General features: G+C 41.5%; 5 protein-coding genes across 5 annotated transcripts; all 5 read left to right on the forward strand.

The window, feature by feature from the left end:
- The first annotated feature begins 20,661 nt into the window (after window positions 1–20,661).
- On the forward strand, window positions 20,662–39,798 carry LOC121572489 (centromere-associated protein E-like). The gene is made up of 5 exons (XM_041884557.2): window positions 20,662–20,794; window positions 21,434–21,508; window positions 22,211–22,459; window positions 26,663–30,891; window positions 32,452–39,798. Exons 2-5 carry the CDS (start codon window positions 21,487–21,489, stop codon window positions 39,706–39,708), a joined length of 11,757 nt encoding a protein of 3,918 aa, XP_041740491.2. The 5' UTR covers window positions 20,662–20,794; window positions 21,434–21,486; the 3' UTR covers window positions 39,709–39,798.
- Window positions 39,799–41,364: 1,566 nt separating this feature from the next.
- Window positions 41,365–41,968, forward strand: LOC123491427 (filament-like plant protein). The gene has a single exon (XM_045222202.1). It carries the CDS (start codon window positions 41,393–41,395, stop codon window positions 41,966–41,968), a length of 576 nt encoding a protein of 191 aa, XP_045078137.1. The 5' UTR covers window positions 41,365–41,392.
- Window positions 41,969–42,193: 225 nt separating this feature from the next.
- LOC121572487 (centromere-associated protein E-like) lies at window positions 42,194–46,186 on the forward strand. The gene is given in 3 exon segments (XM_045221771.1): window positions 42,194–42,495; window positions 42,498–43,193; window positions 43,195–46,186. Coding segments are annotated over 3 exon segments (3,390 nt in total). The 5' UTR covers window positions 42,194–42,330; the 3' UTR covers window positions 45,724–46,186.
- A 2,565-nt stretch (window positions 46,187–48,751) lies between these two features.
- Window positions 48,752–56,850, forward strand: LOC123491428 (trichohyalin-like). Its single transcript, XM_045222203.1, has 2 exons — window positions 48,752–54,154; window positions 54,198–56,850. The coding sequence occupies exons 1-2, from the start codon at window positions 48,773–48,775 to the stop codon at window positions 55,665–55,667; spliced, it is 6,852 nt and encodes a 2,283-aa protein (XP_045078138.1). The 5' UTR covers window positions 48,752–48,772; the 3' UTR covers window positions 55,668–56,850.
- A 2,604-nt stretch (window positions 56,851–59,454) lies between these two features.
- On the forward strand, window positions 59,455–59,962 carry LOC123491429 (myosin-6-like). Its single transcript, XM_045222204.1, has one exon. The coding sequence runs from the start codon at window positions 59,525–59,527 to the stop codon at window positions 59,960–59,962; it is 438 nt and encodes a 145-aa protein (XP_045078139.1). The 5' UTR covers window positions 59,455–59,524.
- The last annotated feature ends 715 nt before the right edge of the window (window positions 59,963–60,677 follow it).

A 60,677-nucleotide genomic window follows, 5' to 3' on the forward strand; every position in this document is an offset into this window, starting at 1 on the left:
AGTGAGTAGAGACAGATAGGGTTAAATTGTGAAATAGGTTAGTGGGTTTAATGAGTGTAGGGTTAGATGGTAGGATAATTTAGTGAATCAAAGTATAATGGATTTATACCCCAGTCTAGTTGGTGGTGGTAATGCAACATATATTGGATGCCAACTGCCATTAAACCTCACAGAAGAAGAAAAATAAGTTGCGCACGACAAACAACTCTCACAAACAACCAGTATGCATAATTGAAATGTGAGTACAAGCCTTTTATCTTATCAAAGAGGATAAGAAGAGGACTCACTCACCATAGTTTGTTTTGTATAGTAGATATCGGCCGCTAATGGCTGTGAAATGCTAACAGCTCAGTCAAACAGCCATTTTGAGTCTATTGATCTGTTCTCTTTGGTTGTTGTATTGTTAATGGACACAATAATAATTGTTGCACTTTTTGTGCCTTTGTTATGCTAACTGGGCCTGCTTTATGGCTATGCTTGCTAATTTTGTTAGCTTTATATTGATTGTTTACTTGCCATGCTATGCTATGTAGCCATTGATAAATCAGCCTGCTATAGCTTCGGACTTCCAACGCTGCATGCTGTTGAACCCCTTTTCTGGCCATAGCTTTACCCATTTACAGTGGGGGGAAAAGTATTTAGTCAGCCACCAATTGTGCAAGTTCTCCCACTTAAAAAGATGAGAGAGGCCTGTAATTTTCATCATAGGTACACGTCAACTATGACAGACAAATTGAGAAAAAAAATCCAGAAAATCACATTGTAGGATTTTTAATGAATTTATTTGCAAATTCTGGTGGAAAATAAATATTTGGTCACCTACAAACAAGCAAGATTTCTGGCTCTCACAGACCTGTAACTTCTTCTTTAAGAGGCTCCTCTGTCCTCCACTCGTTACCTGTATTAATGGCACCTGTTTGAACTTGTTATCAGTATAAAAGACACCTGTCCACAACCTCAAACAGTTACACTCCAAACTCCACTATGGCCAAGACCAAAGAGCTGTCAAAGGACACCAGAAACAAAATTGTAGACCTGCACCAGGCTGGGAAGACTGAATCTGCAATAGGTAAGCAGCTTGGTTTGAAGAAATCAACTGTGGGAGCAATTATTAGGAAATGGAAGACATACAAGATCACTGATAATCTCCCTCGATCTGGGGCTCCACGCAAGATCTCACCCCGTGGGGTCAAAATGATCACAAGAACGGTGAGCAAAAATCCCAGAACCACACGGGGTGACCTACTGAATGACCTGCAGAGAGCTGGGACAAAAGTAACAAAGCCTACCATCAGTAAAACACTACGCCGCCAGGGACTCAAATCCTGCAGTGCCAGACGTGTCCCCCTGCTTAAGCCAGTACATGTCCAGGCCCGTCTGAAGTTTGCTAGAGTGCATTTGGATGATCCAGAAGAGGATTGGGAGAATTTCATATGGTCAGATGAAACCAAAATATAACTTTTTGGTAAAAACTCAACTCGTCGTGTTTGGAGGACAAAGAATGCTGAGTTGCATCCAAAGAACACCGTACCTACTGTGAAGCATGGGGGTGGAAACATCATGCTTTGGGGCTGTTTTTCTGCAAAGGGACCAGGACGACTGATCCGTGTAAAGGAAAGAATGAATGGGGCCATGTATCGTGAGATTTTGAGTGAAAACCTCCTTCCATCAGCAAGGGCATTGAAGATGAAACGTGGCTGCGTCTTTCATCATGACAATGATCCCAAACACACTGCCCGGGCAACGAAGGAGTGGCTTCGTAAGAAGCATTTCAAGGTCCTGGAGTGGCCTAGCCAGTCTCCAGATCTCAACCCCATAGAAAATCTTTGGAGGGAGTTGAAAGTCCGTGTTGCCCAGCGACAGCCCCAAAACATCACCGCTCTAGAGGAGATCTGCATGGAGGAATGGGCCAAAATACCAGCAACAGTGTGTGAAAACCTTGTGAAGACTTACAGAAAACATTTGACCTGTGTCATTGCCAACAAAGGGTATATAACAAAGTATTGAGAAACTTTTGTTATTGACCAAATACTTATTTTCCACCATAATTTGCAAATAAATTCATTAGAAATCCTATAATGTGATTTTCTGGAGAAAAACATTCTCATTTTGTCTGTCATAGTAGACGTGTACCTATGATGAAAATTACAGGCCTCTCTCATCTTTTTAAGTGGGAGAACTTGCACAATTGGTGGCTGACTGAATACTTTTTTCCCCCACTGTATATGCTTATTGGATTGATATGGTCATTGATTATTTCCACTAACTGTCTATTAACTATGTATGTTCATTGCTGTTATTGTGTCTCCTTTTAGCTAAACCATACTCTATACAAAGCCAACCAAGTTGTCAACAACTGTCAATCATTCCCTGCCATGTATCATCTCCATTACCTGAATCTATAAAGACTCTTAAACTGAACTGCATCTCTGCCTCCGCCTGCTCTTTAACTGGAGTCCTACAGTAGGTGGCCATCACCATAACCCTCACCTAATGCACATGTGGGTACACAAACCCGCAAGCAACTGCGGCCCCTCATGATGAGTTCAGATTTTTTGTTGCATTGCTCAGAATTGTTGACCCAACTCAATAGGTGGCCTGTCATGAAGCTGTGTGTCTTATGTTCTGGTTGAGATGTTCCCCTCATTAAACAGTAACTGGCGTAACTGTGCATATTGCTAGAACTTGTTTCTTGAATTCTAAACATCAGACCTTTGTAATCTCTGTTTCTGACCATATTATACATTGCCAAAAGTATGTGGACAACTGCTTGACGAACATCTCATTCCAAAATCATCCACCAAACCCAGATTAATCCGTTGGACTGCCAGATGGTAAAGTGTGATTCATCACTACAGAGAACACATTTCCACTGCTCCAGAGTCCAATGGCGGTGAGATTTACACCACTACAGCCGGCGCTTGGCATTGCACATGGTGATCTTAGGCTTGTGTGCTGCTGCTCGGCCATGGAAACCCATCTCATGAAGCTCCCGACGAACAGTTATTCTGCTGACGTTGCTTCCAGAGGCATTTTGGAACTCTCACTGTAGTGAGTGTTGCAACGTAGCAGAGACTATTTGTACGCGCTGCGCGCTTCAGCACTCTGCAGTCCCGTTCTGTGAGCTTGTGTGGCCTACCACTTTGCGGCTGAGCCACTTCACAATAACAGCACTTACAGTTGATCGGTGCAGCTCTAGCAGGGCAGAAATTTAACAAACTGACTTGTTGGAAAGGTTGCGTCCTTTGACGGTTCCACTTTGAAAGTCACTGAGCTCTTCAGTAAGGCCACTCTACTGCCAGTGTTTGTCTATGAAGATTGCATGGTGTAGTGTCTAAACAGTTTATGACTTTGCTGATGTTTGCAAATGGTGTGTTAGAGGAAGTCTGTTATGTGGAGTCCTGGGATTGGTTTATGGGAAAACCACCAATATCATGTTACAGATTATAAATACCCTGGTTGGGACAAAGGACGGGGAGAAACAACATATTAGAGATTGGGTCAGTTGTTCTCCAGATGTCTGCAGGAGTCTGTAAATTGACACTGAAATCTTTGGTTTAATAAACTATAATAATCAAGGACAGTGTCAGCGGATTTCTTGTCATCACAGCATAATTAGCATCGTTATTTAGATACCACAATGGCAACGGGTGTGGCTGAAATAGCCGAATCCACTAATTTGAAGAGGTGTTCACATACGTTTGTATATACAGTGCATTCTGAAAGTATTCAGACCCCTTCACTTTTTTACAGCCTTATTCTAAAATGGATAAAATAAAAAATGTCTTCATCAATCTACACACAATACTCCATAATGACCATGCAAAATCAGGTTTTTAGAAATTTTGCAAATTTATTAAAAATTAAAAACAGATAAGTATTCAGACCCTTTGCTATGAGACTCAAAATTGAGCTCAGGTGCATCCTGTTTCCATTGATCATCCTTGAGTTGTTTCTACAACTTGATTGGAGTCCACCTTTGGTAAATTCAATTGATTGGACATGATTTGGAAAGGCACAAACCTGTCTATATAAGGTTGATAGTGTATGTCAGAGCAAAAACCAAGCCATGAAGTCAAAGGAATTATCCATACAGCTCCGAGACAGGATTGTGTCGAGGCACAGATCTGGGGAAGGGTACCAAAAAATGTCTGCAGCATTGATGGTCCCCAAGAAAACAGTGTCCTCCATCTTTCTTAAATGGAAGAAGTTTTGAACCACCAAGACTCTTCCTAGAGCTGGCCACCCGGCCAAACTGATCAATCGGGGGAGAAGGGTTTTGGTCAGGGAGGTGACCAAGAACCCGATGGTCACTCTGACAGAGCTCTAGAGTTCCTCTGTGGAGATGGGAGAACCTTCCAGAAGGACAACCATCTCTGCAGCACTCCACCAATCAGGCCTTTATGGTAGAGTGACCAGACGGAAGCCACTCCTCAGTAAAAGGCACATGACAGCATGCTTGGAGTTTGTCAAAAGGCACCTAAAGGACTCTCAGACCATGAGAAACAAGATTCTCTGATCTGATGAAACCAAAATTGAACTCTTTGGCTTGAATGCCAAGTGTCACGTCTGAACCAAACCTAGCACCATCCCTACGGTGAAGCATGGTGGTGGCAGGATCATGCTGTGGGGATGTTTTTCAGCGGCAATTTTGTGAAGCTTGCATTGAATTGCCACTTCCTGTTGCACACAAGCTTCCATTCACCCTGTCACAAAGGGATTTATGGCTGATTTAAGATTAAATCGTCAACCCTGTTACCTTATATGGCACTTAATAGGCACTTACTATAGTGATTTTCTTGAAATGGGAAAACATGTTTTTTTATGAAGTTGAACCTGTGCTATGACAGAATATTAAAATTAGGTGAAATCCACCCCTCACTGGAAGCATTTTCAGGTGTCCTCTATTAATTGATAATAAGTGCTGTCTTTCTGCTGAATACCCTTGAGAATAAATGGGATGACCTAAGATTACGGTTATCCTACCAACGGGACATTAAAAACTGTAATATCTTATGTTTCACCGAGTCGTGGCTGAACGACGACATGGACAACATACAGCTAGCGGGCTATACGCTACATCGGCAGGATAGAACGGCTGACTCCGGTAAGACAAGGGGTGGCGGTCTGTGTATATTTGTAAACAACAGCTGGTGCACAAATCAAATACTAAGGAAGTCTCGAGGTTTTGCTCGCATGAGGTAGAGTATCTTATGATAAGCTGTAGACCAAGAGAGTTTTCATCGATATTTTTCATAGCTGTCTATTTACCACCACAAACCAATGCTGGCATTAAGATTGCACTGAATGAGCTGTATAAGGCCATAAGTCAACAGGAAAACGCTCATCCAGAGGCAGCGCTCCTAGTGGCCGGGGACTTTAATGCAGGGAAACTTAAATCCTTTTTACCTAATTTCTACCAGCATGTTAAATGTGCAACCAGAGGAAAAAAAACTCTAGACCACCTTTACTCCACACACAGAGACGCATACAAAGCTCTCCCTCGCCCTCCATTTGGCAAATCTGACCATAACTCTATCCTCCTGATTCCTGCTTATAAGCAAAAACTAAAGCAGGAAGCACCAGTGACTCGGTTAATAAAAAAGTGGTCAGATGACGCAGATGCTAAGCTAAAGGACTGTTTTGCTAGCACAGACTGGAACATGTTCCGGGATTCTTCAGATAGCATTGAGGAGTACACCACATCAGTCACTGGCTTCATCAATATGTGCATCGATGATGTCGTCCCCACAGTGACCGTACGTACATACCCCAACCAGAAGCCATGGATTACAGGAAACATCCGCACTGAGCTAAAGGGTAGAGCTGCCGCTTTCAAGGAGCGGGACTCTAACCCGGACGCTTATAAGAAATCCCGCTATGCCCTCCGACGAACCATCAAACAGGCAAAGAGTCAATACAGGACTAAGATTGAATCGTACTACATCAGCTCTGACGCTCGTCGGATGTGGCAGGGCTTGAAAACTATTACAGACTACAAAGGGAAGCACAGCCGCGAGCTGCCCAGTGACACAAGACTTCCAGACGAGCTAAACCACTTCTATGCTCGCTTCGAGGCAAGCAACACTGAAGCATGCATGAGAGCACCAGCTGTTCCGGATGACTATGTGATCACGCTCTCCGTAGCCGATGTGAGTCAGACTTTTAAGCAGGTCAACATTCACAAGGCCGGACAGACGGATTACCAGGACGTGTACTCCGAGCATGTGCTGACCAACTGGCAAGTGTCTTCACTGACATTTTCAACATGACCCTGACTGAGTCTGTAATACCAACATGTTTCAAGCAGACCACCATAGTCCCCGTGCCCAAGGACACTAAAATAACCTGCCTAAATGACTACCGACCCGTAGCACTGACGTCCGTAGCCATGAAGTGCTTTGAAAGGCTGGTCATGGCTCACATCAACACCATTATCCCAGAAACCCTAGACCCACTCCAATTTGCATACCGCCCCAACAGATCCACAGATGATGCAATCTCTATTGCACTCCACACTGCCCTTTCCCACCTGGACAAGAGGAACACCTACGTGAGAATGCTATTCATTGACTACAGCTCAGCATTCAACACCATAGTGCCCTCAAAGCTCATCACTAAGCTAAGGATCCTGGGACTAAACACCTCCCTCTGCAACTGGATCCTGGACTTCCTGACGGGCCGCCCCCAGGTGGTAAGGGTAGGTAACAACACATCTGCCACACTGATCCTCAACAGAGGGGCCCCTCAGGGGTGCGTGCTCAGTCCCCTCCTGTACTCCCTGTTCACCCATGACTGCATGGCCAGGCACGATTCCAACACCATCATTAAGTTTGCCGACGACACAACAGTGGTAGGCCTGATCACCGACAACGATGAGACAGCCTATAGGGAGGAGGTCAGAGACCTGGCCGTGTGGTGCCAGGATAACAACCTCTCCCTCAACGTGACCAAGACAAAGATGATTGTGGACTACAGGGGAAAAAAAGAGGACTGAGCATGCCCCCATTCTCATCGACGGGGCTGTAGTGGAACAGGTTGAGAGCTTCAAGTTCCTTGGTGTCCACATCACCAACGAACTATCATGGTCCAAACACACCAAGACAGTTGTGAAGAGGGCACGACAAAGCCTATTCCCCCTCAGGAGACTGAAAAGATTTGGCATGGGTCCTCAGATCCTCAAAATATTATACAGCTGCACCTTTGAGAGCATCCTGACTGGTTGCATCACCGCCTGGTATGGCAACTGCTTGACCTCCGACCGCAAGGCACTACAGAGGGTAGTGCGTACGGCCCAGTACATCACTGGGGCCAAGCTTCCTGCCATCCAGGACCTCTATACCAGGCGGTGTCAGAGGAAGGCCCTCAAAATTGTCAAAGACTCCAGCCACCCTAGTCATAGACTGTTTTCTCTGCTACCGCACGGCAAGCGGTACCGGAGTGCCAAGTCTAGGTCCAAAAGACTTCTCAACAGCTTCTACCCCCAAGCCATAAGACTCCTGAACAGCTAATCATGGCTACCCAGACTATTTGCACTGCCCCCCACCCCAACCCCCCACCCCATCTTTTTAAGCTGCTGCTACTCTGTTAATTATTTATGCATAGTCACTTTAACTCTACCCACATGTACATATTACTTCAACTACCTCAACTAGCCGGTGCCTACTGTTATTTTATTTTACTTCTGCTCTTTTTTTTCTCAACACTTTTTTGTTGTTGTTTTATTTAACTTTTTTTTATTAAAAATAAATGCACTGTTGGTTAAGGGCTGTAAGTAAGCATTTCACTGTAATTTCTGCACCTGTTGTATTCGGCGCATGTGGCCAATACAATTTGATATGATTTGATAGCATGGCTCAGCTAGAGCTCCTCTACACATCTGATATTTCAACAGTGCCTTACTCAAGAAAGCAAAAAAGAGACCATGTTTGTATGCGGCTTTATTAACTCAATTATTATTATTTTTTATATTGTTTGCAAACTGATATGTGACGCGTATTAATGCCAAAATAACGATTAGTTACCGGAGTGTAACTCCAGTTCTATGAGTGGAGCGGAGCCCCATAGGGGAGCTCTGCTCCTAGTGGTTTACCCTCTGCCCTAAGGCAGAACAGCCTGAAGCAAATTTATGCACACACCTGCAGCCAATGGGAGCACAGGTGTCCCTATAAGAGGGGACACATCCCCTCAATCAGCCTCCCGAGACATTATCTTCAGCGAGACTATAGAGGGTCAGCAGGGCCTTAAGTCCTATGGGGCTCCGCTCCACTCATAGAACTGGAGTTACACTCCGGTAACTAATCGTTCTATATCGTGGAGCTCCGCCCCATAGGGGAGCTCTGCTCCTAGTGGTTTAAGGCGGAGCGTAGCGCTCCAAAATGTACTCCCTGCCGAGCCTAACACTTCCCATTAAAAAATGAAAAGGTCAAGCCTAGCAATGGCCGCAACCAATTCCTGCAGTACTGCAACTAAAAACCCCTCCGGGCGTCACAATATACCGCGTCATCGGTTAAAGACCCGCCCCACCTAGTTCAATGGCAATGCCAATGACTAGTGGGCAGATCACCAGAATAGAAGCTACACTAATCTGTACTAGCAGATAGCTGTGCCTCAATATCCTGTGAAAACACTACCGCCCACTAATGGAATGACACCAAGTGTCACTCTACATTATGTGCACAGTAGACCACCTCACTCACTCAATGGAATCCCAGAGATTAGTAGGCAGGAACAAAATATAAGTCATACTAAACTGAATAATCAGATAGATGACCTCACATTCTGTCAATTCAATACATGTCTCTACTATACTGACCCTGTCAGTCAAGAGACATGCCACCAGATATGCTTTCCATCCAAAGCGGACCTGATAGAGACCTGTGTCCATCGTCCTGCTTTTCTCTCCTCTAGCTCAAGATTCCCCTTCAGCTATGCCGAGTACAATCGAGCCAGAGAGATAGAAAGCCTGTCTATCAAAAAACATGTTTTCTTAACCAAAGAGGACCTGATGGGAACCTGCCCATTGTCCTGCTTTATCCTCTCTTCCTGGCTCAAAATCTCCTTTCAGCTTTGCTGAGTACAGACCGAGCCAAAGAGTTAGAAAACATATCTGTCCAGAATATGTCTTCCTAACCAAAGCGGACCTGATGAACACCCATGTCCATAGTCCTGCTTTTTCTCCTCTCTTTCTTGCTCAAAATCCTCTTTCAGCCACGCTGAGTACAGATCGAGCCAAAGAGTTAGAAGTCATATCTAATGGATAGAAACAGAATATGTCTTCCTAACCAAAGCGGACCTGATAGACACCCATGTCCACAGTCCTGCTTTTTCCCTCTCCTTCTTGCTCAAGATCTTCCTTCAGCCACGCTGAGTACAGATCGAGCCAAAGAGTTAGAAGACATATCTAATAGATAGAAACTGATAAATGGAGACGGTGTCGACCATGACGCTGCTCTACAAATATCCTCTACCCCTGTTCCTCTGAAGAGGGCAGTAGAAGCTGCTACTCCACGAGTGGAGTGAGCTCTGATACCCTGAGGCAGTTGTCGCCCCGCTGCCTCGTAAGCTGTCTCAATACCTTCACAAAGCCAATGAGACAATCGCTGTTTTGAAAGTGGTCTACCTAATGCAGCCGCACCGTGACACACAAACAGCTGAGGCGATGACCTAATCGCTGCTGTGCGCTCAACGTAACACGCCAAAGCGCGCACTGGGCACAGACAATGAAGCTTTTCCTCACTCCTCTCCCCATGAGGAGGGGGAGAAAAAGCCCACAACTCCACGGTCTGTGATATATACGCACTGCTAATAACCTTCGGCACAAACGCCGGGTTAGGACGTAACACCGCTCTGCTCAGATCGCCATTAATGGCAAGGCAGTCGGGTCTCGTCGACAGGGCACACAAATCACTGACATGCTTAGCGGTAGTCAAGGCGAGCAACAGTGCCGTCTTGATAGACAGCATCTTGAGGGGTATTTGATTCAATGGCTCGAACGGCGACTTACATAGCGCTTCGAGAACCAAGGCCAAATCCCATTGGGGCAGCGTGGCTCTAGGCATTGGCCTAAGCCGCCGCGTTCCCAATAAGAAACGTTTCACTAAAGGGTGGCTGAACACGTTCGTTCCGCCAAACCCCTGATGACCAGCTGAAATTGCCGCTGCAAACACCCTGATGGTGGAGGGCGATTTCTGCTTATCAAACATAAACTGCAGAAAAGAGAGCACACTCTCAACCTGACAGTTCATGGGGTCCACACCCTGTGTGTCACACCATCGTGAAAAAACGTTCCATCTGCTGGTATACATCCTAGAAGTGGAACCGGCTCGTGCACCTTGTATAGTTCTGATCACTGCATCAGATAACCCACGGCGCCTCAACCTGTCCCATTCAGGAACCAAGCCTTCAGTGGTTGGCCGATTATGGGCCACTGCCCTATCGAGCCTCCCGCCTGGGTCAACGCGTCCCGTCGATGTGGAATTGGCCAAGGTGGCGCAATCAAAATCTGACTCATCTCCGCAAACCACGGAGCCCCCGGGCGATCGGGCGCTATCAGTATCACTGACAGCCCCTCTGACCTCACCCTGGCTAGCAGTGGGAGAATGCAAGACAGCGGAGGGAATGCATACAGGAGAACTTTCGGCCATGGGTAGTGCGCGAATGCGTCTCTTCCCAGTGGTGGCTCGTCCTGTTCCCTCAGAGAAAACCATAGGGGACATTGCGCGTTCACGCGTGACGCGAACAGATCCACCTCAGCTCTCCCGAACTGTTCCCAAATTTGGAGAACAATGTCTGGATGCAGACACCACCCGTCGTCTCGAGGACCCCCTCTTGACATGAGGTCTGCTCCTACGTTCAAGTAGCCCGGAATGTGTGCTGCTCTCAACGAGCGAAGGTGCTTGTGAGCCCACAGCCACAATTCCTCTGCCGCCCTGTGGAGGGCAGGTGACCTGACCCCCCCCCTGGCGATTTATGTGAGCTACTGTGGTCCGGTTGTCTGACCAGACCAGCACGTCGCGACCCCGAAGGGTAGGCGCGAAGTGGGTCAGAACCAGTCGAACCGTTTCCAACTCCAAGAGGTTTATGTGACGACCTGATTGAGGCCATGCACCTCCTATCGCTTGAGTCTGACATGTCCCTCCCCATCCAGTCAGAGAAGCATCTGTAAATACTGGAATGTAGGATGACACCTTGCCCATCGGGACTCCGTGCGTGAGAACGCTCGGATTCCTCCAATAGTCCAGGTCTGCTCTTAGCAAGAGAGGAACCACCACCAACCGATGACGTTGACGCCTGGGTCTAGTCTTAGTTGGGCGAACCATCGCTGTATTCTGCGCATGTGCAGAAGTCCCATCGGGACCACAGAGTGGGCTGACGACATGAGACCCAAAAGTGACATGATCGACAGCGCCGTCACTGTGTGATTCGGACGACACTTCCTCAGGGCTAGCAACAATGCTACCCTTCGAGGGTCCGAAATTCGAGCCCTCATCATTACAGTGTCTAGCTGTAGCCCCCGGTAGACAATCTGATGACTGGGCCAGGGTGCGCTCTTTTTCCAATTCACAGCGAACCCCAGACGCGTGAGATGAATCACTGTCTGTGTTGTGTGAGTGAACGCCAGCTCTGCTGACGGGCGAGAACCAGCAGGTCGTCTAGGTAGGCTAATAGCCTTATCCCTTGACGACGCAGCGGCTCCAATGCCGCCTCCACGCATTTGGAAAACGTTCGAGGTGCCAGGGCGTACCCGAATGGCATCCTCGTGAACTCGTACGCCACCCCTTGAAAGGCGAACCGCAGAAACTTCCTGTGACGCGATTGTATCGGCACATGGAAGTACGCGTCCCTTTAGGTCTATGCTTGTACAAAAGTCTCCTTTCTGGACACATTCCAGTAGACGTTTTGTCGTCAGCATTCGGAAGGGTCGTTTGGTTATGCTCTCGTTGAGAGTGCGTAAATCCAAATCGGCCTCACTCCCCCGCTTTTTTGGGCACTAGGAAATAAGGTGAATATAGCCCTTTGTTCCTTTGCTCCCGGGGAACTACTGTGACCGCCTCCTTCGCCAAAAGTTCCGTAATCTCTGACATCAGAGCGGCCACTTTGTCCGGCGTTTTCATCACCGTCTCCACCACTCCCCTGAACGGGGGTGGGGTTCGATGGAATTGGAGGGCATAACCCTTCTGCAACGTCTGTTCTAGCCAGCGTGAGAGGGTACAGCTTCGTTGCCACTGCCAGCAATGCAGAGAAAGCGGGCGCGCACGAAGCTGTGGTGCATCCAGTAGGAAGGACCTGTATTCCTCTATGGCCCTCGCCGCCGCTATTCCCCAGCACTGGGTTGGTGGAATAGCCCAAGGCGGGCCCCCCTCGAAAGGGAGAGGAAACATCAGCTCGTTCTGAGAGAATCGGAGGCCTTGATACGTCAGTTACGTCTGTAGCTCTAGTATTCCGGCCCTCCGTGAACGCAGCACGATTTTGAGCTGCACTGACTGAGGTATTAACCTGAGACAGAGCGCTCTCCCCGGATAGCAATTGTGTCATCATGTCATTGTCTGACTGAGACTGCTGCTTGTCATGAGATCCGTCCACTGCAGTACTCAACAGAGTCTGGAAAGTGTGGTCTCTAACTGGTACCACAAGGTGGCGCCACAATACCTCTTTTTCACTGGTCTCATGAGGCTGCTCAACAGCACACTCTGGGTGTGGTGAGCTGCACTCAGAGTAATGGGCATTGTTACGTTCTGAATTAACCGGGGGCGTCCATACATTGGTTACACCTGTAACTCTAGTATTCCCGCCCTCCGTGAACGTCGCACGGGTCTGAACTGCGCTGGCTGAGGCGTTAGCCTGAAGCAAGGCGTCATTCCCAGCTAGCGGCTGCGTCTTCATGTCATATTTAGACTGAGACGGCTGCCTGCTATGTGAGACCTTTACTACAGAGCTCCTAGGAGTCTGTAGTAAAATATATTTATTAGGTGAGCTAAGGCTACGCCTTGCTACCTTTTTCTCTTTCCTCTCCTGAGTGTGTTCAACTACGCACCCTTGGTGGGTTGAGCTACACTCAGGATGGTGAGAGAAATTCATAGGACGTGAAGTACTCTGCAATGTGTCATGGAAGACAGGCCCTTTTGTGACAATGTCAGAGAGAGCCAGCTCTTTATTCACACAACAACAATAAACATTTCCCTCCATGCCCTGAACAGTAGGGTGGGGGGGAACAGTGGGCTCTGTCGCGTCTTGCGCAGAGCCGTCATCCGTCCTCTCCCCCTCGTCCCGTCATTGACGCCGTCTTTTCTGGCTGACCTTCTGGTGTTGCCAGGACGGTTTCGTGACGACCTCTCTCGCCGGCGGAATCGTCGCCACCACCGTCGTCGCTGGAGGGGCCGGGCCCGCTCGATGGCTGTCGGTGGTAGGCGCCTGTCGCCTGGCCCGTCGCCTCCCTGTAGTTCTACTGGGGGCGTTGGAGGTTGACGGGTTGGTTGAGGCCCTACTAAACTTGCCTGCCAATGGCAGGTGTTTAGCCAGGTGCTTTTTCTCCTCGTCCAGCTTACCAAAGCGTTCCGTCGCCTCTTTAACAGCGACCCCAAAGAGGCCCTCGCTAGAGACGGGAGCGTTTAGTAGCGAGGCTCTGTCCGTCTCCTTCATGGCTGTCATTGACAGCCAGAGGTGACGTTCCATGACCACCGAGGTGGCCATGGACCGGCCTGCGCATATCGCTGACGCCTGTGTCAAATGAAGAATAGCGCCAGAAATCCTGGACGCCTCTTCAATCTCTTCGCTGGTCAACTCCGACCTACCCGTTGTTAGACGGGATAGGGAGGCCGCGAGGAGGGCGATGTTGTTAGCCGCTGACACAGCCTGGGCTCCCAGCGTGAAAGACTTCTCAGCCAGCTGTGCTGTGAGTCTGTCCTTTTGTGCTGATAAAATGGCTTTCTTGGAGGCCGCCCAGGGACTCGAACCCGGCACTAGATACGCCGCCATGGCGCTCTCGAGCTTAGGGATTCCCTTAGCCGCCCACTCACGTCCAGCCACTCTCGTGAATGGGATGTACACCTTGGCCGGCGAACGCGCCGCCAGGGGTGTGTCCCACGAGCCCTCGACATATTTCCAGAGGGAAGGCATAGCAGGAGCCATCGGCTCAGCTGCCTTCCTTGGTTTAGAGTAGGGGCCGCCCTCCATCATGTCAACCTCCACAGGGGGGGGGAGCAGGGGGCAGCGCTATCTCGAGTCGATTGGCGGCTCTCTCAATGAGTTCGGGAAAGTCCGAACGCAGAGAGGCCGCTGCGAAGGACAGGGCTGCTGACGTAACAGAGCCCGTGTCGTCATCGCATAAGGAGCCTTCAAGGGGGTCTTGAAGGTTGGCGCTAGAGGGTCGGATTGTTCCATTGGAACATCCATCTCTGCGTCTCCCTCCTTATCGTCCCCTGAGCCAGCACTGTCCGACGACGCCTCTGAAGCAGAGGCGAGAAGAGACAATACATCCTCTAGGGGGATATCCTCCCTAAAAAACGCCCAACGCTGCTTCCTCTCCTTCATAGGAAGGAGGGCGCAGGAGGCGCAATTAGGGGGATTGCCGGTTCCTTCCTTGGCATGCTGCGGCCCCAAGCACACGAAACAAAGGTCGTGGGGGTCCGCAGATGTCATGGCGGTACATCGGCACTGAGCCCTGAAAAGGGCTTTTGGGGGTGGAAAATCTCCTGGTGTGCTCATTTAGAAGACGTCGATGGCTGGCTCAGGTGTAGCGGCGGTAAGGATTCACTCCATTGTGCTGAAAAGATAGGAAGTTTGTATGAAGGTCTGGTTATTAAATGGGTAAATAGTTTAATGCATTCTCCATTTCATGAATTTATTCACAGGTAAATAGTAATATGCTCTAAACCGCTCTGGTGACACACTTTGCTGCCCTGTTTCCAATCGTCCACATGGCTGGGAGAACGTATTCAAGTAAGTAAATACATTTCGAAAATGTAAAAAAAACAATGTATTATTAGCTAACTAGCTACAGTGCAGGCTAATTCAAATGAGCTGCTAACGTAGCTAGCTATCTAGCCAACTTTACATACTGTATAGATAGCTAGCTACGTGAATTACATTTGACCAGCTACCAAACTTCATATTAGGTAGCTATCTTGATGTATTATCACTGTAAATACTGTAATACTTATGGCTAACAGCCATGGAGGAGGGTGAAAGGATAGGAGACCCATCTGTCAAAGTGAGCGAGTAGGCTATTCTGGATAGGGCAGGTACTTTTGTGTAGTGTGAGGACAGAGATAATAGTAACATAATATTCAGTGCGGTCTAATTTGAGTATAATGAAGTCTGTTTCTTGTGAGGTTTTCTTTCCTCAGATACAGAGCTGTGAAAGCCTGTCTGCAGATGAAGAGGTCCCAATGAAGAGCAGTGGTTCTCAGTCCTGGTCCTGGGGACTCTAAGGGGTGCACCTTTTTGTTTTTGCCTTAGCACTACACAGCTGATTCAAATAATCAAGTCATCATCAAGCTTCAAGTGGTATTTATGTATTAATTTGTGATGCTATCCTTGATATGATCCTGCAATTGTCACATGCTACACATGCACGTGTGTGCACATGCATCTATCTATCCAATGTTATCATGATTTGTTATAAGGGATATTATACTTTAGTAATCCACAATGACCTGGTGATGTAAAAGTCTAATAATTACATTATCTTCCATATTCCTACAAATACCTTGTAACTGGAGATTCCTTCAAAACGATTGCCTACAGTTACCGTGTAAGGCACTGCAAGGTTGGGTGACCAGGGCCATTCAGGCGTGTGAAGGCTACCTGTGTCCTGCATAACTTCATGAGGATGGACACGAGGACCAGGAGGGGATCTGCAGCTCGCCGCCGTGTGCCAGAGGAGAGGTCTGCTGCTCTGCAGGATGTTTCAAGGATGGGGGCCAACAACGCAGCACGGGAGACAATCCATGTGTGGGAGATCTTCACCTCCTACTTCTTCGAAGAGGGTGCTGTTCCCTGGCAACACCATAGACTACACTATGCACAACCAAATGCTATTTTAAGAGACATCCACATTGCAATAAGAGTATTCTTCCATTTACTTAGCTATGTCAACTGCAGTTATTCAATTCCCAGTTTCTCCTTTTGATTTCAACTTCTCAGGTGAGTGTGCTGTTCAGGTAAGGGTGATGTCTGTGCAAAAACAAAACAGGCTCTTTTAAGAGTCACCCATATTGAAAATTGTTAGAACAATTAGACACCCTATAACCCACACCTACACACTCGTGTATCAATCTGATTGATGGATTGTGCTGTGCAGTAAGCAGGCTCAGGTGTATAACTGGTTCCTTCAACTTTCAAAGAATAGGCAAGAGGACCAACCGTGGAGAATAGTAAGACACTTCATTATTTATATTGATATAACTACGCTATAACAATAGTTTCTCCTCATGTGTTTGCATGTTTTTCAGTATAAAATACTCTGCAGCCACTTAGTGTGGACACCAGGTGAGACCACACACACAGATTCCTGTTGAACGTTGTCTCTTTAACTACCTTATTTTCTCAATAACAGTCTCTCTCCTTCACTTCATCCCTCTCCCCCCTTCTCCCTAAATCCTCTAGGTTATATCAGCTGTGTCGGTGAACCCCTCCTGCATCTGAACTGGCTGAGACATAGAAGGCACAGCATGATCAGAGGTGAGAGGTCACTTGGTCGGGTCAACAGGAATTATTATTGAATAGATGCTTTACATTGAAATACAGATAGAGATGTAGTAGTCCCAGAGTTAATGATCCAAGGTCAGTTTTGCATTTCACCTCCTGATGATTATGATAACTAGCATGACTAGTTAGCATGATTAAGCCTTGTGTTTTTTAAAATTATATCTCTCTCCATCTGTCTCTCGTCTGCAGGTATGTTTTGATGTGAGAGAGGATGCCAACCCCCAGTCCCGTCATCAACATCTCACCCGCTCTTAAGATAAACTTGGGGACAACTGGGAGCCCAAGGCTGGTTAGGAGACACCGCTAGAAACACTCATGTAATTGTGATGAACTGAGAGAATATTAGGGTAGCATTGTAATTCATTAATCATATGCTGCCTTCCCTGCTCCTCTGTTCTTCCCTCTTTCCCTTTCTGTCTTTTACACCTCTGTTCCCACCTTCTCTTTCTTCCGCTGTTTTTATAATGGACACCAGATGTGCATTGAAGTACAGATTGAACTTGTATTTAGAATATAATATTACAATTATAATATTTATTATGAATTTATTATGTATTTATAACACTTGGATAATGAACTTCTAATAAAGCGTTTCACATTCTCTACTGGTTGAAATTAAGTCTCTCATTTGATGAAATACTACACCTATCCTGTGTCCTCAGATCAATGCAGATGAAGGGAGTAAGATATTGAGATGAACCGGTTTAGAGTGTTTACATGATGCATAGGAAGTGTAGTGTACTGTTTTTTTAACATTCTGTTTATGTATATATGAATTACAAATCAGCCTTTAACTGCTTAAATCATGTTTCTAGTCTATTGCATAGTTACAATGTGTAACCATTGATGTCCCAGGACCAGGATTGGTAAACACTGTTGAAGTGTATAATTGTAATACATACATGCAGACACAGCATCATTCAAAGAATGGAGTTTGATACTCCTGGTATTGGACATGACTGAAAAATAATGTCTCACAGACATTCATTTATTGAGAACAAGTTCTCATTTACAATTGCGACCTGGCCAAGATAAAGCAAAGCAGTGCGATAAAAACAACAACAACACAGAGTTACATATGGAATAAACAAAACGTACAGTCAATAACACAATAGAAAATCTATATACAGTGTGTGCAAATGTAGTAAGTTATGGAGGTACGGCAATAAATAGGCCATAGTGCAAAATAACTACAATTTAGTATTCACACTGGAGTGATAGATGTGCAGAAGATGATGCGCAAATAGAGATACTGGGGTGCAAATTAGCAAAATAAATAACAATGTAAATAACAATATGGGGATGAGGTAGTTGGGTGGGCTAATTACAGATGGGCTGTGTACAGGTGCAGTGATCGGCAATTTATTTATTTATTTTTTATTTCACCTTTATTTAACCAGGTAAGCCAGTTGAGAACAAGTTCTCATTTACAACTGCGACCTGGCCAAGATAAAGCAAAGCAGTGCGATAAAAACAACAACACAGAGTTACATATGGGGTAAAACAAAACATAACGTCAAAAATACAACAGAAAATATATATACAGTGTGTGCAAATGTAGCAAGTTATGGAGGTAAGGCTATAAATAGGCTATAGTGCAAAATAATTACAATTAGTATTAACACTGGAATGATAGATGTGCAAGAGATGATGTGCAAATAGAGATACTGGGGTACAAATGAGCAAAATAAATAACAATATAGGGATGAGGTAGTTGGGCGGGCTAATTTCAGATGGGCTGTGTACAGGTGCAGTGATTGGTAAGGTGCTCTGACAACTGATGCTTAAAGTTAGTGAGGGAGATAAGTGTCTCCAGCTTCAGAGAATTTTGCAATTTGTTCCAGTCATTGGCAGCAGAGAACTGGAAGGAATGGCGGCCAAAGGAGGTGTTGGCTTTGGGGATGACCAGTGAGATATACCTGCTGGAGCGCATACTCCGGGTGGGTGTTGCTATGGTGACCAATGAGCTAAGATAAGGCGGGGATTTGCCTAGCAGTGATTTATAGATGGCCTGGAGCCAGTGGGTTTGGCGACGAATATGTAGTGAGGACCAGCCAACAAGAGCGTACAGGTCACAGTGGTGGGTAGTATATGGGGCTTTGGAGACAAAACGGATGGCACTGTGATAGACTACATCCAATTTGCTGAGTAGAGTGTTGGAGGCTATTTTGTAAATGACATCGCCGAAGTCAAGGATCGGTAGGATAGTCAGTTTTACGAGGGCATGTTTGGCAGCATGAGTGAAGGAGGCTTTGTTGCGAAATAGGAAACCGATTCTAGATTTAACTTTGGATTGGAGATTCTTAATGTGAGTCTGGAAGGAGAGTTTACAGTCTAATCAGACACCTAGGTATTTGTAGTTGTCCACATACTCTAGGTCAGACCCGTCGAGAGTAGTGATTCTAGTCGGGTGGGCGGGTGCAAGCAGCGTTCGGTTGAAGAGCATGCATTTAGTTTTACTAGTGTTTAAGAGCAGTTGGAGGCTACTGAAGGAGTGTGGTATGGCATTGAAGCTCGTTTGGAGGTTTGTTAACACAGTGTCCAATGAAGGGCCTCCGATTTGACATACCTGAACCGCACCTTTATTTGCCAAAGTAGAGTACATGATCAGTGAATATATTCAATGTACAGGCTACAATGTGGAAATCTCATGCTTGGTAATAACTACATGTATATAGGACTTGCATCCTTGGCACAAAGTTATATATTCTACTCAATCCATAGGCTTCATTAATGCCATTCAGACTGTTTTGAAGTCGATACAACAGGCTATGATAGCTGAGGTTCATAGCTAGGTTCTGAACTAATATTTATACCAAACGTTTTAGGGTCCATACACAGATAATCTACATAGCTAGCTACACATTCATAGGCATACTGGTCGTTTTATACTCCACTACACAATAGCAAGAAAATTGTTAGCTAGCTACGTTACTTCAGCTGCATTGCATGGGAAATATCAAGGCAAGCTTACAAAATTGTACATTCAATTTGCAGTAAATGCTTTATCTTGCAAGATTCTTTACATTCACTGTTTCACAAGAGGACAGCCTGGTTTGCTGGTTTTCTCAGTAGTCCCTAAAACATTAAACAACACGAATTACAATTTCATACTCATGTCACAACACCCATAAAGATTAGCTAGCTGGCTAATGTTATCTAGTCAGCTAGCTTGCTAAATAGCGAGTTTCGTAAATTAACTTTATGACAAAAAACATGCAGAATCGTTTGTCTCTAATGAACTAACATATTCCTCTCAACTGTAATGTTTTTGCATGACTCGTTATAACGTTATAATTACTAACATTTGCTTCCATCTTAGTATTTTTGTCAGCCATATCTTTGCTGAAGAAAGTCACCAGTCGCCGCTGGTGATTTGCATAAAGTTGGGAAATGTTGAACTTTTTCACCGCCTACCACGCCACGTTCGCAACACCCAATGGTCCCCCACCCACCGCCGTCCTTCCATTGACGCGCGGCGCCGCGTGCTAGTGTACACGGGGCATAACAGTTTGTGGGCACCGTTTGTCACCGTTATAGTGCAATTAATGTATTGTTCATTATAGTGCAATTAATGTATTGTTCATTATAGTGCAATTAATGTATTGTTTAGTGTTGTGTCGTGTAGTGTAGTGGCTTTGCTGGCATGCATCTAAAAAACAAATATTGAGTTTGTCCCACCAAGATTTACATGGTAAAATCGCCACTGGTGTGTTCACATAATTATTTTGTGAGTTCGGGGTTGGAGACTTCGGGTTGTCTGGCACCATGCCAATCAAAGGGCAGAGATGGACCCCACCCTTATCAGAGAGGGCCAGACTAAGGGCAAGATGCGTATTAAGATATTTTACCACCATGGTGTGGCCTTTCAACCAATCAAATGGACGCTCACTTTCTGTTACATTTATCCACCTCCAAATTAAGTAGACACTAATGGTGTGGAAAGAGAATATATCAAATGTTTATGAAACCTCTCTGCCTATTTGCTTTCTCTACTGATCTGGTATGACTGCAAAACCTACACCAACACCACATCGGACAAGCAAACGGAATAAATTATACTCACAGATCGGTGTCTACGAAGGTGAGGTGTTGTTTTAATAAATGTCTCACATAAGATACTGTATACTTTATTAGTCTACACTAGATGGAAATTTGTCTTCTGCTTTTTTCCCCCAACCCATCTGATACTGACATACTGTAGATTATCTACCAATACACCAATATAATATATATTATTTTCTATAAAAAATGTTTTCTACAAAAAAAAAGAAACATTTACATTACATTTACGTAATTTAGCAGACGCTCTTATCCAGAGCGACTTACAAATTGGTGCATTCACCTTATAGCCAGTGGGATAACCACTTTACAATATGTTTTTTACCAAAACCTTATAGAGAAGATTCAGGGACATAGAGTAGGGAAGACTGAAGTGAGAAAGCTGTTATTTGAAAGAAACAATGCAAGAAACAGTAGAAAACGCAAGGTCTCTAAAGGTGTTAATTGTTTGCATATCAATATTTTTTGTAAATGTGAAATTTGAAACATATTTCTCATCTTGTCATCTGATATTTTTTTGTGACTCATACTTGTTATGTCTATGAGTATAAATGTTTGGTGTGTATGCGCGCGCGCACGTACGCGTGTGCCTGCCTGCATGCATGCGTGCTTGTTTACACTGAGTTTGATAACGTAAAGCCACCTTATCAATTTCAACCAGGCCAGTGATCTCTTGGACAGCAGCCCCCTAAGGAACATTGGAAGAGGGCAAACATGGCAGAATCAAGAAACCACGGTACATCTTGCATTCTGCAACACAGTATATAGCCTTTTGCTCTTCAGAATTTAGTTCTTTATTTGTAAAACATTTTTGTATCTTACATAAAACAATTCAGACATAATTTTCTAGTGAGTGCTTATATAGTATTATATCATTTTCAATTATTAAAAATGAAAGACAGAGACTATAATTCTATTTTGTGACATCTTTCGATATGTGTTTGGGATTGACAGTTCACTCTTGGTATGTGTGTGCATTGAATCATAAAATAATGACATCTAGAGCAAGTAAAAATTACATATTTGAATTGGAATACACTTTATTCAGTTTGTACTTATCCCATGTGCACTTATCAGGAGTCGCCTGTAACTATATAAAATGGTAAAGAATCTTACAAAAATCTTAGTCAGTTATACATTTACGTCATTTAGCAGATGCTCTTATCCAGAGCGACATACAGTTAGTTAGTGCATACATTATTTTTTTTTTGTTCATACTGGCCCCCGTGGGAATCGAAACCACAACCCTGGCGTTGCAAACGCCATGCTCTACTAACTGAGCTACATCCCTGCCGGCCATTCCCTCACCTACCCTGGACGACGCTGGGCCAATTGTGCGCCGCCCCATGGGTCTATACTATACTTCAAATAAAGCTACATGATAATGAATTAATTAATGCATTCAGCAACTCATTGAAATGAATTCATTCATTCCTAGTTGGGGACTTCTTGGAGGAGTTCAGAGAGCAGATCATAGCGCAGGTGAGATTATCCGGGCCCATAGCAGACGCTGTGATCTCACAACATCTTATCCCAGAAGAGCTGGCACACAGCGTCCGTGCAGCCCAGACCACACAAGACCAGATGAGGGCTCTATTTGAAGCCCTAGAGAGAGAGACACCACAAACCAAACTTGCATTTCATCTGATATTGCGACTGAAAGAGCCTGAACTCATGGACAAACTAGGTAAGATTAATTCATATTTCTAATCTTTGGTTAATCTTATTATAAAATTGTTGGAACATTCTAAGCATGCTCTTCACCATAAATGTATCCGCCATAAAGTTGTTATACACTGCTCAAAAAAATAAAGGGAACACTAAAATAACACATCCTAGATCTGAATGAATGAAATAATCTTATTAAATACTTTTTTCTTTACATAGTTGAATGTGCTGACAACAAAATCACACACAAATTGTCAATGGAAATCAAATGTATCAACCCATGGAGGTCTGGATTTGTAGTCACCCTCAAAATTAAAGTGGAAAACCACACTACAGGCTGATCCAACTTTGATGTAATGTCCTTAAAACAAGTCAAAATGAGGCTCAGTAGTGTGTGTGGCCTCCACGTACCTGTATGACCTCCCTACAACGCCTGGGCATGCTCCTGATGAGGTGGCGGATGGTCTCCTGAGGGATCTCCTCCCAGACCTGGACTAAAGCATCCGCCAACTCCTGGACAGTCTGTGGTGCAACGTGGCGTTGGTGGATGGAGCGAGACATGATGTCCCAGATGTGCTCAATTGGATTCAGGTCTGGGGAACGGGCGGGCCAGTCCATAGCATCAATGCCTTCCTCTTGCAGGAACTGCTGACACACTCCAGCCACATGAGGTCTAGCATTGTCTTGCATTAGGAGGAACCCAGGGGCAACCGCACCAGCATATGGTCTCACAAGGGGTCTGAGGATCTCATCTCGGTACCTAATGGCAGTCAGGGCTGTGCGGCCCCCCAAAGAAATGCCACCCCACACCATGACTGACCCACCGCCAAACCGGTCATGCTGGAGGATGTTGCAGGCAGCAGAACGTTCTCCACGGCGTCTCCAGACTCTGTCACGTCTGTCACATGTGCTCAGTGTGAACCTGCTTTCATCTGTGAAGAGCACAGGGCGCCAGTGGCGAATTTGCCAATCTTGGTGTTCTCTGGCAAATGCCAAACGTCCTGCACGGTGTTGGGCTGTAAGCACAACCCCCACCTGTGGATGTCGGACCCTCATACCACCCTCATGGAGTCTGTTTCTGACCGTTTGAGCAGACACATGCACATTTGTGGCCTGCTGGAGGTCATTTTGCAGGGCTCTGGCAGTGCTCCTCCTGCTCCTCCTTGCACAATGGCGGAGGTAGCGGTCCTGCTCCTGGGTTGTTTCCCTCCTACGGCCTCCTCCACGTCTCCTGATGTACTGGCCTGTCTCCTGGTAGCGCCTCCATGCTCTGGACACTACGCTGACAGACACAGCAAACCTTCTTGCCACAGCTCGCATTGATGTGCCATCATGGATGAGCTGCACTACCTGAGCCACTTGTGCGGGTTGTAGACTCCGTCTCATGCTACCACTAGAGTGAAAGCACCGCCAGCATTCAAAAGTGACCAAAACATCAGCCAGGAAGCATAGGAACTGAGAAGTGGTCTGTGGTCACCACCTGCAAAACCAGTCCTTTATTGGGGGTGTCTTGCTAATTGCCTATAATTTCCACCTGTTGTCTATTCCATTTGCACAACAGCATGTGACATTTATTGTCAATCAGTGTTGCTTCCTAAGTGGACAGTTTGATTTCACAGAAGTGTGATTGACTTGGAGTTACATTGTGTTGTTTAAGTGTTCCCTTTATTTTTTTTAGCAGTGTATTAAACGAACAACACAGTTTTTTTGTGTATAAAGATGAGCAAAAGATTTGGCTGACGGCGGAGATAGTTTTTTTTTGTTTTAAAGTTTTATCATGAGGCATAAAGAGAATATTGGTGTTTTAAAGAACGTTTTCTGAAATTCTACACATTTTGCCATGGGGCGGAGAGACATTTCTGAAACTTTATAACAAATGTCATGCAATTCTACTAATTGTGATAATTTTTTTTGCTGTTTTACAGCTAATCTCCTGCAATTCTACCCATTATCCATAGGGTGTAGAGAAATCTTTGTAGTTTTAAACAGAACCTAAAACCGGAAAATAACAAACATTTTCGAGGAACGGAAACAGAACCGGGCACGAAAGTGATCTCTAGTGTTCAGGAACAGAAACATTATTTTAAAAGCATAGGAACTGGTTAATAACGTTCCGAGCATTATTTTTTCAGTCCCACAAAAAACGCAATCAAAGCGCCTATGCAAAGCACTCATTCTGTCACTCAGAAACGTCTCCTTCCAGTGTCTCCCTGCTAGTTTTCTAGGCTAGTAAATGATACTATAGTAATCACATTTCACATTTGATTTATTAACTACAAAAAGGTAAGACGTGTTTTGAATTCTATTGCCACTGCGCACACAAACTTGTTAGCTATCTCTGGTCCAGGGCGTTGATCTAGCCTTAACGTTGAGCAAACTCTCTGACATTCAAAGTTCCTCCATATTAGCTGCTCCTCCTTTGGGATCTAGCTAGTATATAATTATGTAATTCAGTGAAGTAATGATAGGCTTACTAATATCCTAAACACATTATAATGAACGTGAAATCACGATGCCCAGCGCTTCAAGCTAAGCCTCAACCATGTCCACCCCTCTCGCTCTCTCCCCACCCTGCAAAATTTCAATCACATCTCGCGCCCTACAATTGTCTGTCCATCAAGCATGTAAAGAACTAGCTTGCCTGTCCATAGAAAGCTGCTCTATCTGCACTGATTGGTGTAATAATATAATGAGCTAAATGTCAAAACAATGTAGATTTCACAAGTTAAAAATAACTTTATTATCCTGGTCGGAACAATGGAACGGAACAAAACAAAAATAGTGGTTCTGTTCAGAACGAAACTATAGGAAAATTATTTTGGTTCCAACCCCTGGATAATTTCCTGCAATTCTACACATTTTGTCATGATTTATGCCATGTTAATATTATATCTGTGTGAGAGTGACTAACAAAAGCAATGGGGGGGGCTGGAGATCAGGGCCCTTGGTCACCTGCCCTGTGTGCCTGGTTAGTATTTGGCCATGATTACTAGATAGCTGGCTAGACTAACTTAGAAAAAAAAAAAAAAATTAGCTGACATGGCTAATTGAGTGACTGTCAGGTGACTGATATAACAAGAGAAAAACTGCTGATGCACAACCAAATTTCGAAATGTTACCTTGTATTCTACTATGCTAACTCTAAACAGTAAGTTGAGACCTCAGTAAGTACAAAAAAAAAAAAAAGTTAAATTGTTGCATGTCCACTTTGGGTGGAGACCCATACTTTAAAGGAGCTATATGTAGAATTTTTGCATTGTAATTGCAGAAAATGTCCATAATATATCTGCAGTAATAGTGGAAAAATATTTCATTTATTTGGGGGGGGTAAAATGAAGTAAATGTAAAATGCAGACTTTCTATTTGACAAGATGGGAAAACTACACCCTTCCTCTCTTCCATTGGCATCACTAAGAGGCATGGTGGTCATCTCCTCCTCGAGCACAACGAACAATGGCAGCCTGGGGAAAGCGGCCAATGTAGAAATAGTTTCCTCGTTGCAAAAATGTCCTGCTTGCAAAAATTCTACACTCACTTAATATCAGTTTATGCGAGAAACCAATCACGTGGTCCTCTGTAGCTCAGCTGGTAGAGCACAGCGCTTGTAACGCCAAGGTAGTGGGTTCGATCCCCGGGACCACCCATACACAAAAAAATATAAATAATGAATGCACGCATGACTGTAAGTCACTTTGGATAAAAGCGTCTGCTTAATGGCATATTATATTTATTATTATACTGAATAGTGGGGGGAATCATTGTACCATCTAAATTGCTGTGAAATATCGTTTTTATGGCTGTTTGAAGTTGGTGGACAAAACCGAAAGTAAAATAGTCTCCACCATGGCTCATGCAATCAGGGATCCTTGGGATGTTCCAACTCTGATGTTACCCCATTAAAGTTTACATTTAAAATAGTTAAAGTAAGGTTAGGTGTAGGTAAGGGTATGGTTAGGGTAATGATAGGGAGGTCCCAAGGATCCCGAATAGCACTAACCTCTCTACCATGGGGGGATGTTTGAAATGCAGCCTAGTTGTTGTTGCAATTCACCTAGCTTCCACATGGGTGAGACATTTTATATGTAGCACCTTTAAGAAAGGCTGCTTTAAAGTATGGCCAAGTGTTCTTTATCTGAAAAAGTGCTCACCTTTTTATAAATTCAATGCTCACTGGTTTGCTTTGAGAAAACTCTGATGTATTGCTCTTCCTCACCCACAACAGAGCAGAGACAACGAAACAGTAAGATGACACAGACAGGATTGGATCAAAGGTATGGAGATACCACAAAATTAGAGTATAAGACAACACCAAAACTTGGCATACAGACAAAAAAGGACTCTCTTAAGAGACGAAGACAAGAAACAATGCAAGCAATTGAGGAGATTGAAAAACTTTGGGAGGGGTCAAGAAGGGAGAGAAATGAAACTAACCACATGAAAGCAAAGATCAATCAACAACAAAATGAAATAGAAAGGCTAATGACTGAGAAACAAGAGCAAAACACAAAGATGGAGCTGATGAGAATGGAGATAGAGAATGTGAATGAAAAACTGAAACAGAACAAGGAGGAAATAAATATAGAGAAAGACAGAATTCGACAAATGTGGGCTGATGTCCAAGCAGAGAAAGACATTCTGGAGAGAAGACGCAATGAGACCATTAACGAGAGACAGAGTTTGGAATTGATCAAGTATGAGACAATGAGAGCAAAAGAGGAGATGGAGCACTGCAAGGAAACAACAAAACAAGAGCAGGAGAAAATGGAATGGATGAAGGCTGACATCCAGGGACAGATAGAGGACATAGAAATAAGAATTGCAGAAACCAATCAAGCGAAAGAAAAAATGGAAGAGATGAGGGCCGATGTACACAGGGAGCGAGGTCAGCTGGAGACAAAAAGAGATGACATTAAAAGACAAAAAGAACAATTTGAGCAGATTAAATGTGAGATAAACAAAGTAAAAGAAGAGATGGAGCGAAGGTGGTATGAAACTGAGAAAGAAGAGCTTGAGCAGAGAGCTAGGCTCCAGCAAGAGAAAGAGGAACTGGCAAATGTAAAAGCTGAGCTGCAAAGAGCTAAAGAGGAGATTGATCAAAGCAGGGAGAACACAAAGCAAGAGAAGGACCTGGTAAACAAAATGAAAGCAGAGATTCTTCTAGAGAAGGATTCACTTGAGAAGGACAAACAAGAAACATTAAGAACACAAAAGGAGTTGGAGCAGATCAAGTATGCGATTCAAATGGACAAAGAGGAGATTGAGCAAAACAGAGAGGAAGCAAACCGAGAGAACGATAAGATGGAACAGAGGAAAGCTGAACTGCGGAGACAAATGGAAAAGATTGAGAGAAGAATTGAGGAGACAAGGCAAGAAAATGACAGAATGGAACACGTAAAAGCAGAGATACAGAGAACGAAAGAGGCACTGGAGAAACAAAAAGATGACACCAGGAGAGTGAAGGAAGAAATGGAAAAAAGAAGGTATGAGACTGTCAAGGAGGAGCTGGAGCAGAGAGCTGAAATACAGAGAGAGAGGGAAGAAGTGGAAATGCTAAAGTTTGAAATACAGAAAGCCAAGGATGTTGAAAAAATAAGACAAGACAGAGAGAGAGAGGAAGCCAAAAAGTGGAGTGAAGAAGTAAAGCGACAGAGAGACGTGATCAAACAATTGAGAGCCGAAATTCAGAATGAAAAAGACAACCTGGAGAGGAAAAAGCAAGAGACAATGAGGGAGAGACAAGAATTGGAGAAGATTCATTTTGAAACACTGAGAATGAAAGAGGAGATTGAGCAAAGCAGGGAGATCACAAAAAGAGAAAAGGAGCAAATGGCACAGATGAAAGCTAATATACAGAGACAGATAGAATATATAGAAGATAAAGTTACAGAGACAAAACAAGCAAAAGACAAAATGGAAGAAATTAAAGCAGAGATACAGAGAGAACGTGAAGATTTAGAGAGTAGAAGTAAAAAGATCAAGAAAGAGAGAGAGCATTATGAAGAGATTAAGTATGAGATAATTCAATTGAAAGAGGAAATGGAAAGAAAATGGTGTGAAACAGAGAAAGAAGAGGTGGAACAGAGAGCAAGAGCACAGCGAGAGAAGGAAACGCTTGAAAGGTTGAAAGAGGAAATACAGGAAGTGCGAGATGAAATAGAAAGGAACAAGGTGGAAACTCAGCGAGAAAAAGAAAACCTAGAAAAAATGAAAGCCAGTGTAAAAGACGAGAAAAACATTGCAGAGAAAATATCAGAAGAGGTCAAAATAAAAAATGAGGACTTAATGGAAATGGAGCTTAAACTTCAGGAAGAAAGGGAAGAGATCCAGAGGAGCAAGCAAGTCACAAAGCAAGAGAAGGAAGCGATCATAGAGATGCAGGCTGAACTCCAAAGACAGATGAAAGAAATAGAGAACCGTGTGAAGGAGACAAACAAAGAAAAATATGAGGTGGATCAGGCAAAGATGGTCGTACAAAAAGTGGAGTCCCAGCTGAAAAAGCAAAGGGATGAGGCTGGAAGAGTAAAAGATGAAATTGAGAAACAGAGATATGAAGCAGCGAAAGAAGAGCTTGAACAACGAGCTGAAATCCAAAGAGAAAGAGAAATGTTGGAGAAAATAAGAGATGAGATACAGAGAGCTAAAGAGGATTCCAAAGAAATACAGCTTCAGAACAAAAAAGGGGACTTACAAAATAAGCTGGATGAAGCAAAGCAAGAGAGAGAGATGCTTGAGCAAATTAAAACTGAGGTTTTGTCAGAAAGGGCCATATTGAAAAGACAAATCCATGAAACCGCAAGAGAAAGAGAGGACTTGGAATTGCTTCGGTGTGAGACCCTGAAGAAAAAGCAGGAGTTTGAGAAAAAGAGGGATGAAGCTGTCAAGGAAGAGCTTGAACAGAGAGCTGAAATGCAGAGAGATAGAGAGGAGATCGAGCGAACTAAGAATCAAATAGAGAGGGAGTTAAAACAAGGCAGGGATGCCACAAGTCTAGAGAGAGACAAAGTTGAACTGATGAAGGTTGAAATACAGAACCAGCACGATGAAATGACAAGATCCATTGAGAGGACAAAGCAAGCAAGAGATGTGATGGAACAGATGAAATATGAAATTCAGAGAGAAAAAGAACTTTTGGAGAGAATAAAGGAAGAAACAATAAGAGAGAAAGAACCCTATGAAAAGGTCAAGTATGAGCTAAACAGAGTAAAAGAAGAGATGGAAAAACTCTGGGACGAGGTAGAGAGGGAGGAACAGGAAGAGAGAGCCAAACTGCAGAGAGAAAAGGTGGAGTTGAATAAGAGAATGGAGGAAATTAAGAAAGAGATGAACCAGATAGAAATAATTAAATTTGACCTACAGAGACAGAGAGATGACATTGAAGCAAGGATGGAGAAGACAAAGAGAGAGATGGACAAGCTGGAACAGATGAAGGCTGAAATACAAAGACAGAAAGATGACATTGAAAACAAGATGGCAAAAACAAAGAGTGAGAAAGATGAGATAGAAAGGATCAAATCTGAGATACAGAAGCAGAAAGAGGAAATTGAAAACAAAATGCAACAAGCAAAGACAGAAATGAATGAGATGAAAAGTGTGAGGGAAGATATTCAGAGACAGAGACAAGAGATCGAGAACAAGATGCAAAAGACCAAGAGAGAGATTGGAGAGATGGAACTAGTGAAGACTGAGATGCAAAGGAAGAAAAAGGACCTTGAACAGAGGATGAGAAAGACTATGAGAAAAAAGGAAGAAATGGAAAAGATGAAGGATGAAATAGAGAGAGCTAAAGAAGAGATGGAACAAAGAAGGGAAGAGACCAAAAGGGAGAGCGATGCAATTGAACAGGCGAAGGCTGAAATAGAAAGAGCAAAAGAAGAACTGGAGATTCGTATGGAAGAGAGCTTTGGAGATATTGATGAGAAGGAACAGATGAACGCTGAGATACAGAGATTAATCCAAGCGCTAGAGAGAACTCGAGAAATGGTACGACAAACGAAAGTGGCAATGGAAAACAGGATGGAAGAAAGCAATATGGAGATGGGTGACAAAGACAGAATGAATGCTGAAATCCAGAGATTGATTCTAGAGGTGGAACAAACCAGAGAGGTGTTAAGAAGGGTGAAAGAAGAAATGGAACAGAGCAAGGAGGAGTTAAAAGGGGAAAAGGACAAAATCAGACTGATGAAGACAGAGACACAAAAAAGAAAAAAAGAGCTGGAGCAAAGGATGGAGAAGGCCACGCGAGAGAGGGATGAGTTAGAACTGGTGAAGTCAAAGATACAGAGACAAAAGGAAGAGCTGAAACAGAAGATGGAAGATGTAAAGACTGAGAGTGAAAAGATGGAACAGATGAAAGATGAAATACAGAGAGCGGTTGCAGAGATAGACCTGGCAAGGGAGGAGATACAAAGAGCAAAAAGGAAGATTAAAGAGGACAATGCAAAGAAAGAGAAGGTATGTACTGAATTATTGTGTTACACATTTTTTATACGACTTTTAGGGCCAACATCCCCAAGATTGGTTGTCAAATTTGTTGTGGAAAAATCTCTGATTCACACGCAAAAATCTCTGATTCATTCACAAAGAAATACAGGCCTGCTAATTACACAAGTCCAAACTCAAAATAAATCAGCACAGAAATTGAAGTAATATAGCCAGAAGACAGTAAACTACTAAACAGAAGCTTGCACATTTTTTATAATGCCATCAATAAAATATACTGAAAAAATATATAAACGCAACATGTAAAGTGTTGGTCCAATGTTTCATGAGATGAAATGAAAGATCACAGAAATGTTCCATATGCACAAAAAGCTTATTTCTCTCAAATGTTGTGCACAAATATGTTTACATCCCTGTTGGTGAGCATTTTTCCTTTGCCAAGATAATCCATCCACCTGACAGAGCTGTTGCCAGATAATTGCCCAAATTGTCAGAAACTGCCTCAGGGAAGCTCATCTGTGTGCTCGTCATCCTCACCAGGGTCTTGACCTGACTGCAGTTTGGCATCGTAACCAACTTCAGTTGGTAAATGCTCACCGTTGATGGCCACTGGCACGCTGGAGAAGTGTGCTCTTCATGGATTAATATCGGTTTCAACTGTTCCGGGCAGATGGCAGACAGCGTGTATGGCATTGTGTGGGCTAGCAGTTTGCTGATGTCAACGTTGTGAACAGAGTGTTCCATGGTGGCGATGGGGTTATGGTATGGGAAGGCATAAGCTATGGACAACAAATACAATTGCATTTTATCGATGACAATTTGAATGCACAGAGATACCGTGACGAAATCCTGAGGCCCATTGTCGTGCCATTCATCCGCCGCCATCACCTCATGTTTCAGCATGATAATGCACGGGCCCATGTCGCAAGGATCTGTAAAAAATTCCTGGAAGTTGAAAATGTCCCAGTTCTTCCATGGCCTGCATACTCACAAGACACGTCGCCCATTGAGCATGTTTGGGATGCTCTGGATCGACGTGTACGACAGCGTTTTCCAGTTCCCGCCAAAATCCAGAAACAGCCATCGAAGAGGATTGGGACAACATTCCACAGGCCACAATCAACAGCCTGATCAAGTCTATGCAAAGGAGATGTGTCGCAAATGGTGGTCACACCAGATACTGACTGGTTTTCTGATCCACGCCCCTACCTTTTTTTAAAAGGTATCTGAGACCAACAGATGCATATCTGTATTCCCAGTCATGTGAAATCCATAGATTAGGGCCTAATGAATTTATTTAAATAGACTGATTTCCTTATATGAACTGTAACTCAGTTGAATCTTTGAAATTGTTGCATGTTGCATGTTGCATTTATATATTTTTTCAGAGTATATTTCAAAATGAATCAGAGAAGTAACTTTAAGTAACTATGCATATGGAGCTCTCCATCCTCATTACCATTATCCACGGGGTGAATGTCAAACTGTGAAATTGATTCATTAAGACATAATGTTGCTATGTAAAGTGCCCAGAAGGTAAGTTTCTAAGCTCAAATGTTCTGCTTTGGAAAGGATATGATGGAGTTTGACAGACAGAAAGAGGAAGAAACCAGAATGAAAAAAGACATGGAAATGATGAAGACCATGGTCCAGAGACCACAGGATGAAACAGAAAAAACATATTTTGGAGATATGACAAATGAGACACCATTTGAGTCACAAGAGCTAAGAACCACCATTGAAAAAGAAAGAAGAGACTTGGAACGCAGAGAGGAAATGATTATGAGAGAGAAGTATGACCTGGAAAAGACAAAAGCCGAGTTTGAGAAGGAAAAGGCTGAGATGGAGAACATGATAACAAAACAACGAGAGGAGGACAAACAAATGATTGAGAACATAGAAAAGAAAAAAGAAAATCTCAAGCAAATGGATGCAGAGATACAAAGAAAAAGACTGGTAATCGTAAGGGAAATGCAATATAAAAAACAAAAGATGGAGGACTTGAAAATAGCCCAAAAGAAGTTCAAACAAACGCAAGTTAAATTTAGGAAAGAGAAAATTGAAATGGGAAAAATCAAAAGTGTTACCGTGGCAGAAAGAAGTAAATTAGCAATAGAGCAAGCTTACATAGAAAAACGTAAGGAAGAGATGCATGCCATCCTTGAAATGACAAAGAAGGAGAATGAAGATCTGCTGAACTTAAAAGCTAAAACAGAGGGACGGAAAGAAGACAAAGATGACTGGGGTGAATGTCTGAATAGGGAAAGAAAGGAACTTGAATATCTGATGCAAAAAGAAAAAGAGGACATGATAAGAAACAGGAACATTTCTGAAAAAGAGAAAAGGGACTTGGAGCTGATGAGATCTGAGACGCAGAAAGAAAAGGGGACAGTGGAACAAGAGAAGCTTAAGGTACAAGTTGAAAGAGAAAAGCTGGAACAAATGAAATTGGAGTTACAGAGAAAGTCCAATTACCTAGATATGGTCATAGAAGACACAAAGAGGGAGAAAGAAAGTACATCACACATTTCTGTCCAAATACAACAACAAAAGGACGAAATTGATTGTTTGGTGGAGGCGACAAAGAGGAGTAAAATAGAACAAGAATTGATGAGCGCTGAAATGAAAAGAAAGAAAGAGGAGATAGACAGCAAACAAGACATTCTATCAAAGGAGAGAGAAGATCTGAATAAACTCAGAACAGAGGTAAACAATCAGAGAGAAGAGATTGAAAATATCATGCAAGAGCAAATTAAAGAAACATTTGTAATGAATCAGATAAAGACTGAGATGGAACAAGAGAGATGTGAGTTAGACAGAAAAAAGAAAATGATAGAGCAGAATATGGATGAGCTAGAGCAGAGAAAGTGTGAGATGAGTAAAGTAGAAAACATGATTGTTGAGCTTAGAAAAGAAGAAGAGAGTATAAAGGATGAGATTAACAGGACGAGACAGAACACAGAGCAGAAAAATGTTGAAATAGAGAGACTAAAATATGAAATGAATAGCCAGATGGAAGAGTTAAATATCAGAAAGTGTGACTTGGAATACAAACAAGCGGAACTGGACAGACAGAGAGATGAAATTAAAGCAATGAAAAAATATACGTTCATGGAAAAGGATCAACCACTGACAAGGCCCAGTGAATATCAAAGAGATGAGGGAGAGGTGGATGCCGCCCTTGTACATATGAAGACAGGGGAAGATAATTTGGTGGAAATTACAGCTGATCTGTCTCAACAGAGCGAACAGATGGAAAATGAATGGAAAGTGAAGTTTGAGACTGAAAGACAAGAGCTTGAAGAGCTAAAGAAAGAGATACAAAAAGGTAAAGAGGATATTGAGATAGGCCAGGACTTGACAAAGAAAGACAGAGATTACTTGGAGCGTATGAAGTTTGAAATCCAGAAGCAAATGGAGGAAATACAACAAAACAAAACATATGTACAGGAAGAAAAGGAAAAGTTGGAGCAAATCAAAGCTGAGTTAGCAAGACAGTCAGGGGACAACGATCAGGTCATGGAGGATACAAAGGGTCGGAAGGAGAAGGTTGAGGAACTTGTTGTGAAAACTCAGATCCAAAGGGAAGAAGGTGAAAGTGTTATTGAGGAGACAAAAACAAAACAAAAGGAACTGGAAAACACGAAGGAAGAGATTCAAAGAAGGGAACAGGACATAGAAGTAAGTCAGGATGTGCTACAAAAAGAGAAAGATGAGCTCAAACGAATGAAGAATGAGTTAAAGCAGCAGGGAGAAGAGATGGAATCGATAATGAAAGACCAAAAGAAAGAAAAAGAATGTTTGGAACAAATGAGGACTGATTTGGAAAGAGAGAGACAAGACATTAATAGAAACAAGGACATTATAGAAAAGGCAGAGGCTGAAATAGTGACTGAAAGAGAGAACATGGAAAACCAGATTGCTAGACTCAAAGAGGAAGAGGACAGAATGAGGGAGGACATAGGAAGGAAGATGGCCAGCTTAGAGCATAGAAATGAAGAAATCAAAAGACTTAGAGATGAAATTGAAATCCATAAGGAAGACCTCAATGTTCAAAAGGTGGAGTTGGAACACAAACGTGAAGAAGTAGGAAAACAGGCAGAGGAAATGACAGACTGGAGAAAGGACCAATTGAGAGAGCAGGATAAGTTGGAAAAATGGCAAAGTGAAATAAATAGAAAAAAAGAAGAAGTGGATACTGATCTTGATCTGGTAAAGAGAGAGAAGGAATCTCTTGTCAAGTTAAAGGCCGAAATAGAGGGGCAGAGAGAACAAATGGAAAATGAACTGAAGGAAAGTCTAAGGAGAGAAAGGGAGGAACTAGAAAATATTAAGCTTGACATAGAGAAGGCAAAAGATATCGAAAAAAGCAACGTTTTAACGAAAGAAGAGAGAGATGAGTTTGAACGAATTAAGTTAGAAATAAAAAGACAAAAGGAGGAAGTTGAGCAAAGCAAACAAATTGTACAAGCAGAGAAAGATGACCTACAGACAAGGTCTGGGGATTCAGAAAATGTGGAAGAAATAGCTGCTCAAATTCAAAAGCAAAAGCAAGAAATGGAAAGGATCACAGAGGAAGCAATCACAAATAAGGAAAAACTGGACATTATCAATGAAGAGATAAAAAGAGAAAAAGAAGAAATAGAAAAGAACAGGGAAATGATGGCTAGAGAAAAAGATGAACTTGAGCTACGGAAGGCTGAGTTAAAAATGGAGAGAGAACAGTTGAGTAAGTTGATGCAAGAACAAAATATAGAGAAAGAATGTCTTGAACGAATAATGACTGAAATTGAAATAGAGAAAGAAGAATTTCATAAAAACAAGGGATTGATTGAAAGGGATATGGATGAGATGAAGCTCAGAGAGGCTGAAATAGTGCGAGAAAGGTATCAAATGGGAAAACTTGTCGCTGAACTGACTGAGAAACAAAGAAGAGAAGTTGATTCCATACTCAAACTGACAATCCAGGAGAGAGAAGAGCTGTTGAAGATTAAGGCTGAAATGAAAGGAAAGGAAACACAAACGGATGATGGTGATTTGAGACTGGAAAGGGAAAAAGAAGAACTGGGATTGCTGAAACATGATACAGCTAGAGCAACAGGTACTGAACGAAGCATGACAGAAACTGAGGAAAGCATTGAATTAGAACAAATAAAGTCTCAAATTACTAGAGAAAAAAAGCAAGTAATGCGAGAACAACAAGATATAAAAAGAGAAAAGGATAAGCTTGTACAGAGTGAAGTTGAATTACAAAGACGTTCTGAGGACTTGGAGGGCATTATGGACAAGACAAAAATAAAAATTCAAAACGCTGAAGAAATGGCTGGACAGATTCAAAAGCAAAAATATGAAATTAAAAGACAAATGGAAAACTTAAATGCTAAACATGTTGAATTAGAACAAGAACAAAAGGAAATTGATAGGCAGAAAAAAGAATTGGATGAAACAAAAACTATAACATTTAAGGAAAAAGCTTTATTAGAAAATAAGAAACATGATATACAAAAACAGAAGCAAGAGGCAGAAGTCATTTTTGAACTAACAAAGCGGCAAACAGAGGAGCTGAAGAAAACAAAAACTGAAGTAGAGGGTAAGAAAGGACAAAGAGATGTCGACTGGAGGGAACAGCTGAAGACCAAAGCAGAGGTCCAGGAATTTTCTAAACACGATTTAGGCAAAATAGCAGATATTGAGAGAAGTGGTATAATGGGAAAAGAAGAGAAAAATGAGTTGGAAGGAATGAGATTAGAAATACAGAGAAAAGAGGAAGAGATGGAACAAGAAAAACAAAACATGAAATCAGAAATTGATAAATTGGAACAGATGAAAGCTGAGTTACAGAAACGATCTGAGGATTTAGACAGCATAATGGATAAGACAAATAAGGAAATAGAAAATGTTGAAGAAATGGCAGCAAAAATTAAAAAGGAAAGGGAGGACATTGAGAAGGCCACTGACGAGACCAACATGAAAAAGGCAAATTTAGAAGTGCTAAATGCTGATATTAAAAGAGAAAAAGGAGAGATGGAGAATGACAAAGAGAAGATAGCTAAGGAGAAAAATTACCTTGAACAAATTAAGGCTGAGATTCAAAGTAAGAGAAAGGTGGTAGAAAACCTTATGAAAGACCAAATGAAAGAAAAAGAATGCATTGAAGAAATGAGGGCTGAGGTGGAAAGAGAGAAACAAGAAATGAATAATATTCAGGAAAATATCAAAGTTGGTATGAGTGAGTATGAAAAGGAAAGGGATTGTAAAAAGACAGAAAAAGATGAATTGGAAAACAAAGTTGTTGAACTAAAAAAGGAAGAACAAACTTTGAAAGAGGCATTAAGGGAGAGGAAATATCATCTCCAACAAATTAAGATTGAGATGGAAAGAGAGAGAGAAGAAATGGATAACACCAAGACCAAGATAGCAGTTGATATGAATGAGATGGAACAGAGAAAGGTTGAGATAGAGAATGGAAAATATGAAGCAGAAAAGTTGATGGCTGAACTGAAAGAGGAAGAGCAAAGAATGAAGGAGGAAATCTGTAAGATGAAAGAGAGCCTGGAACAGATCAACACAGAAATACAACTACAGCGAGAAGACATTGAAAGCAAGATGGAGGAGCTGACTGTTAAAAAGGCTGAGTTTGAAAATGTTACGAAAGATATCAACAGACAAAAAGAGGATATGCAAAACCAGCGGGAGGAGATCGATCAAGAGAAACAAAATATTCAAGATGAAAAGGATGAGCTGGAAAAGATCAAGGCTGATTTACAGACACGATCTGAGAATCTAGAAAACCGAATGGAGGAGACAAAGAGAGAAAAAGAAAATGTTGAGCAAATGGCTATCCAAATCCAGAAGGAAAAGGAGGAAATGAAAAGTGTTATCGAGGACATCAAGAGAACGAAAGCTAATCTGGAAGTGATGAACACTGAGATTGAGACAAAGAAACGAGAAACAGAAAACATAATGGAAAGGGTCTCAAAAGAAAAAGCCAACCTGGAAAAAATGACGATTGAAATGGAAAGAGAGAGGGAAAAAATGTATATCACCAAGGGAAAGATGGTGACTGAGATGGATGAGCTGGAACAGAGAAAGGCTGAAATCGAGAATGGAAAAGATGAAGCAGAAAAGTTGATGGCTGAACTGAAAGAGGAAGAGCAAAGAATGAAGGAGGAAATCTGTAAGATGAAAGAGAGCCTGGAACAGATCAACACAGAAATACAACTACAGCGAGAAGACATTGAAAGCAAGATGGAGGAGCTGAATGTCCAAAAGGCTGAGTTGGAAAATGCTATGACAGATATCGACAGACAAAAAGAGGACATGCAAAACCAACGACAGCTAATTGAACAAGACAAACAAAAGATGCTAAATGAAAAGGATAATCTGGAAAGGATCAAGATGGATATAGAAACACGATCAGAAAATCTAGAAAACCTTTTTGAGAAAACAAAGAGGGAGAAACAGGATGCTGAGAAAATGGCTATTCAAATTCAGAAGGAAAGGGAGGTAATTGAAAGTGTTGTCGAAGAGAACAACAAACGGACAGAGAAACTGAAATTAATGAAAACTGAGCTGGATAAAGAGAAACAAGAAACAGAAAACATCAAGGACATGGTAACAAAGGAGAAGCGTGAACTGGAACAGATCAAGATTAAGTTAGAGACACGATCTGAAAATCTAGAAAACATAATGGACGAGACAAAGAGGGAGAAGGAGGATGTGATGAGGATAAAGGCTGAAATAGAGGAACAGAAAGATCAAATGGAAGACAATCTGATGGAAACTCTGAAACAGGACAGAGAAGAACTTGAACGTCTAAAACATAACATACAAATTGAAAAGGCGGACCTCGAAAAAATTACACAATTGGCAATGAAAGGTCAGGATGAGTTGGAATTACAAGTGTCTGAAATGCAAACCCAAAGAGAGGGAATAGAAAAAGACAAACAAAAGATACAAGATGAGAAGGATGAGGTGGAACAGATTAAGATGGAGTTACGGAGAAGGTCAGAGAATCTAGACAAAATAATGGAGGAGACCAAGACAGAAAAGGAGAATCTTGACAACATGGCTGTCCAAATCCAGAAGGAGAAAGAGCTAATTGAAAGTGTTGTTGAGGATATCAAGACAAATAAGACTGATATGGAATTGATGAAAGCTGAGATTGAGACAGAGAAACAAGAGACAGAAAACATGAAGGATGTGATATCAAGCGAGAAACATTATTTGGAGCAAATGAAGATTGAGATGGAAAAAACCAAGGACAAGATAGCAATCGATGTTGGTGATTTGGAACAGAAAAGGGCTGAGATTGAGAGAGAAAGAGATGAAGCAGACAAGAGGATGGTTGAATTGAAAGAGGAAGAGCAAAGTATGAAGGAGGATATTAAGAAGACTAAAGACAACCTAGAGCAGATCAATGCTGAAATACAATTACAGCGAGAGGACATTGCAACCCAAATGGAGGAGCTAAATGTCAAAAAAGCAGAGTTGGAAAACATTCAAATGGACATCGACAGACAAAAAGAACAGATGGACGAAACGCAAAATGCTATAATCATGGAAAAGAATGAACTGGAAGAGAAGCTTGCTGGCATGCAAAAACAAAGGGAGGAGTTGGAAGCCATCATTGAAATGACAAAGCGGGAGAAGGAGGATGTGATGAGGATAAAGGCTGAAATAGAGGAACAGAAAGATCAAATGGAAGACAATCTGATGGATACTCTGAAACATGACAGAGAAGAACTTGAACGTCTAAAACATAACATACAAATTGAAAAGGCGGACCTCGAAAAAAAATACACAATTGGCAATGAAAGGTCGGGATGAGTTGGAATTACAAGTGTCTGAAATGCAAACCCAAAGAGAGGGAATAGAAAAAGACAAACAAAAGATACAAGATGAGAAGGATGAGGTGGAACAGATCAAGATGGAGTTACGGAGAAGGTCAGAGAATCTAGACAAAATAATGGAGGAGACCAAGACAGAAAAGGAGAATCTTGACAACATGGCTGTCCAAATCCAGAAGGAGAAAGAGGTAATTAAAAGTGTTGTTGAGGATATCAAGACAAAGAAGACTGATATGGAATTGATGAAAGCTGAGATTGAGACAGAGAAACAAGAGACAGAAAACATGAAGGATGTGATATCAAGCGAGAAACGTTATTTGGAGCAAATGAAGATTGAGATGGAAAAAACCAAGGACAAGATAGCAATCGATGTTGGTGATTTGGAACAGAAAAAGGCTGAGATTGAGAGAGAAAGAGATGAAGCAGACAAGAAGATGGTTGAATTGAAAGAGGAAGAGCAAAGTATGAAGGAGGATATTAAGAAGACGAAAGACAACCTAGAGCAGATCAATGCTGAAATACAATTACAGCGAGAGGACATTGCAACCCGAATGGAGGAGCTAAATGTCAAAAAAGCAGAGTTGGAAAACATTCAAATGGACATCGACAGACAAAAAGAACAGATAGACGAAACGCAAAATGCTATAATCATGGAAAAGAATGAACTGGAAGAGAAGCTTGCTGGCATGCAAAAACAAACGGAGGAGTTGGAAGCCATCATTGAAATGACAAAGCGGGAGAAGGAGGATGTGATGAGGATTAAGGCTGAAATAGAGGAACAGAAAGATCAAATGGAAGACAATCTGATGGAAACTCTGAAACATGACAGAGAAGAACTTGAACGTCTAAAACATAACATACAAATTGAAAAGGCGGACCTCGAAAAAAATACACAATTGGCAATGAAAGGTCGGGATGAGTTGGAATTACATGTGTCTGAAATGCAAACCCAAAGAGAGGGAATAGAAAAAGACAAACAAAAGATACAAGATGAGAAGGATGAGGTGGAACAGATCAAGATGGAGTTACGGAGAAGGTCAGAGAATCTAGACAAAATAATGGAGGAGACCAAGACAGAAAAGGAGAATCTTGACAACATGGCTGTCCAAATCCAGAAGGAGAAAGAGGTAATTGAAAGTGTTGTTGAGGATATCAAGACAAAGAAGACTGATATGGAATTGATGAAAGCTGAGATTGAGACAGAGAAACAAGAGACAGAAAACATGAAGGATGTGATATCAAGCGAGAAACGTTATTTGGAGCAAATGAAGATTGAGATGGAAAAAACCAAGGACAAGATAGCAATCGATGTTGGTGATTTGGAACAGAAAAAGGCTGAGATTGAGAGAGAAAGAGATGAAGCAGACAAGAAGATGGTTGAATTGAAAGAGGAAGAGCAAAGTATGAAGGAGGATATTAAGAAGACGAAAGACAACCTAGAGCAGATCAATGCTGAAATACAATTACAGCGAGAGGACATTGCAACCCAAATGGAGGAGCTAAATGTCAAAAAAGCAGAGTTGGAAAACATTCAAATGGACATCGACAGACAAAAAGAACAGATGGACGAAACGCAAAAATGCTATAATCATGGAAAAGAATGAACTGGAAGAGAAGCTTGCTGGCATGCAAAACAAACGGAGGAGTTGGAAGCCATCATTGAAATGACAAAGCGGGAGAAGGAGGATGTGATGAGGATAAAGGCTGAAATAGAGGAACAGAAAGATCAAATGGAAGACAATCTGATGGATACTCTGAAACATGACAGAGAAGAACTTGAACGTCTAAAACATAACATACAAATTGAAAAGGCGGACCTCGAAAAAAATACACAATTGGCAATGAAAGGTCGGGATGAGTTGGAATTACAAGTGTCTGAAATGCAAACCCAAAGAGAGGGAATAGAAAAAGACAAACAAAAGATACAAGATGAGAAGGATGAGGTGGAACAGATCAAGATGGAGTTACGGAGAAGGTCAGAGAATCTAGACAAAATTATGGAGGAGACCCAGACAGAAAAGGAGAATCTTGACAACATGGCTGTCCAAATCCAGAAGGAGAAAGAGGTAATTGAAAGTGTTGTTGAGGATATCAAGACAAAAAAGACTGATATGGAATTGATGAAAGCTGAGATTGAGACAGAGAAACAAGAGACAGAAAACATGAAGGATGTGATATCAAGCGAGAAACATTATTTGGAGCAAATGAAGATAGAGATGGAAAAACCAAGGACAAGATAGCAATCGATGTTGGTGATTTGGAACAGAAAAAGGCTGAGATTGAGAGAGAAAGAGATGAAGCAGACAAGAAGATGGTTGAATTGAAAGAGGAAGAGCAAAGTATGAAGGAGGATATTAAGAAGACGAAAGACAACCTAGAGCAGATCAATGCTGAAATACAATTACAGCGAGAGGACATTGCAACCCAAATGGAGGAGCTAAATGTCAAAAAAGCAGAGTTGGAAAAACATTCAAATGGACATCGACAGACAAAAAGAACAGATGGACGAAACGCAAAATGCTATAATCATGGAAAATAATGAACTGGAAGAGAAGCTTGCTGGCATGCAAAACAAACGGAGGAGTTGGAAGCCATCATTGAAATGACAAAGCAGGAGAAGGAGGATGTGATGAGGATAAAGGCTGAAATAGAGGAACAGAAAGATCAAATGGAAGACAATCTGATGGAAACTCTCAAACATGACAGAGAAGAACTTGAACGTCTAAAACATAACATACAAATTGAAAAGGCGGACCTCGAAAAATTACACAATTGGCAATGAAAGGTCGGGATGAGTTGGAATTACAAGTGTCTGAAATGCAAACCCAAAGAGAGGGAATAGAAAAAGACAAACAAAAGATACAAGATGAGAAGGATGAGGTGGAACAGATCAAGATGGAGTTACGGAGAAGGTCAGAGAATCTAGACAAAATAATGGAGGAGACCAAGACAGAAAAGGAGAATCTTGACAACATGGCTGTCCAAATCCAGAAGGAGAAAGAGGTAATTAAAAGTGTTGTTGAGGATATCAAGACAAAGAAGACTGATATGGAATTGATGAAAGCTGAGATTGAGACAGAGAAACAAGAGACAGAAAACATGAAGGATGTGATATCAAGCGAGAAACGTTATTTGGAGCAAATGAAGATTGAGATGGAAAAAACCAAGGACAAGATAGCAATCGATGTTGGTGATTTGGAACAGAAAAAGGCTGAGATTGAGAGAGAAAGAGATGAAGCAGACAAGAAGATGGTTGAATTGAAAGAGGAAGAGCAAAGTATGAAGGAGGATATTAAGAAGACGAAAGACAACCTAGAGCAGATCAATGCTGAAATACAATTACAGCGAGAGGACATTGCAACCCGAATGGAGGAGCTAAATGTCAAAAAAAGCAGAGTTGGAAAACATTCAAATGGACATCGACAGACAAAAAGAACAGATAGACGAAACGCAAAATGCTATAATCATGGAAAAGAATGAACTGGAAGAGAAGCTTGCTGGCATGCAAAAACAAACGGAGGAGTTGGAAGCCATCATTGAAATGACAAAGCGGGAGAAGGAGGATGTGATGAGGATTAAGGCTGAAATAGAGGAACAGAAAGATCAAATGGAAGACAATCTGATGGAAACTCTGAAACATGACAGAGAAGAACTTGAACGTCTAAAACATAACATACAAATTGAAAAGGCGGACCTCGAAAAAAATACACAATTGGCAATGAAAGGTCGGGATGAGTTGGAATTACATGTGTCTGAAATGCAAACCCAAAGAGAGGGAATAGAAAAAGACAAACAAAAGATACAAGATGAGAAGGATGAGGTGGAACAGATCAAGATGGAGTTACGGAGAAGGTCAGAGAATCTAGACAAAATAATGGAGGAGACCAAGACAGAAAAGGAGAATCTTGACAACATGGCTGTCCAAATCCAGAAGGAGAAAGAGGTAATTGAAAGTGTTGTTGAGGATATCAAGACAAAGAAGACTGATATGGAATTGATGAAAGCTGAGATTGAGACAGAGAAACAAGAGACAGAAAACATGAAGGATGTGATATCAAGCGAGAAACGTTATTTGGAGCAAATGAAGATTGAGATGGAAAAAACCAAGGACAAGATAGCAATCGATGTTGGTGATTTGGAACAGAAAAAGGCTGAGATTGAGAGAGAAAGAGATGAAGCAGACAAGAAGATGGTTGAATTGAAAGAGGAAGAGCAAAGTATGAAGGAGGATATTAAGAAGACGAAAGACAACCTAGAGCAGATCAATGCTGAAATACAATTACAGCGAGAGGACATTGCAACCCAAATGGAGGAGCTAAATGTCAAAAAAGCAGAGTTGGAAAACATTCAAATGGACATCGACAGACAAAAAGAACAGATGGACGAAACGCAAAATGCTATAATCATGGAAAAGAATGAACTGGAAGAGAAGCTTGCTGGCATGCAAAAACAAACGGAGGAGTTGGAAGCCATCATTGAAATGACAAAGCGGGAGAAGGAGGATGTGATGAGGATAAAGGCTGAAATAGAGGAACAGAAAGATCAAATGGAAGACAATCTGATGGATACTCTGAAACATGACAGAGAAGAACTTGAACGTCTAAAACATAACATACAAATTGAAAAGGCGGACCTCGAAAAAAATACACAATTGGCAATGAAAGGTCGGGATGAGTTGGAATTACAAGTGTCTGAAATGCAAACCCAAAGAGAGGGAATAGAAAAAGACAAACAAAAGATACAAGATGAGAAGGATGAGGTGGAACAGATCAAGATGGAGTTACGGAGAAGGTCAGAGAATCTAGACAAAATAATGGAGGAGACCCAGACAGAAAAGGAGAATCTTGACAACATGGCTGTCCAAATCCAGAAGGAGAAAGAGGTAATTGAAAGTGTTGTTGAGGATATCAAGACAAAAAAGACTGATATGGAATTGATGAAAGCTGAGATTGAGACAGAGAAACAAGAGACAGAAAACATGAAGGATGTGATATCAAGCGAGAAACATTATTTGGAGCAAATGAAGATAGAGATGGAAAAAACCAAGGACAAGATAGCAATCGATGTTGGTGATTTGGAACAGAAAAAGGCTGAGATTGAGAGAGAAAGAGATGAAGCAGACAAGAAGATGGTTGAATTGAAAGAGGAAGAGCAAAGTATGAAGGAGGATATTAAGAAGACGAAAGACAACCTAGAGCAGATCAATGCTGAAATACAATTACAGCGAGAGGACATTGCAACCCAAATGGAGGAGCTAAATGTCAAAAAAGCAGAGTTGGAAAACATTCAAATGGACATCGACAGACAAAAAGAACAGATGGACGAAACGCAAAATGCTATAATCATGGAAAATAATGAACTGGAAGAGAAGCTTGCTGGCATGCAAAAACAAACGGAGGAGTTGGAAGCCATCATTGAAATGACAAAGCAGGAGAAGGAGGATGTGATGAGGATAAAGGCTGAAATAGAGGAACAGAAAGATCAAATGGAAGACAATCTGATGGAAACTCTCAAACATGACAGAGAAGAACTTGAACGTCTAAAACATAACATACAAATTGAAAAGGCGGACCTCGAAAAAATTACACAATTGGCAATGAAAGGTCGGGATGAGTTGGAATTACAAGTGTCTGAAATGCAAACCCAAAGAGAGGGAATAGAAAAAGACAAACAAAAGATACAAGATGAGAAGGATGAGGTGGAACAGATCAAGATGGAGTTACGGAGAAGGTCAGAGAATCTAGACAAAATAATGGAGGAGACCAAGACAGAAAAGGAGAATCTTGACAACATGGCTGTCCAAATCCAGAAGGAGAAAGAGGTAATTAAAAGTGTTGTTGAGGATATCAAGACAAAGAAGACTGATATGGAATTGATGAAAGCTGAGATTGAGACAGAGAAACAAGAGACAGAAAACATGAAGGATGTGATATCAAGCGAGAAACGTTATTTGGAGCAAATGAAGATTGAGATGGAAAAACCAAGGACAAGATAGCAATCGATGTTGGTGATTTGGAACAGAAAAAGGCTGAGATTGAGAGAGAAAGAGATGAAGCAGACAAGAAGATGGTTGAATTGAAAGAGGAAGAGCAAAGTATGAAGGAGGATATTAAGAAGACGAAAGACAACCTAGAGCAGATCAATGCTGAAATACAATTACAGCGAGAGGACATTGCAACCCGAATGGAGGAGCTAAATGTCAAAAAAGCAGAGTTGGAAAACATTCAAATGGACATCGACAGACAAAAAGAACAGATAGACGAAACGCAAAATGCTATAATCATGGAAAAGAATGAACTGGAAGAGAAGCTTGCTGGCATGCAAAAACAAACGGAGGAGTTGGAAGCCATCATTGAAATGACAAAGCGGGAGAAGGAGGATGTGATGAGGATTAAGGCTGAAATAGAGGAACAGAAAGATCAAATGGAAGACAATCTGATGGAAACTCTGAAACATGACAGAGAAGAACTTGAACGCCTAAAACATAACATACAAATTGAAAAGGCGGACCTCGAAAAAATACACAATTGGCAATGAAAGGTCGGGATGAGTTGGAATTACATGTGTCTGAAATGCAAACCCAAAGAGAGGGAATAGAAAAAGACAAACAAAAGATACAAGATGAGAAGGATGAGGTGGAACAGATCAAGATGGAGTTACGGAGAAGGTCAGAGAATCTAGACAAAATAATGGAGGAGACCAAGACAGAAAAGGAGAATCTTGACAACATGGCTGTCCAAATCCAGAAGGAGAAAGAGGTAATTGAAAGTGTTGTTGAGGATATCAAGACAAAGAAGACCGATATGGAATTGATGAAAGCTGAGATTGAGACAGAGAAACAAGAGACAGAAAACATGAAGGATGTGATATCAAGCGAGAAACGTTATTTGGAGCAAATGAAGATTGAGATGGAAAAAACCAAGGACAAGATAGCAATCGATGTTGGTGATTTGGAACAGAAAAAGGCTGAGATTGAGAGAGAAAGAGATGAAGCAGACAAGAAGATGGTTGAATTGAAAGAGGAAGAGCAAAGTATGAAGGAGGATATTAAGAAGACGAAAGACAACCTAGAGCAGATCAATGCTGAAATACAATTACAGCGAGAGGACATTGCAACCCAAATGGAGGAGCTAAATGTCAAAAAAGCAGAGTTGGAAAACATTCAAATGGACATCGACAGACAAAAAGAACAGATGGACGAAACGCAAAATGCTATAATCATGGAAAAGAATGAACTGGAAGAGAAGCTTGCTGGCATGCAAAAACAAACGGAGGAGTTGGAAGCCATCATTGAAATGACAAAGCGGGAGAAGGAGGATTGATGAGGATAAAGGCTGAAATAGAGGAACAGAAAGATCAAATGGAAGACAATCTGATGGATACTCTGAAACATGACAGAGAAGAACTTGAACGTCTAAAACATAACATACAAATTGAAAAGGCGGACCTCGAAAAAAAATACACAATTGGCAATGAAAGGTCGGGATGAGTTGGAATTACAAGTGTCTGAAATGCAAACCCAAAGAGAGGGAATAGAAAAAGACAAACAAAAGATACAAGATGAGAAGGATGAGGTGGAACAGATCAAGATGGAGTTACGGAGAAGGTCAGAGAATCTAGACAAAATAATGGAGGAGACCAAGACAGAAAAGGAGAATCTTGACAACATGGCTGTCCAAATCCAGAAGGAGAAAGAGCTAACTGAAAGTGTTGTTGAGGATATCAAGACAAATAAGACTGATATGGAATTGATGAAAGCTGAGATTGAGACAGAGAAACAAGAGACAGAAAACATGAAGGATGTGATATCAAGCGAGAAACGTTATTTGGAGCAAATGAAGATTGAGATGGAAAACCAAGGACAAGATAGCAATCGATGTTGGTGATTTGGAACAGAAAAGGGCTGAGATTGAGAGAGAAAGAGATGAAGCAGACAAGAGGATGGTTGAATTGAAAGAGGAAGAGCAAAGTATGAAGGAGGATATTAAGAAGACTAAAGACAACCTAGAGCAGATCAATGCTGAAATACAATTACAGCGAGAGGACATTGCAACCCAAATGGAGGAGCTAAATGTCAAAAAGCAGAGGTGGAAAACATTCAAATGGACATCGACAGACAAAAAGAACAGATGGACGAAACGCAAAATGCTATAATCATGGAAAATAATGAACTGGAAGAGAAGCTTGCTGGCATGCAAAAACAAACGGAGGAGTTGAAGCCATCATTGAAATGACAAAGCGGGAGAAGGAGGATGTGATGAGGATAAAGGCTGAAATAGAGGAACAGAAAGATCAAATGGAAGACAATCTGATGGAAACTCTGAAACATGACAGAGAAGAACTTGAACGCTCTAAAACATAACATACAAATTGAAAAGGCGTAATTTCTCGAAAAAAATACACAATTGGCAATGAAAGGTCGGGATGAGTTGGAATTACAAGTGTCTGAAATGCAAACCCAAAGAGAGGGAATAGAAAAAGACAAACAAAAGATACAAGATGAGAAGGATGAGGTGGAACAGATCAAGATGGAGTTACGGAGAAGGTCAGAGAATCTAGACAAAATAATGGAGGAGACCCAGACAGAAAAAGGAGAATCTTGACAACATGGCTGTCCAAATCCAGAAGGAGAAAGAGGTAATTGAAAGTGTTGTTGAGGATATCAAGAGAAGGAAGACTGATATGGAACTGATGAAAGCTGAGATTGAAACAGAGAAACAAGAGACAGAAAACATGAAGTATTTGATATCAAGCGAGAAACGTTATTTGGAGCAAATGAAGATTGAGATGGAAAAAACCAAGGACAAGATAGCAATCGATGTTGGTGATTTGGAACAGAAAAAGGCTGAGATTGAGAGAGAAAGAGATGAAGCAGACAAGAAGATGGTTGAATTGAAAGAGGAAGAGCAAAGTATGAAGGAGGATATTAAGAAGACGAAAGACAACCTAGAGCAGATCAATGCTGAAATACAATTACAGCGAGAGGACATTGCAACCCAAATGGAGGAGCTAAATGTAAAAAAGCAGAGTTGGAAAACATTCAAATGGACATCGACAGACAAAAAGAACAGATGGACGAAACGCAAAATGCTATAATCATGGAAAATAATGAACTGGAAGAGAAGCTTGCTGGCATGCAAAAACAAACGGAGGAGTTGGAAGCCATCATTGAAATGACAAAGCAGGAGAAGGAGGATGTGATGAGGATAAAGGCTGAAATAGAGGAACAGAAAGATCAAATGGAAGACAATCTGATGGAAACTCTCAAACATGACAGAGAAGAACTTGAACGTCTAAAACATAACATACAAATTGAAAAGGCGGACCTCGAAAAAATTACACAATTGGCAATGAAAGGTCGGGATGAGTTGGAATTACAAGTGTCTGAAATGCAAACCCAAAGAGAGGGAATAGAAAAAGACAAACAAAAGATACAAGATGAGAAGGATGAGGTGGAACAGATCAAGATGGAGTTACGGAGAAGGTCAGAGAATCTAGACAAAATAATGGAGGAGACCATGACAGAAAAGGAGAATCTTGACAACATGGCTGTCCAAATCCAGAAGGAGAAAGAGGTAATTAAAAGTGTTGTTGAGGATATCAAGACAAAGAAGACTGATATGGAATTGATGAAAGCTGAGATTGAGACAGAGAAACAAGAGACAGAAAACATGAAGGATGTGATATCAAGCGAGAAACGTTATTTGGAGCAAATGAAGATTGAGATGGAAAAAACCAAGGACAAGATAGCAATCGATGTTGGTGATTTGGAACAGAAAAAGGCTGAGATTGAGAGAGAAAGAGATGAAGCAGACAAGAAGATGGTTGAATTGAAAGAGGAAGAGCAAAGTATGAAGGAGGATATTAAGAAGACGAAAGACAACCTAGAGCAGATCAATGCTGAAATACAATTACAGCGAGAGGACATTGCAACCCAAATGGAGGAGCTAAATGTCAAAAAAGCAGAGTTGGAAAACATTCAAATGGACATCGACAGACAAAAAGAACAGATGGACGAAACGCAAAATGCTATAATCATGGAAAAGAATGAACTGGAAGAGAAGCTTGCTGGCATGCAAAAACAAACGGAGGAGGTGGAAGCCATCATTGAAATGACAAAGCGGGAGAAGGAGGATGTGATGAGGATAAAGGCTGAAATAGAGGAACAGAAAGATCAAATGGAAGACAATCTGATGGAAACTCTGAAACATGACAGAGAGGAACTTGAACGTCTAAAACATAACATACAAATTGAAAAGGCGGACCTCGAAAAAAATACACAATTGGCAATGAAAGGTCGGGATGAGTTGGAATTACAAGTGTCTGAAATGCAAACCCAAAGAGAGGGAATAGAAAAAGACAAACAAAAGATACAAGATGAGAAGGATGAGGTGGAACAGATCAAGATGGAGTTACGGAGAAGGTCAGAGAATCTAGACAAAATAATGGAGGAGACCCAGACAGAAAAGGAGAATCTTGACAACATGGCTGTCCAAATCCAGAAGGAGAAAGAGGTAATTGAAAGTGTTGTTAAGGATATCAAGACAAGGAAGACTGATATGGAACTGATGAAAGCTGAGATTGAAACAGAGAAACAAGAGACAGAAAACATGAAGTATTTGATATCAAGCGAGAAACGTTATTTGGAGCAAATGAAGATTGAGATGGAAAAAACCAAGGACAAGATAGCAATCGATGTTGGTGATTTGGAACAGAAAAAGGCTGAGATTGAGAGAGAAAGAGATGAAGCAGACAAGAAGATGGTTGAATTGAAAGAGGAAGAGCAAAGTATGAAGGAGGATATTAAGAAGACGAAAGACAACCTAGAGCAGATCAATGCTGAAATACAATTACAGCGAGAGGACATTGCAACCCAAATGGAGGAGCTAAATGTAAAAAAAGCAGAGTTGGAAAACATTCAAATGGACATCGACAGACAAAAAGAACAGATGGACGAAACGCAAAATGCTATAATCATGGAAAAGAATGAACTGGAAGAGAAGCTTGCTGGCATGCAAAAACAAACGGAGGAGTTGGAAGCCATCATTGAAATGACAAAGCAGGAGAAGGAGGATGTGATGAGGATAAAGGCTGAAATAGAGGAACAGAAAGATCAAATGGAAGACAATCTGATGGAAACTCTCAAACATGACAGAGAAGAACTTGAACGTCTAAAACATAACATACAAATTGAAAAGGCGGACCTCGAAAAAATTACACAATTGGCAATGAAAGGTCGGGATGAGTTGGAATTACAAGTGTCTGAAATGCAAACCCAAAGAGAGGGAATAGAAAAAGACAAACAAAAGATACAAGATGAGAAGGATGAGGTGGAACAGATCAAGATGGAGTTACGGAGAAGGTCAGAGAATCTAGACAAAATAATGGAGGAGACCAAGACAGAAAAGGAGAATCTTGACAACATGGCTGTCCAAATCCAGAAGGAGAAAGAGCTAACTGAAAGTGTTGTTGAGGATATCAAGACAAATAAGACTGATATGGAATTGATGAAAGCTGAGATTGAGACAGAGAAACAAGAGACAGAAAACATGAAGGATGTGATATCAAGCGAGAAACGTTATTTGGAGCAAATGAAGATTGAGATGGAAAAAACCAAGGACAAGATAGCAATCGATGTTGGTGATTTGGAACAGAAAAGGGCTGAGATTGAGAGAGAAAGAGATGAAGCAGACAAGAGGATGGTTGAATTGAAAGAGGAAGAGCAAAGTATGAAGGAGGATATTAAGAAGACTAAAGACAACCTAGAGCAGATCAATGCTGAAATACAATTACAGCGAGAGGACATTGCAACCCAAATGGAGGAGCTAAATGTCAAAAAAGCAGAGGTGGAAAACATTCAAATGGACATCGACAGACAAAAAGAACAGATGGACGAAACGCAAAATGCTATAATCATGGAAAATAATGAACTGGAAGAGAAGCTTGCTGGCATGCAAAAACAAACGGAGGAGTTGGAAGCCATCATTGAAATGACAAAGCGGGAGAAGGAGGATGTGATGAGGATAAAGGCTGAAATAGAGGAACAGAAAGATCAAATGGAAGACAATCTGATGGAAACTCTGAAACATGACAGAGAAGAACTTGAACGTCTAAAACATAACATACAAATTGAAAAGGCGTACTCGAAAAAAAATACACAATTGGCAATGAAAGGTCGGGATGAGTTGGAATTACAAGTGTCTGAAATGCAAACCCAAAGAGAGGGAATAGAAAAAGACAAACAAAAGATACAAGATGAGAAGGATGAGGTGGAACAGATCAAGATGGAGTTACGGAGAAGGTCAGAGAATCTAGACAAAATAATGGAGGAGACCCAGACAGAAAAGGAGAATCTTGACAACATGGCTGTCCAAATCCAGAAGGAGAAAGAGGTAATTGAAAGTGTTGTTGAGGATATCAAGAGAAGGAAGACTGATATGGAACTGATGAAAGCTGAGATTGAAACAGAGAAACAAGAGACAGAAAACATGAAGTATTTGATATCAAGCGAGAAACGTTATTTGGAGCAAATGAAGATTGAGATGGAAAAAACCAAGGACAAGATAGCAATCGATGTTGGTGATTTGGAACAGAAAAAGGCTGAGATTGAGAGAGAAAGAGATGAAGCAGACAAGAAGATGGTTGAATTGAAAGAGGAAGAGCAAAGTATGAAGGAGGATATTAAGAAGACGAAAGACAACCTAGAGCAGATCAATGCTGAAATACAATTACAGCGAGAGGACATTGCAACCCGAATGGAGGAGCTAAATGTCAAAAAAGCAGAGTTGGAAAACATTCAAATGGACATCGACAGACAAAAAGAACAGATAGACGAAACGCAAAATGCTATAATCATGGAAAAGAATGAACTGGAAGAGAAGCTTGCTGGCATGCAAAAACAAACGGAGGAGTTGGAAGCCATCATTGAAATGACAAAGCGGGAGAAGGAGGATGTGATGAGGATTAAGGCTGAAATAGAGGAACAGAAAGATCAAATGGAAGACAATCTGATGGAAACTCTGAAACATGACAGAGAAGAACTTGAACGTCCAAAACATAACATACAAATTGAAAAGGCGGACCTCGAAAAAAATACACAATTGGCAATGAAAGGTCGGGATGAGTTGGAATTACATGTGTCTGAAATGCAAACCCAAAGAGAGGGAATAGAAAAAGACAAACAAAAGATACAAGATGAGAAGGATGAGGTGGAACAGATCAAGATGGAGTTACGGAGAAGGTCAGAGAATCTAGACAAAATAATGGAGGAGACCAAGACAGAAAAGGAGAATCTTGACAACATGGCTGTCCAAATCCAGAAGGAGAAAGAGGTAATTGAAAGTGTTGTTGAGGATATCAAGACAAAGAAGACTGATATGGAATTGATGAAAGCTGAGATTGAGACAGAGAAACAAGAGACAGAAAACATGAAGGATGTGATATCAAGCGAGAAACGTTATTTGGAGCAAATGAAGATTGAGATGGAAAAAACCAAGGACAAGATAGCAATCGATGTTGGTGATTTGGAACAGAAAAAGGCTGAGATTGAGAGAGAAAGAGATGAAGCAGACAAGAAGATGGTTGAATTGAAAGAGGAAGAGCAAAGTATGAAGGAGGATATTAAGAAGACGAAAGACAACCTAGAGCAGATCAATGCTGAAATACAATTACAGCGAGAGGACATTGCAACCCAAATGGAGGAGCTAAATGTCAAAAAAGCAGAGTTGGAAAACATTCAAATGGACATCGACAGACAAAAAGAACAGATGGACGAAACGCAAAATGCTATAATCATGGAAAAGAATGAACTGGAAGAGAAGCTTGCTGGCATGCAAAAACAAACGGAGGAGTTGGAAGCCATCATTGAAATGACAAAGCGGGAGAAGGAGGATGTGATGAGGATAAAGGCTGAAATAGAGGAACAGAAAGATCAAATGGAAGACAATCTGATGGATACTCTGAAACATGACAGAGAAGAACTTGAACGTCTAAAACATAACATACAAATTGAAAAGGCGGACCTCGAAAAAAATACACAATTGGCAATGAAAGGTCGGGATGAGTTGGAATTACAAGTGTCTGAAATGCAAACCCAAAGAGAGGGAATAGAAAAAGACAAACAAAAGATACAAGATGAGAAGGATGAGGTGGAACAGATCAAGATGGAGTTACGGAGAAGGTCAGAGAATCTAGACAAAATAATGGAGGAGACCAAGACAGAAAAGGAGAATCTTGACAACATGGCTGTCCAAATCCAGAAGGAGAAAGAGCTAACTGAAAGTGTTGTTGAGGATATCAAGACAAATAAGACTGATATGGAATTGATGAAAGCTGAGATTGAGACAGAGAAACAAGAGACAGAAAACATGAAGGATGTGATATCAAGCGAGAAACGTTATTTGGAGCAAATGAAGATTGAGATGGAAAACCAAGGACAAGATAGCAATCGATGTTGGTGATTTGGAACAGAAAAGGGCTGAGATTGAGAGAGAAAGAGATGAAGCAGACAAGAGGATGGTTGAATTGAAAGAGGAAGAGCAAAGTATGAAGGAGGATATTAAGAAGACTAAAGACAACCTAGAGCAGATCAATGCTGAAATACAATTACAGCGAGAGGACATTGCAACCCAAATGGAGGAGCTAAATGTCAAAAAAGCAGAGGTGGAAAACATTCAAATGGACATCGACAGACAAAAAGAACAGATGGACGAAACGCAAAATGCTATAATCATGGAAAATAATGAACTGGAAGAGAAGCTTGCTGGCATGCAAAAACAAACGGAGGAGTTGGAAGCCATCATTGAAATGACAAAGCGGGAGAAGGAGGATGTGATGAGGATAAAGGCTGAAATAGAGGAACAGAAAGATCAAATGGAAGACAATCTGATGGAAACTCTGAAACATGACAGAGAAGAACTTGAACGTCTAAAACATAACATACAAATTGAAAAGGCGTACCTCGAAAAAAATACACAATTGGCAATGAAAGGTCGGGATGAGTTGGAATTACAAGTGTCTGAAATGCAAACCCAAAGAGAGGGAATAGAAAAAGACAAACAAAAGATACAAGATGAGAAGGATGAGGTGGAACAGATCAAGATGGAGTTACGGAGAAGGTCAGAGAATCTAGACAAAATAATGGAGGAGACCCAGACAGAAAAGGAGAATCTTGACAACATGGCTGTCCAAATCCAGAAGGAGAAAGAGGTAATTGAAAGTGTTGTTGAGGATATCAAGAGAAGGAAGACTGATATGGAACTGATGAAAGCTGAGATTGAAACAGAGAAACAAGAGACAGAAAACATGAAGTATTTGATATCAAGCGAGAAACGTTATTTGGAGCAAATGAAGATTGAGATGGAAAAAACCAAGGACAAGATAGCAATCGATGTTGGTGATTTGGAACAGAAAAAGGCTGAGATTGAGAGAGAAAGAGATGAAGCAGACAAGAAGATGGTTGAATTGAAAGAGGAAGAGCAAAGTATGAAGGAGGATATTAAGAAGACGAAAGACAACCTAGAGCAGATCAATGCTGAAATACAATTACAGCGAGAGGACATTGCAACCCAAATGGAGGAGCTAAATGTAAAAAAAGCAGAGTTGGAAAACATTCAAATGGACATCGACAGACAAAAAGAACAGATGGACGAAACGCAAAATGCTATAATCATGGAAAATAATGAACTGGAAGAGAAGCTTGCTGGCATGCAAAAACAAACGGAGGAGTTGGAAGCCATCATTGAAATGACAAAGCAGGAGAAGGAGGATGTGATGAGGATAAAGGCTGAAATAGAGGAACAGAAAGATCAAATGGAAGACAATCTGATGGAAACTCTCAAACATGACAGAGAAGAACTTGAACGTCTAAAACATAACATACAAATTGAAAAGGCGGACCTCGAAAAAAATTACACAATTGGCAATGAAAGGTCGGGATGAGTTGGAATTACAAGTGTCTGAAATGCAAACCCAAAGAGAGGGAATAGAAAAAAGACAAACAAAAGATACAAGATGAGAAGGATGAGGTGGAACAGATCAAGATGGAGTTACGGAGAAGGTCAGAGAATCTAGACAAAATAATGGAGGAGACCATGACAGAAAAGGAGAATCTTGACAACATGGCTGTCCAAATCCAGAAGGAGAAAGAGGTAATTAAAAGTGTTGTTGAGGATATCAAGACAAAGAAGACTGATATGGAATTGATGAAAGCTGAGATTGAGACAGAGAAACAAGAGACAGAAAACATGAAGGATGTGATATCAAGCGAGAAACGTTATTTGGAGCAAATGAAGATTGAGATGGAAAAAACCAAGGACAAGATAGCAATCGATGTTGGTGATTTGGAACAGAAAAAGGCTGAGATTGAGAGAGAAAGAGATGAAGCAGACAAGAAGATGGTTGAATTGAAAGAGGAAGAGCAAAGTATGAAGGAGGATATTAAGAAGACGAAAGACAACCTAGAGCAGATCAATGCTGAAATACAATTACAGCGAGAGGACATTGCAACCCAAATGGAGGAGCTAAATGTCAAAAAAAGCAGAGTTGGAAAACATTCAAATGGACATCGACAGACAAAAAGAACAGATGGACGAAACGCAAAATGCTATAATCATGGAAAAGAATGAACTGGAAGAGAAGCTTGCTGGCATGCAAAAACAAACGGAGGAGGTGGAAGCCATCATTGAAATGACAAAGCGGGAGAAGGAGGATGTGATGAGGATAAAGGCTGAAATAGAGGAACAGAAAGATCAAATGGAAGACAATCTGATGGAAACTCTGAAACATGACAGAGAAGAACTTGAACGTCTAAAACATAACATACAAATTGAAAAGGCGGACCTCGAAAAAAATACACAATTGGCAATGAAAGGTCGGGATGAGTTGGAATTACAAGTGTCTGAAATGCAAACCCAAAGAGAGGGAATAGAAAAAGACAAACAAAAGATACAAGATGAGAAGGATGAGGTGGAACAGATCAAGATGGAGTTACGGAGAAGGTCAGAGAATCTAGACAAAATAATGGAGGAGACCCAGACAGAAAAGGAGAATCTTGACAACATGGCTGTCCAAATCCAGAAGGAGAAAGAGGTAATTGAAAGTGTTGTTGAGGATATCAAGACAAGGAAGACTGATATGGAACTGATGAAAGCTGAGATTGAAACAGAGAAACAAGAGACAGAAAACATGAAGTATTTGATATCAAGCGAGAAACGTTATTTGGAGCAAATGAAGATTGAGATGGAAAAAACCAAGGACAAGATAGCAATCGATGTTGGTGATTTGGAACAGAAAAAGGCTGAGATTGAGAGAGAAAGGGATGAAGCAGACAAGAAGATGGTTGAATTGAAAGAGGAAGAGCAAAGTATGAAGGAGGATATTAAGAAGACGAAAGACAACCTAGAGCAGATCAATGCTGAAATACAATTACAGCGAGAGGACATTGCAACCCAAATGGAGGAGCTAAATGTAAAAAAGCAGAGTTGGAAAACATTCAAATGGACATCGACAGACAAAAAGAACAGATGGACGAAACGCAAAAATGCTATAATCATGGAAAAGAATGAACTGGAAGAGAAGCTTGCTGGCATGCAAAAACAAACGGAGGAGTTGGAAGCCATCATTGAAATGACAAAGCAGGAGAAGGAGGATGTGATGAGGATAAAGGCTGAAATAGAGGAACAGAAAGATCAAATGGAAGACAATCTGATGGAAACTCTCAAACATGACAGAGAAGAACTTGAACGTCTAAAACATAACATACAAATTGAAAAGGCGGACCTCGAAAAAATTACACAATTGGCAATGAAAGGTCGGGATGAGTTGGAATTACAAGTGTCTGAAATGCAAACCCAAAGAGAGGGAATAGAAAAGACAAACAAAAGATACAAGATGAGAAGGATGAGGTGGAACAGATCAAGATGGAGTTACGGAGAAGGTCAGAGAATCTAGACAAAATAATGGAGGAGACCAAGACAGAAAAGGAGAATCTTGACAACATGGCTGTCCAAATCCAGAAGGAGAAAGAGGTAATTAAAAGTGTTGTTGAGGATATCAAGACAAAGAAGACTGATATGGAATTGATGAAAGCTGAGATTGAGACAGAGAAACAAGAGACAGAAAACATGAATGATGTGATATCAAGCGAGAAACGCTATTTGGAGCAAATGAAGATTGAGATGGAAAACCAAGGACAAGATAGCAATCGATGTTGGTGATTTGGAACAGAAAAAGGCTGAGATTGAGAGAGAAAGAGATGAAGCAGAGAAGAAGATGGTTGAATTGAAAGAGGAAGAGCAAAGTATGAAGGAGGATATTAAGAAGACGAAAGACAACCTAGAGTAGATCAATGCTGAAATACAATTACAGCGAGAGGACATTGCAACCCAAATGGAGGAGCTAAATGTCAAAAAAAGCAGAGTTGGAAAACATTCAAATGGACATCGACAGACAAAAAGAACAGATGGACGAAACGCAAAATGCTATAATCATGGAAAAGAATGAACTGGAAGAGAAGCTTGCTGGCATGCAAAAAACAAACGGAGGAGTTGGAAGCCATCATTGAAATGATAAAGCAGGAGAAGGAGGATGTGATGAGGATAAAGGCTGAAATAGAGGAACATAAAGACTCAAATGGAAGACAATCTGATGGAAACTCTCAAACATGACAGAGAAGAACTGAACGTCTAAAACATAACATACAAATTGAAAAAGGCGGACCTCAAAAAATTACACAATTGGCAATGAAAGGTCGGGATGAGTTGGAATTACAAGTGTCTGAAATGCAAACCCAAAGAGAGGGAATAGAAAAAGACAAACAAAAGATACAAGATGAGAAGGATGAGGTGGAACAGATCAAGATGGAGTTACGGAGAAGGTCAGAGAATCTAGACAAAATAATGGAGGAGACCCAGACAGAAAAGGAGAATCTTGACAACATGGCTGTCCAAATCCAGAAGGAGAAAGAGGTAATTGAAAGTGTTGTTGAGGATATCAAGACAAGGAAGACTGATATGGAACTGATGAAAGCTGAGATTGAAACAGAGAAACAAGAGACAGAAAACATGAAGTATTTGATATCAAGCGAGAAACGTTATTTGGAGCAAATGAAGATTGAGATGGAAAAACCAAGGACAAGATAGCAATCGATGTTGGTGATTTGGAACAGAAAAAGGCTGAGATTGAGAGAGAAAGAGATGAAGCAGACAAGAAGATGGTTGAATTGAAAGAGGAAGAGCAAAGTATGAAGGAGGATATTAAGAAGACGAAAGACAACCTAGAGCAGATCAATGCTGAAATACAATTACAGCGAGAGGACATTGCAACCCAAATGGAGGAGCTAAATGTCAAAAAAAGCAGAGTTGGAAAACATTCAAATGGACATCGACAGACAAAAAGAACAGATGGACGAAACGCAAAATGCTATAATCATGGAAAAGAATGAACTGGAAGAGAAGCTTGCTGGCATGCAAAAACAAACGGAGGAGTTGGAAGCCATCATTGAAATGACAAAGCAGGAGAAGGAGGATGTGATGAGGATAAAGGCTGAAATAGAGGAACAGAAAGATCAAATGGAAGACAATCTGATGGAAACTCTCAAACATGACAGAGAAGAACTTGAACGCCTAAAACATAAACATACAAATTGAAAAAGGGGACCGAAAAAATTACACAATTGGCAATGAAAGGTCGGGATGAGTTGGAATTACAAGTGTCTGAAATGCAAACCCAAAGAGAGGGAATAGAAAAAAGACAAACAAAAGATACAAGATGAGAAGGATGAGGTGGAACAGATCAAGATGGAGTTACGGAGAAGGTCAGAGAATCTAGACAAAATAATGGAGGAGACCATGACAGAAAAGGAGAATCTTGACAACATGGCTGTCCAAATCCAGAAGGAGAAAGAGGTAATTAAAAGTGTTGTTGAGGATATCAAGACAAAGAAGACTGATATGGAATTGATGAAAGCTGAGATTGAGACAGAGAAACAAGAGACAGAAAACATGAAGGATGTGATATCAAGCGAGAAACGTTATTTGGAGCAAATGAAGATTGAGATGGAAAAAACCAAGGACAAGATAGCAATCGATGTTGGTGATTTGGAACAGAAAAAGGCTGAGATTGAGAGAGAAAGAGATGAAGCAGACAAGAAGATGGTTGAATTGAAAGAGGAAGAGCAAAGTATGAAGGAGGATATTAAGAAGACGAAAAGACAACCTAGAGCAGATCAATGCTGAAATACAATTACAGCGAGAGGACATTGCAACCCAAATGGAGGAGCTAAATGTCAAAAAAAGCAGAGTTGGAAAACATTCAAATGGACATCGACAGACAAAAAGAACAGATGGACGAAACGCAAAATGCTATAATCATGGAAAAGAATGAACTGGAAGAGAAGCTTGTGGCATGCAAAACAAACGGAGGAGGTGGAAGCATCATTGAAATGACAAAGCGGGAGAAGGAGGATGTGATGAGGATAAAGGCTGAAATAGAGGAACAGAAAGATCAAATGGAAGACAATCTGATGGAAACTCTGAAACATGACAGAGAAGAACTTGAACGTCTAAAACATAACATACAAATTGAAAAGGCGGACCTCGAAAAAAATACACAATTGGCAATGAAAGGTCAGGATGAGTTGGAATTACAATTGTCTGAAATGCAAACCCAAAGAGAGGGAATAGAAAAAGACAAACAAAAGATACAAGATGAGAAGGATGAGGTGGAACAGATCAAGATGGAGTTACGGAGAAGGTCAGAGAATCTAGACAAAATAATGGAGGAGACCCAGACAGAAAAGGAGAATCTTGACAACATGGCTGTCCAAATCCAGAAGGAGAAAGAGGTAATTGAAAGTGTTGTTGAGGATATCAAGACAAGGAAGACTGATATGGAACTGATGAAAGCTGAGATTGAAACAGAGAAACAAGAGACAGAAAACATGAAGTATTT

Source organism: Coregonus clupeaformis, chromosome 8 (assembly GCF_020615455.1).
Source record: "Coregonus clupeaformis isolate EN_2021a chromosome 8, ASM2061545v1, whole genome shotgun sequence".
NCBI lineage: Eukaryota > Metazoa > Chordata > Actinopteri > Salmoniformes > Salmonidae > Coregonus > Coregonus clupeaformis.

What these genes read in the sequence shown, in the direction of transcription:
- LOC121572489 (XM_041884557.2), top strand. Translation starts at nt 21,487, where the DNA reads ATGGCAGAATCAAGAAACCACG. An exon ending in TGAACTCATGGACAAACTAG is followed by an intron (nt 22,460 to 26,662) that starts GTAAGATTAATT and finishes CACCCACAACAG; the next exon opens with AGCAGAGACAACGAAACAGT. An exon ending in ACAATGCAAAGAAAGAGAAG is followed by an intron (nt 30,892 to 32,451) that starts GTATGTACTGAA and finishes TGCTTTGGAAAG; the next exon opens with GATATGATGGAGTTTGACAG.
- LOC123491427 (XM_045222202.1), top strand. Translation starts at nt 41,393, where the DNA reads ATGACAAAGCGGGAGAAGGAGGATGTGATGAGGATAAAGGCTGAAATA.
- LOC123491428 (XM_045222203.1), top strand. Translation starts at nt 48,773, where the DNA reads ATGGACATCGACAGACAAAAAGAACAGATGGACGAAACGCAAAATGCT. An exon ending in AAATGAAGATTGAGATGGAA is followed by an intron (nt 54,155 to 54,197) that starts AACCAAGGACAA and finishes GATTTGGAACAG; the next exon opens with AAAAGGGCTGAGATTGAGAG.
- LOC123491429 (XM_045222204.1), top strand. Translation starts at nt 59,525, where the DNA reads ATGGAGTTACGGAGAAGGTCAGAGAATCTAGACAAAATAATGGAGGAG.